At 38.6% G+C, this 72,089-nt stretch overlaps 1 protein-coding gene across 2 annotated transcripts; it reads right to left on the reverse strand.

Annotated features, from left to right (window-relative positions):
* Positions 1–16,079: 16,079 nt before the first annotated feature.
* Positions 16,080–51,221, reverse strand: PHF6 (PHD finger protein 6). 2 transcript variants are annotated; one of them, XM_020969816.2, is made up of 12 exons: positions 51,025–51,221; positions 49,510–49,605; positions 46,580–46,763; positions 46,275–46,376; positions 33,948–34,081; positions 33,633–33,676; positions 26,340–26,509; positions 26,036–26,179; positions 24,775–24,879; positions 21,477–21,610; positions 19,592–19,721; positions 16,080–19,295 (listed from the first exon to the last, which is right to left on the reverse strand). In XM_020969816.2, the coding sequence occupies exons 3-11, from the start codon at positions 46,715–46,717 to the stop codon at positions 19,592–19,594; spliced, it is 1,101 nt and encodes a 366-aa protein (XP_020825475.1). In that variant the 5' UTR covers positions 46,718–46,763; positions 49,510–49,605; positions 51,025–51,221; the 3' UTR covers positions 16,080–19,295. The 2 variants fall into 2 exon arrangements, with proteins under 2 accessions (XP_020825475.1, XP_020825474.1); XM_020969815.2 differs by lacking the exon at positions 49,510–49,605.
* Positions 51,222–72,089: the final 20,868 nt, after the last annotated feature.

Here is a 72,089-nt window from a genome sequence, read left to right on the forward strand (position 1 = left end):
CAGGACCCTTTTGAATCTCAGCTATGTTATTATTGGTGCCAGGAATCTGCTTCACAAGGGCTGGACCTTTTATTAGAGTTGAGGAACTTGCAGCTAAATAGGGATTCTACACTAAGCATCACACGCAAAGGAGACTTAGCTTGAGCTCAACCTGATCCAGGTGGTGTTAATCCCACAGTATTTCTTCTGCCCTGGGTTCAAGTACCAGGCATGTTCCAAGGTTTGGGCAATATGGGGAAACTGCCATGGCTCCCAACTTGCACCTACTTCTACAACAGCCCTTAAAAGATCTTTAACTGAAGTGTTTCTTAGTGAAATGAAAAATCAAGGGCCTGAATATTCAAGAAACATGAATTTGTGTCCTGCTTCATACCAAGGACTGTAGCTGTCAGTTCACTTTCTAGTACCCTGGCTCTTCTGTGGAACCGGAGAAGGAGAACCTGGCAGAAATGTTTTTGATACAGAGTATTTACAAAGGGCTAACCAGGAGATTTGGGCATAAAACTACACTGTGGAAGGGCCAAGGAGAAAATGGTTAGGATTTGCCCACGGGGAAATTCACAATATCACCTTCATTTTTGAGAGTTATGTTTGAATTCTTTCAAAAAATGGTTTTAAAATCCTTTTCTTTTCTTTTGTCTTTTTAAAATTTTCTTTTCTTGAATTTGCCATCCAATAGCATTACATGTAGAGGAGGCACTTAGAAAATTTAATTTGCCTCCAGATTTCATATACGCCAAGTACTCAGGCTTCAAGGTCTTATGCTTTGTCATTTTTTGTTGAACAATTAATTGTGTTGCTGTTTGTGCCAAATGATGTATATTCAGATCCTCATTTTGCTTGCTAGAATACTCAAAAGCATCTATCTGTGTCTAAGTCTGGAACCATGGTTGGGACTGAGTTCCACAGAAGAGTTTAAAACATCAATTTTCATATCAATGATAATTTTCTTTCTTGTGCAATGATGGATATTGCTTTAGGATGTGCAAAAATTAATGGCGAAGGACAAAATGTCCCAAGATGTTTACAAAATATTTCAGGGTTGGGTATCACTTTACAAAAATAAGAATCGCTCTAGCACTTACATAGCATTTTAAGGTTTGCTGAGCACTTTACATATATTATTTCATTTGATATTCCCAACAGCTCTGTGAGGGAGGAGCTATTATTATCTCACATTTTTACAGATGAGGAAAGTGAGGCACAGATAGGTTTACTGACTTGCCTGGGATCACACAGGTAGTAGATTATCTGAGGCAGATTTGAACTCCAGTCTTTCTGACTTGTTTTATAAATAGAGTTTCAAACGCAAAGCTCAGTTTAACATTTCCTATATATTTCCCTTACAAACTCTCATTCCTTAGATAAATTTACAAAATTGTTACCCTAATACAAGAATTTTTATCCTGGGGTCCCTGAATTTGTTTAAAAATATTTTGATAAATGTATTTCAGTATACTGTAATTGCTTTTCTTTGTAATCCCATGTGTTTTATTTTATGCATTTAAAAACCTTATTCTGAGAAGGGGTCCATAGGCATCCCCAGACTGCCAAAGGGGTCCAGGACTTTGAAAAAGGTTAAAGATCTCTGCCGTAAAAGCTAACGGGTCCAAAAGAGGGATTATTTTGTAATTTGATGGCCATTTTTATACTAACTGGACAGTATACAACTTAACATTTGTTGAGCAGCTAAAATTTCCTTGAGAAGTAGGTCTCCAACTGGGGTTTGAATTTTCACACTCCATAGGAGGGAGAGGTTAGACCCCTTTGTGCCCCAGACTGAAGATAATGTTGCAGGGATTGCCTTAGCCTCGTGCTTCTGCCCTGCATTCTCCCTATCAGAAATGAATGGAAATCTAATCTTCTTTCCCACGATTGCTGCCTCAAACCCTGGCCTGCCCCCGCTTTGCCTTTTGGCAGGGGGAAGGAGATGAAATGCCTGAGAAAAACCCTGCTACACTGTAATTTTTTTGCAAACTGTTTCTTCTTTCACAACATGATTAATATGGAAATAGGTTTTACATGAGTGCACATATATAACCTATATCAAATTGCTTACCATCTTGGGGAGAGGGGAGGGAAGGAAGAAAATTTGGAACTCAAAATTTTATAAAAAATGAATGTTAAAAATTATCTCTACATGTAATTGGAAAAAAGAAAATACTATCAATGAGTGAAAAAAAAAATTAAAAACCCTGTTAGAGGACTGTTGGTGAGATTTTTGAGCAGAGTACAAAAATCTTAGCCCCCTTCCCAGAAAATGTTAAAAAAAAACACCCTTTTTTCTTCAGTTCCTGAACCAGGAATCCATAGCAATGAGGGCTCAAAGAAATGTTTTCAGCTAATGCTAAATCAAAACTCAATTTATAACCTATGCCTGCTATGTAGAACTTAAAAATAGGCCTCTTCATTGAGGGTGTAGTGGAAAGAACACTGTCCTAAGATCAGTCTATGGCACTTTGGATGAATCATTTGCATGCCCCAATTTCCACTTCTGAAAAATAGGCAAATCATCTTTTTATTACCTAATGTATAAGGCTATTGCAAGAAAAGTACCCTGGGACCAAGTCCCAAAAGTTCTCTGTAAAAGTGAGCTCTATAAATCTTGTTAAAGAATAGGAATATTTGGAAATTATTTGGCTTTTAGAGTAAGTTCATCTTTACCCCATATCATTTAAGAATACAGAACAGTTATATAAACTTGGGAGATTTGTTGCCTATCCCTTTAAGAAATGAAGCATTAAAAAAAAAAGCCACATAATCAATCAGCTCAAAAGATTCATTTGGGGGAGAATTAGGAAAAAAAAACCCAAATGCTGAATTAGGAAGGTGTGAAATTGCCTCCGAACCCATCACATTATTCTGGAGTTTGATAATATCCTCACTGTGGAATGGGTGATTTTGTATATAGACCTCTGTTTCTGTCTGACTTTCTTGGGGGCATTATTCAGGTAGTAGGATTGCTGGGTCAAAAGGTTTAGACAGTTTAGTCATTTATCTTGCATATTTCCAAACAGATATCCAGAACAGTTAGACCAACTGAGAGCTCCACCGACAGTGTGTTAATTGCCTGTCTCCCATAGCCTCGACAACATTGACTGTTCCCATTTTTGTCTTGGCTAATTGGCAGTATGTGAAGAAGGCAGACCTCAGATTTGTTTTAATTTGCATTTCTCTTACTCTTAGTGATTCAGAGCATGTTTTTGAACGGCTCTTGTACAAACAGGGTGTCCCAAAAGTCTTAGTGAGGCCCTAATCTTTAGTTTAAGGACACACTAAGACTTTTGGGACACCTTGTATATACAACCAACAGCCATTCCCTAATAGACGAGGGGGTCAAAGAACAAAAATGGGTTTCAGAATATTGTTAACCATAGTGATCATTCAAAAACATGCTCCAAGTCACTAGTAGTAACAGAAATGCAAATTTAAATAATTCTGAGCTTTCATTTTGCACACTGCCAGTTAGCTATTAAAGCTCAAAACTACCCTAAGACTTTTGCAACACCCTGTGTTGGTCAGTTCCTTACACACCTTGTATGTTGATTTTTGTCAGTATTATTTGATGCAAGTATTTTTCCCACTCGATAGTATTTTTTTCTTATTCCATCTCCATTGATTTTGTACACACAAAATCTTTTAAATCTTATATAATCATTATTTTATCTTTTATAACCTCTATCTCTTGTTTGGTTAAGAATTACCCCTCCACTTTCCCCCACCCCATCCCCAGCTACAGCTATAAAAGGTAATTTTTAGGTGAATTTTTATATTCAGGTTATGTAGTCATTTTGAGTTTATTTTGGTATACAGTTTAAGAAGCTGAGCTAAAGTTAATTTCTGCCAAACATCTTTCCAGTTTTCCCAGAAGTTCTTGTCAAATGAGTGTTCCCAATAATTTATGTTCTTGGATTTATCAAACACTGGGCTACTGTTTTTGATTGTTCCTGTCTTTTGCTTATCAAGTTTGTTACACTGATCTACCTTTTTGTTTCTTATCATATGTACCAGGCTCTTGTGAAAATGCCCATTTCATCATTTCTTACGGCACAATTATATTCTACTACATTTCATATACTATAATTTGTTTAGTCATTCCCTAATAGGTAGACATTGCCTTCATTTCCAGTTTTTTGCTTCTTTGAAAAGAACTGCTATAAATAATTTTGTACATGGGTCCTTTTTTTTTAATCTTTTGGAGGTATGGGCCTAGTGGTGATATTTCCAGGTCAAAGGGTATGGGGCAGTTTAGTGATTTTGGGAGCTAGTTCCAAATTGCTTTTCAGAATGGCTGCACCAATTGATGGCTCCACTAATAGTGCATTAGTGTGCCTGTTTTCCTGTAGTTCCTCTAACATCTGTCATTTTCCTTTTCTCAGCTTTGCTAATCCGATGGGTATAAGGTGGGACTTCAGAGTTGCCTTCATTTGTATTTCTCTAATAATTAGTGATTTAGAGCATTTTTTTTAATATGGCTATTGCAGTTCTTCCTTTGAAAACTGCCTGTTCATGTGCTTTGGCCTTTTATCTACTGGGAAATAGCTTTTATTCTCACCGACTTGAATCAGTTCCTTATATATCATTATCAAAGAAAGTTGCTACAAACATTTTTTTCTCCAGTTACCTGTTAACCTCCTGATTTTAATTTCATTAGTTATGTTTGTGCAAAATCTCTTAAATTTTGCACAATTTAAAATTGTCTATTTTATCTTCTGTTATTCTTTCCATCCCTTGCTTGGTCATTACTTTTCTGTTTTTTAACCAATATAGAACAGTGCTGGTGATTACTGCTTTATAATATAGTTGGAGGTCTGGTAATGTAAGGTCCCTTTCATTCATATTTTTTCTACCGATTTCCCTTGAAATTCTATACCTTTTGTGGAATGAATTGCCTAAGAGGCTCTGCCATGGAGAGGTTGGCATCATCTACCTCCTCAACCATTTGCTTCTCTCCACTCCCTTCCACCAGTCACCCTGTGCAGGAGAGCAGGACTACTTGTTCAAGGCAGGTCCTAGTTGGAAGCCAGGCCCAGCCTCAGGCCAGGCCAGACCACCACTCACCATCCCCTTTAGCTCCCCATTCCTCACCTCTACCTTCTAGGTGAAGAAACAGACCCAGACCCTCTGTATCCTCCCTTAGAGACTGTGAACTTCTCTCCGCATCTGCCACTCACTATTATCCTTGTCGTTCTTCCTGTTTCTCTCCTTATGACTGCAATCACAGGCCATTTACGAAAAAAAAAACTGTCTCCTGTCTCCTCCTTCTGTTCTCTCATCATCACTCCCCTCAACCCAACCCCACTCATGTCACAATCCAACTGTGCCCACACCCTCCACTGCCCCCTTTTGGAACCCCCATTTTATGGAGAATGAATCCTCCATTTTAGGCCTCTTTCACTCATACTCTCCACTAGCCTTCATGGAGACCAGACTCCCTTCTGAGGACAATGCCTCCATGCCTATCTTCTCCAGCATTGCCTGGACTTCTCCCCACTATTACTCCCAGACTCTCCCTTTGCCTTTATCAGTCATCTTTCTTCATTTCAAGTCCAATTACATTTTCAGCCCAACTGAAATTATGGTGTAGTACACTGACCCCCAGGTGGTATACCAACTTCCTTCTTTCTCAAGGAGTTCAGCATCTGACAGATCATTTTCCTCTCCTCCTTGACTCCTGCCTGTGCACCAGGGGACTTTAATATTTATGTAGATGGTCCCTCAAACTCCCTCTTTCCATTTCCTTAACCTTTTGAAGCCCCATGACCTACCCCTTTATTCCACCTCAGTCACACATAGGCATGCATGGTCATACACGAGATCTGGAGCTTACTCACAAATGTTCCACTTCCCTAATTAGAAACTCTGACATTCCCCTAGCTGACCATAACCTCCTATCATTCCACCTCTCCCTATGCTTCCCCCCTCCTACACCTGTTCTCCTCTGTCATCGAGACATCTATTCTTTCCACCCTTAGTACTTTCTCAGGCCATTGCCCCTGCTCTGACTTCCCTCTCCAAACCCAAGTTAGCAGTTTGCTATTTCAACTCTCCCCTCTACTTTGGTGCTGAATCCCTTCGCCTTTGCTCCTATTGGCTCTCTTCTTTGCCATATCTTCGCCCTAGGCTATGCTTATTGTTGACCACTTCTACTTCTACTCGTGAGCCACTGAATGAAGCTGGAGGAAAGCCCACAACCATGTTGACCAGATACATTAGAAATTCATGTTATCCAAGTAAAATTGGGCCCTCACTGCATTCTTTGACTACCTATTTCATTCATTCTCTATAGAAGCTGTTCCAAATAGTTTCTTCCCTCCTGAAGCCCCCATATTTCCTCCTTGCTCCTTTCCTCACAACTGAGAGCCTTGCCTCTTTAATGAAAAAACAAACAAACAAAAACCAGGCCATTCAATGTAAGCTTCTTCTTCGCCTATTTTCTTAATCTCAAAATGCCTTGACATTCTCCTTCCTCTCAGTTGCTGACAAAAAGGTGGCCCTTTTCCTCTACACGTGCACTTGGGCCCATTCCCACCCATCTTCTCCAGATGACTGAATCATCTCCCTTCCCCAGGCCCCTTAAATCTTCAGCCTCTATCAACTGGTTCCTTCTCTGCCTTCAAACATGCCCATTTCCCAATCCTTTAAAAAAAAAAACCTTTCCCTAGGACCTCCCAATCCCTCAAGCTATCATCCTATCTCCTCCCTTTCTCATCCAAACTCCTTGAAAAAATTGTCCACACTAGCTACTTTTACATCCTCTCTTCTTACTTGTTCCTCAACCCTTTCCAATCTGACTTTTAATCCAATCACTTAACTGAAAATGTTCCTCCAAAGTGACCAAGGATTAATTAATCTCCAAATCTAATGGCCTTTTGTCAAAACTAATCCTTATTGACCTGCCTGCAGCATTTGACATTGCTGCCTCTCTTTTCCTGGATACTTTCTCCTCTCTAGGTTTTTGTTACATTGCTCTTTGCTGGTATGCCTCCTACCTGTCTGATCACTCTTCAGTCTTGTTTTCTGGCTCATAATCCACATCACATCTTCTAATTGTGGGTGTCCCCCAAGGTTCTGTCCTGGGCTCTCTTCTCTTCTCTTCATACTTTTCTCTTAGTAACCTCATTAGCTCTCATGGGATTAAGTTCCATCTCTATGTAGAGGACTCTCAGTTTTATATATTCAGCCCCAGTCTCTCTCCTGAGCCTTAGTCCTATGTCATAGATTGCAATTGAATATTTCAAACCGGGTGTCCTAGAGGCATCTTAAACTCAGCATGTCTAAAATACTCATTATCTTTGTTCCTAAACCACCCCCATTTCTGTCTAAGGCACAACCATCTTTTCGTAATCTTGGAATTATCCTGACCTCCTCACTCTCCTTCATCCCATCTCACTTGCCAAATCTTGGTATTTCTGCCTTCATGACCTCTCTTGAATCTAACCCTTTCTCTCCACTCACACATCTAGCACTGTAATTCAGGCCCACATCACCTCTCACCTAGATTATTGTAGCAGCCTCCTATTTGGTCTCTCTGCCTCAAGTCTCTTAACCACTGCAAGCACGTCCTACACATTGCTGTCAAAGTATTTTCCTTCAGCTCAGATCTAACTATGCAATTCCTCTGCTCAGCCAACTCCAATGACCTATTACCTCTAGGATAAATATAAATGCCTCTGTTTAGCTTTTAAAGCCTGGACCCAAATATCTTTCCAGCCTTAATGGACACTATGCCCCCTCCCACACTCTGTGATCCAGCCACATTTTTCTCTTCTCTAGTCCTCACACATGACATCTCCCATCTCCCTGTATTTGCACTGGCCATCCCTTATGCCTGGAATACAGTTCTGCATCACCTGCACTCCCCCTTCTTTCTTTAAGATGCAGCTCAGATGCCATCTTTTGCATTATGCCTTTCCTGATTCCCCCAAATTGCTAGTACCCCCTCCCAAACCACCTTGTATCTAACTACTTTGTGTTTGTATAGATGTGTATTTTATATATGTACTTGCTGTCTCTTCCATGAGAATGCAGGCCTCTTGCCAGTAGGGAATATTTCATTCTATATACTAGTATCTCCAGTGCCTAATATAGTGCCTGGAATATAGTAGTGCTTAACAAATGCTTGTTGATTGAAGGTAGCATTATCTTTGCTTGTTTTATTTTATAAGTACATAACTAAAACTAAATGAATAAAAGAAACTCTTTTTTAAAAAGGAAAATCAATGAAAATGCTACCTATAGGAAATCCTTTTTTTTTTCTGGACACTTAGGTTAAGTCTCTGCTAAAAATCTTCAGCTGAAAAGTGAAAAATTTAATCAACCAACTATTTTTTAAAAAAAATATTCTTTTTTAAACCAACCAGTTGCTAGACCTAATTGTAACCTTAGGAATAAGAAACATCACCCTGCAGAGGAGGGTCATTTGATCCTTCCACCAGAACAGTACATAACATTTCAAGTGTACTGAACAGTCTACTACATTTAATTTTGCACGTATGGAGCAAAGCATCTATATGGACTCAAGGAACAGCTGTTGGGCAATTTGTTCCACTTCAGAAGTGAGGGGGAAGGGAAATGCTCCAGCAGCTCCCTGCTGCCAAACCTTAAAATATTGCTGTTGTTAATATATAAGAGGGAAAACCTTTTAACCTTAACCCTTTCATAGATAGAAACTAGGGCTTCAAGAGTTTAAAATGTAACCTAGTTCCTACAGCACTGACTAGTTTGAAGGTTTAAAGGCTTTTTTTTCATTCCTGAAGCAGGGGATACAAGCATTATCATTCCTATTTAAAGAGGAGGAAATTGAGGCTGGGAGTAGGGAAACAACTTCATTTCATTCAATTTGGCCAAATGCTCTTTCTGAATCCTAAATGTCATCCACTGTGTTCACTACTTCCAGAGCATGTATGCCCAAGGTCACACAGCTAGAAAAGTGGCACAGTCCTGTGCAACTTTGAGATGCATGCTATGTAAACTTAGCTTTAAAAGAATTTAGATTGAGCATCTAGGATGCCATCAATTTGCTTCAGTGCTTTTTATAAGACAGTAGCCCTCTTCCACTGCCATTTTGCCAATGCCAGTGGAAAGGACAAAAGATCTGGTGAAATCTTGCCATTTCTTGATGATTTTCTGAAACAGTTATTCACATCTCTAGGGCACTTGTCTCACAATCATAGGAGGGAGGAAGTGGTCCATGTTTAATGACCCTCTCCCCCTCATTTTAGGAGGTTTGGAGAGGTAAATGGTGGAGCAGGGCCTTGAAGTCAAGATTCTGACTCTACTCCATGGTACTGTTTCTTTAACACAATCACCATTAAAAATTTTTAAAAGCAGTCTAATGTGCTTGGCCCAAAAGAAAACATCTACTTCAGGTAATCTTAACCTTTTTTTTTTTGTGTTCTGTACCCCTTTGGGAATAGTCTGGTAAAGCCTATGGACTCCTCAGAATAATGTTTTTCAATAATTAAAGGAAATGCTAAATTTCAGTTAAAGGTTAATGAAAAGATCTAAGTTTTCCCCTTCTAAGTTCATGCACCCCCTAAAATTTATCTATGGACCCCTGAGACCTAGAACTCCTGCCCTAGCTTAAATATTTATAGAGTACTGATCACATTATTGGAACTGAAGTTTTTTTGAATTAAGTACTATGAAAAAATGGGGTTTATTCTTTTCAGTATTTGGGTAAATGAAAAGGGAGCAAATCCCCTATATACCTTAGTAGTGAAGGTGATTTCCTTTTGTTAGAGCATATGGCCAGTGGGCCATGTAATAGCATATGGCAGGCAGGGTGTAATAATAGATAAGCAGCAGAATTAACCTGCTGACTTCTGAAGCAAAGATCTAAAGGCCACTAGCTACATATTGTACACATAGCTGTTGTAGGCAGTGTTATCAAAGGCTTTGGAATTTCATCAGTATGGCCATTCCCTCTACCTTTGTAGATGGGAACCCAAAAAATTTAACGTATGGTCTTCAGAGATGTATGGCTGAAAAATTCATCCCTTTGTAGCTAACTCGGTGATGAACCTCTCTAATAATAGTAATAATAATAATAATAATAATAACATTTACATAGCACTTACTAAGTGCCAGGCACTGTGCTAAATGCTTTTTAGGAGCTATTGTTATCATCCCCACTTTACAGATGAGAAAACTGAGGCAAACAGAAATGAAATGACTTACCCAGGGTCACACAGCTAGTAAATGTCTGAGGCCAGATTTGAACTTAGGTCTTTCTGACTCCAGACCCAATGCTCTATCCACTGTGCTACTGGGATGAATTTACTTAGGCTGTGTCTTTGTACCAACAGATGTGTTACCTGTTGCCAGGCTCATCTAGTCTAGTTTGGTAGGACTCATTAGAGCTTGTGCTCCACAGGCATATACTTAAAGAACAAAAGGATGAGGCACTGAAGTAGGGCCACTTAAAAGGTAAGCCAAATCAGCACATTGGACACACTGAAAAAGCTTTTCCCCTTCTAGAGATGGACCAACTTTGAGAATTTTTCTAGGAAGCACCATCAAGCTTTTTATCAACTCTAAGTTGGGAGAAATGGGCTAGATAAGCTCTAAGGTCTCTTCTAGCTCTGTGATGCTTTGTATTTTTGCTTTGGAATACCCCTTATTGGGTAAAGATGACTTTAAAGAAAACCAGAGCTTCTAGTAGGCCAAGTTGAGAAGTATTTATTAAGAACCTCCCATGTGCCAAACACTGTTCTAATTGCTAGGGATACAAAAAAGGTAAAACTGTACCTGCCTGACAGAAATTACCTGAAAGATCTATGGATAGGGAAAAGTTCATGACCAAAGAAGAGGTAGAGAGAGGTACAGGAGATAAGATGGATAATTTTGATCATATAAAATTTAAAAATTTTTGTACTAACAAAACCAATGCAGCTGAAGTTAGAAGAAGAGCAGGAAATTTTTGGAAAAAAATCTTTGTAGCCAGCTTCTGTAATGAAGGTCTCATTTCTAAAATACATAGAGAACTGAGTCAAATGTACAAGAGTAAGAGCCATTCCTTAATTGATAAATGGTCAAAGGATATGAATAGGTAGTTTTCAGAGGAAGAAATCAAAGCTATCAAAAGCCACATGGAAAAATGCTCTAAATCATTAATATTTTGAGAAATGCAAATTTAAAACTCTGAGGTACCACCTCACACCCATCAGGCTGACAAAAATGGAAAATGACAAATGCTGAAGGGAATATGGAAAAACAGATACACTAATGCACTGTTGGTAGAACTGTGAATCTGTCCAACCATTCTGGAAAAAAAAAATCTGGAAAGGGTTATTAAACCAGGCATACCCTTTAACCCAGCAATACCATTACTTGGGTTATACTCCAAGGACAACAAAGAAAGAGGACAATGATCCATATGTACAAAAATATTTATAGCAGTTCTATTTGAAGTAGCAAAGAGTTAGAAACTGAGGGGATGTCCATCATTTGGGGAAAGGCTGAACAAGTTGTGGTATATGAAGGCGAAGAAATATGACTGTGCTGTAAGAAATGATGAAGCGGATGGTTTCAGAGAAACCTGGGAAGATGCATATGAACTGATGCAAAGTGAAGTGAATGGGACCAGAACAATCTACATAGTAGCACAGTAACAATATTGAAAAGATAATCAACTTTGAAAGACTAAGTAATTTTTTTTTTTGAGGCAACTGGGGTTAAGTGACTTGCCCAGAGTCACATGGCTAGTAAATGTTAAGTGTTTGGTCTGAGGCTGGATTTGAACTCAGGTCCTCCTGACTTCAGGGCCGTGCTCTATCCACTGTGCCACCTAGCTGCCCCAAGACTCAGTAATTCTGATCAACATAATGACCCACTATAATTCCAAAGGATTCATGATAAAACATGCCATCCACCTCCAGATAGAGAACTGATAGACTCAAAAATACAAACATGCATATTTTTTTCTTGTTTTTCTTTCTGAACATGGCTAATTTGGACATTTGTTTTGCACATTTACACATATTTGTAATGAGTTTTGTCTTTCTTGCCTTCTCATTGGGTGGGGGAAAGGGAGGGGAAGGGAGAGGAAGGGAGAATCTGAAGCTGAAAAAAAGTCTGTGCTTTAAAAAGAAAAAAAATGGAGAGGGGAAATCTCTACTCTCAAGGAGCTCACATAATTGGTGATGAACATACATTTGTATGAAGAACATACAAATAACTACATGTATATGATACAGACAGGGCAAATTTAGAAATTTAGGATAATCAGTAGAGGAAAGGCATTAGCATTGAGGGAAATCTGGAAAGACCTCTTGCAGAAAGTAGGATTTGAGCTAGGTTTTGAAGGAAGCCGGTGAAGCTGAGGCAGAGATGAGGAAGGGCATCGTTCCAGGTAAGGAGGGGACAGGCAGTAAAAATGCAGTCAGGAAAGGAACAAGAAGGAGGCTAGTGTCACTGGATCAGAGTAGGAAGCGGGAAATAAAATATGAGTATTGGAAAGGTGGGAAGGGGCCAGGTTATGAATGGATTTCAATGCCAAACAGGATTCTATATGTGATCCTGGAGGTAAGAGGGAGCCACTGGAATTTATTGTGTAGGTAGAGGGTAACATGGTCAGACCTGTGCTTTAGAAAGATCACTTTGGCAGCTGAATGGATGGACTGGAGGAGACAGACTTGAGGCAGGGAGATCAACCAGCAGGCAAGTGCAGTAGTCCAGATGTGAGGTGATGAGGGCCTGCTAGGGTGAGGGTAGAGGCAGTGTCAGAGGTGAGAAGAGATGTTTTGAAAGGAGAATTGATAGGGCTTGGCACAGATTAGATATTGGGTGCAAGTGAGAGTGAGAAATTGAGAATACCACCTAGGTTGTGAACCTGGGGGACTGGGAGGATGGTGGTGCCCTGGAAAATAATAGAAAGTTTGGAAAGGGGGAGAGCTCAATGGGGAAAAGGTTATGAATTCAGCTTTGGACTTGTTGAGTTTAAGATGTCTGTGGGACACGCACTTGATGGATAGAAGTATATGTCGACATGCAGTGATGTCCAATGGGCAGCTGATGATACTGGACCATAACTCAAGGGAAGAGTTAAATGTGAAGGTTATATATTATAATAAGGGTTATATGTGAAGATCTGGGAATCATTTCCATAAGGATAGTAATTCAACCCGAAGGAGCTGATGAGATCACCAAATGATATAGTATATAGGGAGAAGAGAGCTGAGGATAAAAGGATAAGAGTCTTAGAGGACACCCATGGTTACTGGGTATGACCTGGATGAATAACCAGCAAAAGAGACTGAGGGATTAGAAAGGCAGGAGGAGAACCAAAAGAATGCAGTGTAACAAAAACTCAGAAAGTATACATGAGAAAAGGGTGATAAACAATGCCAAAGGCTGTAGAAAGGTCAAGAAGGATGTGGGGTGAGAAAAGGCCTTCCTATTTTCTAATCATGAGAGATCAATGATAATTTTGAAAAAAGCAGTTTCAGTTAAATGGTATCAGAAGTCAGAATGAAGAGTTTAGGAGGTAGTAGAGGCACTGACTGTAGATAGCTTCCTCAAGGAATTTAGCAATGAAAGGGAAGAAAGATACAGGACAATAGCTGGAGAGGATGGTTGAATCAACTCTTTTTCAGGGATAGAAGGCACTGGATGTGTTTGTCGTCAGCAGGGATGTAGCCAGTAACTGGGGGAGACTAAAAATGAATGAGTGGGAATGATAGAGGGGGCACTCTGCTGAAGAAAATGAGATGGAATTGGATTAAGGGTTTATAAAGAGGGGTTTCTTTGGGATGACAAAGTTTGGGAAAAGCTGCTGTGGTGAGTGACACAGTGAATCTGGGAGGTGAAAAAGTCCATCTCTTCAGAAGACAGAGGTGAAGGAGAGTGTGGGACGACATCTGGGGGAGGGGAGAAAAGGGAGCTCTCAAAGAATAGCCTCAATTTTAAAAAGTGAAATATCAGTTGTTAGCTGAAGGAAGAGGTGCCATGGGAGGCTTGAGGAAGGATGAAAAGCCATTTACTAGGGAACTAGGGAGGTGAAAAAGGATTGCCTTGCTGCAGTGAAGTCCCAATTGAGATTACGTAACATAAATTTGTAATGGACTCGGCATGGTTTCATGATTTTTTTTTATCTCCACTCAGCAGTGTATGAATGGAATGAAAGGCAGCTGGAGGAGGGAATAAGTCAAGGCTGAGGCTTAGCAATACATGATCAGTGAAGGATAAGAGAGCAAGGGAGTATAGAGGATAGCATACAGTTGAACACAGTCACCACAGGGCCAATAAGAAAGGGATGATACTGTAGCCAGTGCCAGGGGTAATGTCCTGGGAAAATTGAGAGAGCAGGGATTTGAGGTCATAGTGAGGACAAAGAGCAAAGGGGCTATAAGATATAGAGAAATATGGAATGATTAGGATTAGATAAAAGAATTTCAGTATTCATGAACATATAAGTGAAATACTTTTGGGCAATGGAAAAGATCAAGGGCATGATACCATCTGTGTGTGTAGCTGAGGTAAGGTAGAAGAGTGGTCGTGGAAAAGGATTAAGTTGAGTAACTGGCAAATTAATATGTCTGGAGTCACCATTATATATGTTGAAGTCTTCTAGTATGAAGACAAGAGTTTGGGTGAAGTGAAAGGCACTTGAACTCACTGAGGAAGAAAGGAGAGTGTCCTAGGGTTTGGTAAGTAACAGCTACTACAATCTTGATTGGGTAATAAATATGGATTGAATGAATCTCAAAGGAAGAGAGGTTGCTAAGTGATGGTGGTAGAGGGAGAATTTGAAAGTGACAATGTAGTATTCTGACACCCCCCCCCCCAAACAAACAAACAAACAAAACCAGTAAGTTGATAGGTATGAGTGAATTGGTACTGGAAAGGGTAGCCAGGGATGCTATGTCATTAAAAGGGTATGAGAATTCATTGAGTGCTGGAAGATGGAAGGAGTAAGAAAGGAAAACATTTAAGATGAAAACAAGTTTGTTAACTATGGAGCAGACAGATGCTCCAGTGGTAGGGGTAGGCAGATTTCCAGTGGGTCACTGAGGGGCTAAGATTGAGGGGGATGGGAATAAGGGAGTGGGTAGGTGATAGGAAATGGGGTTTGTGTAATGACTACTGGTGGGGTTCAGAATCACTGGGATGAGGAAAACATGATGGGGTGAGAATACACTACTGAATGAATGGAATGAGTTCAGGCACATTATCGGTGACTAGATAGAAGTCCACTGAAGGAGGCAGGTAATTAAGACAGTAGGCTCATTCATAGTTAAGTTTAAAAAAAAAAATCAACTGTTTATCCATATCCTGACTGCTCATTAAAAATATGATCAAAATAAAATTTTCACATAAAATATCAAGAAATCTTCATGCACTAAAGCATACCAACATATAGCAAGACACTTTGTCATGTTTTTGTATTAATTAGGACCTGTTTTGTATAATTTGCTGCCTTGATCAATGCTTGCACACCCGCCTTAGGTCAGTCAGCAGGTCAAGTTGGGAAGAATCAGAGGAAACATAAGTGAACACATAAAACATCTGCTCCCTATCTGAGGTACTGTTACTTTGAGCAGACATACCCTTTGTACATAGTGTCAAGCCAGTCCTAGCATTGATGGAAATTTAGAATTGATAGAAATGAAGCCCCCCCCCCTTTAACATTGGGAAAATTGGATTAATAGCCACCATATGACCTGGTTAGTATCAGATTTTTACTGCATCATAACAATTACAAGAGTAACGTCCCCATGAACACATAGTCAAGTATATCTAAATCCATGTAAGATGTAATGGAGGTTGGGGCAGGAGAGAGATGGAGGGGAACTTTCACTGAATTTTCAAAAGAAATAAAAACACTTTATTAGGGCCAAAATGATATGATTCTAATACTGAAGGATACAGAAAGAGCAGTCGATCTTTCAATAATGCTTTACATTCTTAACCTTTTGCATTTTCCTTCCTCCCATAAATGGTTAGCAAGCAGTTATTAAACTGTAACTATCTCACCACAAAATCATGCAAGGCTAAGAGGAATTCAACACATAATGGCTCATAGAGTGAAACCGTAAGCTTATCATGCTCTCATAAAAAAGACATATGCCAATAAGAAAGTTTTAACTCATTTATTGAATATATGCAAGAATACCAATAAAAAGAAACTAATACTGCAAACTACAATTTTGGAAATAAAAGCCAACAGAACAAGAACAAAATATACATAACATAGTTGAGAGGAATGTTTTTGTTTGTTTGAAACCCCATAACACATTCCTTGTCTTAGTATTTAGTGTAGATGTACGTGAGAGCAAAAGCTACAGGCTGTGGTCTAAACAAACTTCAGTGCTTTTCAAAAAGCACCACACCAGGATCCTCTCTAGTTTGTTTTGAGATAAAATTGATATTTCGCTGATGATTATTTCATGTGCATCTATTTATGTATATAAAGGTTGACTCAATGGAAGATCTATATTATTACTTGCCTAGTAATAGGATGCACTCCTGAGCAAGAAATGACTGAAATCTTAAAATTATTAGAGATCTTGGAAATAAATTATTTTCAGTTGTAGTCTTTAAAATTGTGAAATGAAAGTAAAACACACCCATTAAATTGTTTTCTTTTCCAGGAACAAATAGATCTTATTAAAAGTACAGAAATTCAAGTCTATCTTTCTACTATAAAGAACTTTCTTTACTAACATTTCTGGTAAGGCAGTAAATGCTCCAGAATAATCTTCAATATATGCTTGCAAAGATTACACTGTTTTTTTTTAAAAAAAAAAAAAAAAAAGAAAGAAAGAAAAAAGACACTCTTTAAAATTCCAAGCTAAAATACGCATAAAAGACAGTAATGGCAGTATTGTTTGCTTTTAAAATTATGTCGATGCTGTATACTGATCAAATAATTTTCATGCTTAATAAAAGTACAGTTAAGGACATAGGAGATGTATAGTAAATACACTGCTGAGGTACATTTTTCTAAATATTGACACCACAATGTAATTACTACCCAGAAGTTGATATTGGGAACATAAGTACTGTACAATTTTTACATTGTAAGGCACTTTGACTCAGCATATGACAAAAATATGAAGAGAATTAGAATATTGTAGGTTTATGACCCAAAGTGATTTTTCATGTGACTTTAGTTTACATTTTATTACGAATGAAAAATCATTTCGCCAAATCATCACACCACAGTGAAAGAATAGGTAGCCAGCCACTTGTTCTGTCAACCAAAGGTAAAGTGCTATTCTGGTTGCTAGTGGCACAGAATGGATTGAGGAAACTCAGACACACTTAAATTTTACTAAAGACCAAATCCAGCAATTGACACCCAGAGCATTGAAAGTCCTTGTTTATACAATAATTATATTAGACTGGCCATAATACCCAAAACACCTTGCATTTTCCTTAATTCAAAGCAATACAGTAGTTGTCCAGAAATGAAGGTGTTCTGTTCCATGGGTAAGCCATGCCTGTGGCACACAATATAAAAAAGTGATCTAGACACAGTGATTTCAAGATTTAGACTAATTCATTTTCAACCTGTTATAAGAAACTTCATGAAGTACAGATCTTTTAGGGGAAAAGTCACATACCTTGGTAAACAATTATCTAGAGATCTGTCATTGCAATTCAAGTCATGTTTAATTTTGAAAATCATATTTACAAAAAAAAACCAATGGCATATTTAGAACAAAAAGAAAACATTTATAACCTACAGGACAAGCTCCTACTAAAACTACATTATCCTTCTAGAACAAAAAAAGGAAAAAAAAGAAAAACAGTTTGACTATAGCCATAATTGGGTCCCTTGTTTTAAGTATATGTGTGAAAATATATTTGACAAATGTGGCTTTAAAATACTAACAGTAAAAAAGCAACAAAATCTTAAGCACAGTGTAAGTTTTCACCTGTTACATAAAAAAGGAACTGTTTATATCAGCTGCAGAATAATCTTCTCAATGTACAGTCAAGTTGTCAATGTGTCTTGCTTGTCGATTTGCTTCAAATGTAGAAAATCAGAATTCCTACCTTGCTACTGAGGTGCTATGGTAGTATCAGGCAGACCACAAAGGTTTTTTGGTTTTATTAGAAAGAAATGTACTCATGTGCTTCAATAAGTAAATGCAAGAAACTATCCTTATCATTCACTAGAAGGGCCAGTGGAAAAATACTCTTTTAAGAGAAACTGAGCAGTTAGCCACTGATTAACCCCAACCTAAGGAACCACCAATCAGGAGCACACGGAGCCAGCCCTACACACACAAGATAACAGTAGGGCATAAAAATCAAAGCAATGACTTAAAAAAGTCAAAAATGTTAAATACGGTTTCTAAAATAGTGGTCACATACTCAAAAGAAATACTGCTGCTTTATGAAAAGAGTCTTTATTATTCCTATAGCACACAAGACCTACTTTCATACTTGGGACCAATATGCGAAGTGTTCCATACAACAGGGCACTTGAGAGGTGTGGGTTTCAGAGACGGTGGCTAAATTCCTCAGTGAATAATGACCCTCTAAATTTCAAGGAGGTTTAATTTGCTGCTTCCATATGTCAGTATAAAGATTTCAACCATTTTTGCCCAAAGCTCTTGGTATATTTTGGAAAGAAGAAAGGTGTATGGGCAAGGCAGGGAGGCAAGGGGAGTTAGAAAAGGAAAATACACACAGCCCTTTGGCGTAAGCACTGGAGCTCACCAGTTGCTTGGAGTCCATGCTGGTAAGTGGGAACAACTTCAACTGGAACAAACTGAAAAATCTTTATTTAGCACACTTTGTGGTAAAGAAAAATTCTTTTATGCATGTGCTTTCCAAGCAAAGAGAGGAAGAACAAGAGGCCATCTTCCTTTGTAGCCTCAATTGTTTGCGTGTGTAGAGAAATCACAAAACTCATAATTAACTGTGCTGTCACCCTGGCCACGTCTGCAATGTGAAGTACAACTAGCTTCAACTTTTCCTTGATACTGAATCCACTAAACATTTTACACGTTCCAGATCTTAGAATTTTATTCAGTCCAGAAATAGAGCTTAGTTCATTTCAATGTCTGCCTTAACTTTTGACACTGTACATATCATTGAGTGTTTCTATTTTTTTTCCAGACACTGCAGACTACAAACTACATAATATCAACAAGTAAAACTCTGCCACTTATTGAAGGCTCACACACATGAACATCTCAGGCAGCTCAATGAAGGATCTAATAGCATCAGGCAGCAGAAAGTTCCTAACCCTTTCTGATTTTAGAAAACAGTGAAAAAGAATAGTAGTTATGGATGTCTTATTCATTCCCAGTTTTCTAACTCTCTGTCCCTTGAACCTGTTCAAAAGATGATGAAAACAATTGTAAATTTAAAATAGAGAAAACAGGAAAAAAAAAAGAGTATCTTACAAATTTGACATTACATCTACATTTATTGATGAAATGGCTCACTTGCTCTCTTTTAAAACTGTTACAAAATCAGCTAAGGTTACAGAACCTTCCTTGAGTCTATGGGATTCTCTAATAACATGCTGTCAACTAAACACATTAGTATTTTTGAATCTGCCTGCATTTCGTCATGTCAGTAACACACTGAATGATGGGCATCTCTGTATCAGGAATAACTTCCATACCTAGTTTCCATTGAGTTGCTGCTGAGGGAAGCCACTAGGATCACTTCCTATTTTTCCCCGGCTTTTGCTTTCTCGTTCTTCATCTTCTTCATCTCGCTCATCATTTCCACTATGGTTTTTACAGTACAGTCTAGAGCAATGAAAGCAACAAGAGGAAATTCATCAGCAAACAAAGTTAGATGAAATGGTAGATGACATATGATTTCTACTGTTGAGAACCCATGATGTGTTAGTATTAGTGGGTGAAACTGGCCTGCTCTTTTACACTGCTGATGGTAGGTATACATATAAATGGGATACATCAATTACAGGGGTGCTTGTATGCCTTTTAGACAGTAATAAACGAACTATTTCCATTATGCTCAGCAGTTTACCATTTGATAGAACTTAATTTCATTCTTCAGATATCAGTAAGGCAATTAGTTCTGAAGCTAATATGAATAATTATCTTATTGAAAATAATTGCTAAGGTGATCTGGCCTGCCTCTCATGTACCCCTGATGATATGATTACTCATTCCAATTAATATCCTTCCACCCCAAAAAGGTATAAGGATGGTCTGAGTGAGCCTTTAGGGCCAATTGCACAAAGGAGCATAAAAAGGTATGTGAATCCCTTAAGGTGGTGGCATTACATAGTTTACAGAATGCCCTGTTGTGGTTATGATCCAAAATAAGGGATGATCAAATATGATAAGCTTATAAACATAAAGTCTTAGTAGGGAGACAGAACAGAAGGAAAATGAAAAAACGATTTCACATACCAAAATGCTCTGCAGGGAGTGGAACTTAGAAATTACTTATGTTAAATCAAACATAAGTCAATTTTCCTCATAATTCAAAGAGATAAAGGGTGTGTGTGTGTGGGAAATCTCACTGAACTAGTTTGACTCATTACAACACTTTTTTTCTTTAAAAATATACATATACACATAACATTACACACATGTACTTTTTTTTTTTAATGAACTTTCAGCAGCCACTATGAAATCATACCCACTAAATACTGCATCTTGGGAATGAGAAAACACTTGAAATCTTAAAATGGAGTTAGGACAAGAGTTTAACCTTAGGAGGTATCTCAAGACACAGCTTCATTCTTAAGATCCCTGATGCAGATACAGAGTTCCTGTCATCTCCCCCCTACTTAAACCTGGGTAACACCCACCCTTCTGCCCGTCCTACAAAACTCCTTTTGTATCTTGGTTTTCTTCTGGGATCTAAGTAGTTTCTGTGAAAAGCAGAATTCAGAGTCCATTTAAAGAACACAGCAGGCTTTTAGAACCCAGTCTGAATGTGGGACCAAAAGGGGGACAGGAAAATTGTAATTCCTAGTGCCCAGTTTAGAAGTCAAACCAAAATAAGTTTGGCCAATCAATCTAAAGAAATCAATGTAGGTGGGACACAGTGTTATTTTCTAAGAGGAATAACAAGTAAGAACATACTTGGATGTTTCTCAGAAGCAGACCATCAACCAGTTTGGTCAATGAAAAGATGACAGCTAAATCTACTTTGGATAGGATAGGGGAGAAGTTAGGGCAGTGAATGAATGCCTACTTTTCCCTATCTGTGGGCAAAGCAGCTGCAGAAAAATCTGATGAAATAGGTAGGTGGCAATGCTGCTCCAAAATGGAAACCCACCACCAGTGCATAGGCCCAGCAATATCAGAAGACCCAAAGAAAACAGGCTAATTACGGCGCCCAGATGGAACTCTCTCCCCAGGCATGTAGAGCCAGGGTAGAAATGGCCTGTGCAGCCACCTCTAACTTTGTGCTACCAAAGCTATGGGGAACACCGATGGTAGCATAAGGTGAGGTGCTCTTTTGAAACACAATTATTTAATTGTTTATGTCTGAAAGAAAAATCAAGAACTGTAGTTTCTTACTTGTAAATCCCTCGTGACATATTTTCAATATATTTAGCTTTGTCTTGCACGCCACAGTGGTAATGGTAAGTCTTGACACAAGCTTTGATTTCACATCCGATAGTAGCACCAGGCTGGCTACAAAGTGTGCACTTCTGTTACCAGGGACAGAGAGGAGCACTCGTAAGTAGGACTGACAGTTCACTCCACAGTTTACACATAAAACAAATACATATAATAAACCATCATGTAGAAAACAGGTAGCATTCACTCACAACCAAAGGAATCAAGACTAACTCAACTTTAAGATGTCATTAGATATTTATTAAATTAGTGAAAGAAATGAAAATGATAAACCTTAATGTTGAAACAAGTATAGGAATGTGGTGATACTGCTGTCCCGGGGATGATCCTAACAGCAAAAAGAGGTGGGGGAAACTGACAACAACTCAATTGTTCAACAACAGGGAAATGGCTAAGCAAACTACATTAAGATGGTGGAATACTGGAAAATTGGTTTCTATAAAAAAAAAGAGTGTGGTCTTATTTCTATTCACGGTCATTTTCTGATGTATATCTATATGCCTTTTTCCTTGCAGAGAAGTGTCACTTTAGCGGTGTCTCCTACATGGCAGGCAAACCATGCCAATGTGGAACATAAAAAGCACATACACTTATTCAATAAACATCCTTTCTTACATAGTTGTAAAGAGAACAGGAGAACTGGGAGGGATGTCAGTAGCTTAATGTTCATTAAAGCTAACTTTGTAATAAATAAAACTACAAACTAAAGTCAAAATGTAAAGGCTCATATGCTCTTTTAAGAAAGAGTATGCTGGGGGGCAGCTAGGTGGCACAGTAGATAAAGCACTGGCCCTGGAGTCAGGAGGACCTGAATTCAAATCCAGCCTTAGATGCTTGATACTTCCTAGCTATGTGACCCTGGACAAGTCATTTAACCCCGACTGCCTCACCCCCCCCCAAAAAAAAGAGTATGCCATACTATGCGATAGTTTTCAGACTCAAACATTTCATTTTAATATATAGCTGGCACCTCATTTTTTGTACAAATGAATATGGAGCACATTTTAAACCGTGTATTGCACAAATGCATCTCCATTAGCAATAAGCTGAAATTGAAATAGAACTTGAGGCAGTGTGATGTAGTGGAAAGAACACTACAAAGTTTAGCAATCTGACCATGGATAAGTCAACTTCTCCCTTGTGCCCTTCAGTTTCCTCCTCTGTAAAATGGGAATAATACTGTTGGTACTGTTTATCTTATGAGGTTGTTATGAGGACAGCACTTAGTAAAGGCTTTTGTAGGCAGAGCAGACAGAGGGCTGGTGGCTCTGGATTCAAGCCCTGTGCCTAGCAAGTGCTGTCTATGTAAGCCCAAGCAAGTCCCTTTGCAGCTCTGTGCTATAGGTAACTTTCTATCTAAGACTAGAAAGTTGCAGAGAAGGTGCTGATGTGCAATGGTAGAGAGAGTGTCCTCACCTGGGAATTCCCTATACCAATGAAAATTCTAGGACTAGTTCTCCCTACTATTATTACTACAATTTAAAGCCACATTTCATTTTGATAAATGTCACCAACACTTTAAATTCTCCACTGACATTTCTAATAATGAAACATTTACTAAAAAGCCAGTTTGCATTGATTTCTTCCAGAAATACTGTCACTTCAAAGATCTGTCTCCTCAAACATCTGTCACTCAGTGGCACACAGGAAAAATTAAAAATATAAAGTATCATGCTACATGCCCAGAAGAATACTAATCTGTATCATATAGAGACAGAGACTACTTCATTATAAAGAAGGTTCATTTGCAGATGATTAGTTGATAAGTCACTATGATGACCTGGTTTCAAGAAAAACCAATGACAAAGTTAAGAATTCTCACAGAAATTCTCCTATAAAGTCCACTTTTATTCAAGAAAGTTTACTATTTGGTCAGGGGCAGCCTGACCTAAGTGATAGAAGGTCAGCCTTGGAGTAAACAAAAACTTGGGTTCAAGTCCTGCCAATGACAGATATTGAGTGCTATCACAGGAGGCACAAGATCTCAGGGTCCCAAAAAATTCTTTAAGTTACAGAAATGTTGCCAACCAGCATCTCTGGAGTGACTTTTCTTACAGGGAGTTCCCTACACTAATGAAATCACCAATGTAAACCACCTTCCCTCTCACTTCCCAAATCAACTGGGCCACTTAATGTCTTTCAGTTTCTCTTTTTCTACATGTTCAAAATAGCATCTAGCACAGGGATTTTTAACCTTGTTTGTGTTATAGACCCCCTTTGGCAGACAGTCTGGTGAAGCCCATGGTCCCCTTCTCAGAATGTTTTTAAATGCATAAAGTAAAATACATAGGATTACAAAGGAAACCAATCATACTGTAATAGTTATCAAAAAAATTTTTAAAAAGAGTTAAAAGGATCCCAGGTTAAAAACCTCTGATCTAAACCATCAATAATACCACAATATTTTAAAAGACAAGTGTTAGCTTGAAAATTTTTTTTGGTATCTTCTACAATTCAGAGTATCTATAAGTACTAATGGAGGTAGTAATTCATAAACATACAGAAGTTACAGATAAGAAGAAGCAGGTAAACACATCCAGCATATTAGGAATTCACTGTATTTTTAAAACATGTGAAGGCATATTTCTCAAACATAATGGCAAGATGAAGATGGATATTTGAGCCACTAGACTATACATGTGTGCTTAAAATGGATGCCTCACTAGGGATCACTAAGCTTGTTTTACATATCTGTTTTTTTTTTTTGCCTTTTTTTTTTTTAGGCAATTGGGGTTAAGTGACTTGCCCAGGGTCACACAGCTAGTAAGTGTCAAGTGTTTGGTCTGAGGCCGGATTTGAACTCAGGTCCTCCTGACTTCAGGGCCGGTGCTCTATCCACTGTGCCACCTAGCTGCCCCTTGTTTTACATATCTGAAAAACAACCACTTCTGCTTAAATAACAATTAGAAACACTTGAGATTCTATCACTGAATGTGTTAGTTCATGTCCATTGCTCACAAAATAACCTGAAATCAATCAATCACATTTCTCTAATGACACAGCTCAGTATAGGATTTATGCTGAAAGGAAGTATTCAACACTATCCACTCATTAACTCCCCAAACAGGTCAATATCGTCTTATCTACAAAAATATACTTTGTCACAATAGTACAGCAACTTCATATTCAGGTTTTTCAATCCCTGGATGAATTTGAAATTATGTTCTAAATATACAGCAGAAAGATACAACAGCAAACACTCCTGGTATCAAAAGAGGAACAGAAAAGAACATACCATTCTTTTTCCACGCTTAATCTCTTGAAGGACAGTTTTAATATCAAAGTCACCAAATTCTGCTCTTGATGTTGTTGTAAGTTGAACAGTGCCAGAAGAGAACAACTAGAGGAAGAGAAATCCAAGGACGTTAAAATCCAGAATCTCTTTCTGATGAAGGATAAGAAGAGGGATAATAGAAAAGAACATCCTATTACTTTTGTTTATGGATAAAATACGAGCATTTTTGTATTCTCACAGGCAGGCCCGCCAAAAGGAAGACCAAGGACATAAACACTAAGGCTCATTTTGGCAATAAGTAATATTTTGATTTGGAAATATTTTTAGGTCTGAAGGCAACAGCCACGTTGCTTCATGTTTTCTCCACATTTGAAAGGCTTGCCTAAATGATGAAGCTCTCAGCATAAATGATGTGAGTAGCTTGAAAAATGTAGGGTTTATGACCATGAGCCAAGTCATGATCTTTGGTCACTAACACTCACTAAGCCATAGAGCTTTTGGGAGAGGGGCTAGAGAATGATGATTACTGCAAATTCTGACCAAGCAAAATAAAGGGAAATACACCCATGAGCTTAGAGACCATTTTATTTCAGCAAGTCTCCACGCTACAGAACAGAAAGTTTAAAAAAGAAGAAAAAAGGGCAGCTAGGTAGCGCAATGGATAAAGCATCAGCCTTGGAGTCAGGAGGACCTGAGTTCAAATCCAGTCTCAGACCAAACACTTGACACTTACTAGCTGTGTGACTCTGGGCAAGTCACTTAATCCCAACTGACTCACGAGAGAGAGAGAGAGAGAGAGAGAGAGGAGAGAGAGAGAGAGAGAGAGAGAGAGAGAGAGAGAGAGAGAGAGAGAGAAAAGAAAAAAAAAGCATAATAGGAAAAATTCCTACATTTGGCAACTCACCGAAAAATTACTTGGAAATTTTATCAGAATCCCCTGAATATAAAATTTCATAGAGATTAATACAATTTATTTGATAGAAAGTGCTAATTCCAGTAAGAATTATTTTCCCTTAGCCAAAAGATATACATTAATTTTTTTTATTTTATTATTTTTTTGTATGAGGCAATTGAGATTAAGTGACTTGCCCAGAGTCACACAGCTAGTGAGTGTTATGTGTCTGAGGAGGATTTGAACTCAGGTCCTCCTGATTCCAGGGCTGGTGCTCTATCCACTGCGCCACCTAGCTGCCCCAAGATATACATTTATTGAACATTTGAAGGACATATTTACAAACCACACATAAGAAACGATGCTTACCATGCACTTATAATGTGCAGCTGCCTTTTTGGCATTAAATATATGAAGCTTTCCTCTTGCTTCATTCTCTTCTTCACCTACATGACAAAATCCACATTTAGGTCTGGTATCACTGGGACTGCTTCTGTGTGGAGACCTTTCTCTCTGAAAGTTAACCCCCACCCCAAAAAAAAAAATCAATTTTTAGAAAATCCATGTCAGTGACTCAAGCTTTTGTTATTTCATAGAAAGACATCTTTTCAATTGATAAACCATAATATTAAAAGTGACAGAATGAATAAGGATACACTTTCATTCCACTTACATAGGAACTGCTCTCTATTTCATCTGTGCCATGAGAGGATGTAGATCTATTATCTTCTGACTGCCCCTTTAAAATCATTTTTCTTGGCCTTCCTTTGCGACTCTTCTTTTTTCCCATGGGTGATGAAGGCTCCAATTCATGTTCATTGATGCTCTCTTCTACATCAGTGGCTTAAAATTTAAGAAAAAGTATACATAAATCAATCTGGCAATAATGACCATTTGTCCTTAGAGTTTAAGTTCTTCCTTAGCATGCAAGTTACATCCTAGGAGAGGGACTAATTTTGATATATTTCAAAGCATCAAAAAGCATCAAACACGTCAGAGGCATTTAACAAATGTTAAATTCCTTATCTAATCACACTCTTCTCCAAACATACTAGCTAGAAAACATGCTTTTATACTCTTATGATCTAAACACATAACTCAAGACAGAAGATTTTCAAATTTTACTAACAGTTAAGATTTTTTAAAAGATCATAATGGAAATTTCTAATTATTTTAGGTTCCCATAAAGCTTTGCTTCATATTGTTTTTTTTTGAAGAAATTAGATACCTTCTATCATGACAACATACTTACCTAGATACTAATTTATATGAAAAGAACTACATAATTGAGATGAAGGAAACAGAAGTAGTGATTCTACTTTAACAACTGTAAAATAAACTTATGTCTGCCAAGGAAGTCATGTGACTGAATTTAGCAAACTATGTTGCTTCCTTTAAAGCTCTAGGGCTCTCTTTTGATCAATCAAATCAAGTCAGCTGTTTATATACTACATGCATTCCTGACCCACTTTGAAAAGGAAACAAACAGTAGAAAATCTGTTAGCAATGACCCCTATACATATAAGCAATTAGAAACACTTAAAAATTACATATGTAACTTTTATCCCATTAGGCATGGGGTTAAGGAATCAATGACTGTTTTCCTAGGTAGTTTTTCAGTATTTCACAATTTTAGATCTCCCTTCTTGGACACGGATAGCTACCATTAAAGAAATATATCCATTCATTCATATATTTATGTGTCTGACAAATGTAAGATGTTAAATTATACTGAAAAATCTTGATAGATGGATGCAAAAGCATTTATTAGCCACTTACTATGTGCAAAGCACTATGCTTGAAGAAAACTAACATGGTAACTGAATGCTCACTTGCCTAATATTTGGCCTATAGAAAATGCTTTTTTTTAAAAAGAGCCTAAGCAACTGATCATTTAAATATCAAAAAAGGAAAGAAAGAAAAAGGACAATTTGAGAGTACTGTTCCTGCAAGCTTTTTTCTTACCTTCCTGTTTTCTTTTCCACAGGTCACTACTAATCTCCTGTCTTACCATTTCACTGATTAATTTCTTACTAAGAAAGCACAGTGATTCCTATTCTTGCAGATGCTGAATTCCTTTCCAAATATTTAAAAGGTATTACGTGTCAAGACAGAGAAGGTCTAAGATGCTACATAATACTGGATTTGCCTAAGAGACTATGTTTCTGTACCTTACTGCAGCAATAATTGCTTATTCTTCACAGAAACAGATGAAAATATAGAGTTCAAAAGAATTCATCGTGCCTTCTAAAAAACAAAGGAAGCTCAATAATTTTCAAAATGCAAATATTTTCACTATCTCATCCTCTCTTAGATGTTTTTTAAAAGCTAACAATATCTGTTTCATGATTTAAGAAGGACCAATGCAGTATAATGGTTTTTTTTAAACTGTAAGAAACACGAGATATTAAGATTATTGTCTTTAAATGTTGAACCAAATTCTTCCATTACTTACCTTTTCTGTGTGTAGGATTCCTATCAATTGAAGAAAGATCTCCTCGGGCCTGAAACATTTCAGCAACAGTTGCTCCAGGCAAAACCTCAGTAGCCATGGCTACCAATTCTATGGATTTTCCAAGGGTCACAAGAGGTACTCCACAAAGTAGTAGCAGTTATGACTGCTTTCTTATCAGTGGCCACGACCTGAACAACTCTAGCAGGGTGGGTGCTTTGGCCTTTTGAAGCAGTGGCAGGAGCTAGTGCAGCAGCTGCTGTGAGAGTACCCATTCCTGAGCGCTTGGCACATCCCAGGGTACCCCTCCAGAGAAGCCAAACTCCAAATTCCTAATCACAAGCTCAGTGTAAAAATTCTTAACTAGTGACTAGGAAAGCATACAGGCCAGGGGTGCTTATTCAAGTGTCTGAATTGTTCTCAATACCACCTGTTACAGGACCACGTCCAAATGGCCATTTATTTAAGGCCTTCTTTTCTCCTGTTGCTGCCATCACTATTCCAATGACAATAGCAGTTCGGGAGGAAGCAGTGTCCTTTGATCTCCTCCCACTGGCAAAAAGCAGTGAAGCGCTTTCTTCACAATGCTCACGTAAGGTAGTTGTAGTGCAAATATCATCTGCATTTTACAGATGAGGAAACTGAGGCTCAAAGAGTTAGTAAAATGACTTACCTAGCTAGCAAGTGGCTGAGTTAGGACTTAAACCACACTCAGAATTATAGCAGTTATAACAATTAAGGACAGTTAAAAGAGGGCAGGGGAGAAAACTGAAATAACCGGGTGGAAAGCTTAGTTTTTCCTCTTCCAGCATGGCCACAAAGACCTCTGGATCATATGGCATATAGAGCCTCACGGTTTTTCCTATTGAACTAGTCCGCCTGGCTCTAGAGAGCTACACTGCAAACAGAATCTGTATTTAGCTCCACAAGATTGAGATAACTGAAAATAAGAGATAATTCAATCATCCGTCCAACTGACTATACAGTATTTAATTCAGAATTCCTAATTACTTTCTTTACGCTGCTACAGTTCCTATTAAATCAAGCCCTGTTACATGGGCAAGGAGGGGAAATTCTGGGACCAACCCAATACTTTCATCTCTTCTTAGTGATTTCCCTGAATCTTGTTATTCTCAGCCTCCTTAAAATGAAAATGAGTGAAAAAGGCGTATGTTAGTTTTCACCTGGGGCTCTTTATCAGTGGCCCTACCTTTTATCAGTGCCCAATGAGTAGGCTGTGGTTATGTGCGGTGATCAAATAACCTAATGTGATACTTTTTTTTTTAAAGGCAACTGGGGTTAAGTGACTTGCCCAGGGTCACACAGCTAGTAAGTGTCAAGTGTTTGGTCTGAGGCTACATTTGAACTCAGGTCCTCCTGACTTCAGGGCCGGTGTTCTATCACTGTGTCACCTACCTGCCCCATTTTTTTTTTTTGGCTAGGCAATCGGGGTTAAGTGACTTGCCTAGGGTCACACAGCTAGTGAGTATCATGTGTCTGAGGCCAGAATTGAACTCAGGTCCTCCTGACTCCAGGGCCAGTGATCTATCCACTGTGCCATCTAGCTGTCCCTCCTAATGTGATACTGAAGGTGAATTTAACTAAGTGGATTCAAGTGTGTCATAGTTCTTCACACTGTGAGGATGATATAAAATGTCCTAGCTTTATTAAAATATTACAAAATAACATACATGCAACTTAAATTCTGCCTATTACTTTTCAATGCAGGTCATACAAAGATCAGCAGTGATAAAGATGGGATTTTTGAAATTATCTAAAGCTACTGTAGGTGATCTCCATCATCTTAAATGGTGTAACAGAAGAGTTAAAGTTAAGACAGTTTAAAGTAGAACTTGGTTTGTGATCATGAGCTGCTAAAAATCCCTAGGGTGGGTAGTTTAAAGAAGAGTATCTCTACAGTGAGTGACATTTTTTTCCTGCTTCAACACAGGAATTACAGCACTCACGCTCGGAGATGAGAAATTTCGTGATGTGTTCGATCTCCCTTCAATCACTAGCATAAAAGCCTGCAATTCCTATGGTGAGTGGTAGAAAAGGAAAAAAAGAGTGGCTATCTAACAAATGGCACCATTCAATGCACTCATTACAGTGTCAGTTTCTCTGTAGTTGCTCAATTAATGTTCGATGGTTTTAGCACTTTAATAAAGCACTAATTAAAAAAATGACAATAAGATTGAGTTATTGCCAAAATGGTGCTTTTTCCATAATAGGGTAACACTGGCAGAAAAATAACCCCCAAAGCCCCCAGACTACTATGATTATGCTTAAATATTCCAGACAAAAAACAAAAGCATAAAATGATGAGAAAAATGAGTGATACCACTGGCCTGAACAGCACCTTGATCTAAGTAATATTAGTGGCACAGTGCATACTTTTGATCACCACTGCTTATTTTTAATGGTATATATTACTTCTAACAACAGGCTAGGTAGGCTTTTGGAGAAACTGTGAAGTGCAGGTAAGGGTGGCCTCATATTTTGGTCTTTGTATCACAGTGTCTTGTAAGTGCTTAATGTTTACTGAACTGATAGATATGAATGTGTCCTTTGTGCTATTTCCCTAACACCCGGCCAACCAGGGCCCCTAACTATGGTATATCATCCAGGCCTAGATTCTCCTCTTCTCTGGTTTTCTCCCCGCCCCCCACACCAAAGTTCTCTGTCCAATGTCCAATCCAGAAGAGCCTTGCTTTTTTGCTGGCTTGCACAGGCCAGTGGGTAAAAGTGGAGGAGGGGGAGAGGTAATAACATACTCTTCAAGACGGGCCATATTGGAAGCTATCTACCTAGCAGGCTGTCCCTATGAACAGGTATCGACAAAGCAAACTAAAGGTAGACCAAGCAAGCGAGTCACATAAATTTAATTTCCAAGCTTGGCCTCGTAAAATGTCCAGACTAGTATCGTAGAATGGTAGCTCAAAACTATTTCCACTATTCTGGGTTGTAACATCGAGGGAAAAAAATTACTTTAAAAGAGTCCTTAAACACAGGACCCTTGGTGACATAATTACAAGGTTTTACTATTTTAAAATTCTATTATATTAAGTGAAGAAATGAACATCATGGCATATCAAACTGACCTGATATAATAAGCTAGAATGGCCTACATATGAGCCATTTTAAGTACTGGTAAAGTGTATATCTATCCAACAGAGAGTATGTGGTTATGAAGCTAGCACACAAGGCTCTAATGCATTCCTATATACAGGCAGTACTTGTTCATTCATGCAACAGATCCCTGGAAACCAGACCACAAAGTAGATTCTGTTTTCTCATAGAAACAAATGTTATGTCATGGAAACAAAGCTACAGTCAAGATGTACCTTTATCAACTTTATTGCAGCTTAGCTTTGTTCATTTTTAGGGTATGCCTTGGTCCTTTTTGCTTTCAAAGATCTTACTTTAAGCCAAAGAGATACTTAATAAAATTAAATTCCAAGTCTTGTAAAATAAGCTTAACTATAGCATACATCAGTGCCTCTTGTGTTTGTGTTCTGCAGTATATATAGACTGAGTTCTTATTTCACTACCTCAAGGATCTGTGATTTCATCAGTGTGAATACTCTCTGTTAATACAGATCACAGTTTATCGAAGATAAAGGGGTTTCTCTTCAAGAGTTGCTGTGACTGAAAAAATCCACCACCCTAAGGCCATCCTGGTGACGAGTCTTTCTCTTCAAAATGAGGGAGGCTGGGCCTATACTGTACCTAACTAAATAAATACACACACACACACACACACACACACCCCCTTTACTGTATCAAACCTAATAATCTTACCATAAAAAATATCAAACATTTAACTAAAAACAGTTTTTCTTGCTTTTGTGGAAATAAGATTGACTTTGGGGAGGATGATAAAGATGGCTTAGGTCTTCTAGTAAAAAAACAAAAGCTGTCCTGGGAAGTTTGAACACATGCCTTCCTTTACTCTTGGATAAATTTTCCTGCTGCATACAGAGGCATTCAAAATCATTCCTCAGACCTTAAATCTGTTTCCCCCAAAACAGTAAAACAAACAAAAACAGTTCTTTCTTTTCTTTGTCATATGATGGCAATACCCCACACCAGCAAACCAAGAAATAAACCCATAAAAAGGTAAAAAGGAACCAGTCTCTATTAGGCAATGTTTCTGAACAGATTGATAAAATTTATAGTAGCAGCCAAAGTGAACAGTCTCTACAGATAACAAAAAGTTTTAAATTCTAATTCTAGTTTTAAATTAAAATCCATAAAAGCTTATAAATCTAAATTCATTTATGCTACAAAAGCACTCTGTACCAATCATTTATCTACAATCTACTTTGTAGGGAATAGTTTACACAGTAGGCCTTGATAACCAATACCTCTAGACACCTAGGTATCTAAACAGTCAACACACTTCTTTATATCTATAAAAGTTAAAGTTATTCTAAATCAAATCAAACTTCTAGTTTAACTGGCATATTTGTATTAAATTATAGTCACAAATGGACAGTAAGTCATTTATAAACGACAAAAATTCCAAAGAGATAAGGGTACTTAAATCATTTTGATTTGTACTGATACATTCACTGGGGCTATGAAAGAGAACTAACAGTTGTTTATGTCATTAACCTAAAAGGTGGGAGGAAAAGAGATGTAGTGGGGCTAAAGGGCTGGCTATGGAGTCAGGTAGTTCTGGGGTCATGTCCTATCTCAGACACATCCTTGCTATATGACTGACCATGGCTAAGTCATCAAATCTCGGTGCCCATGGACAACTCTCTGAGACTATAAAGTACAGATAAATTGCTGGTCTGCATTAATCAAAGGAGTTTCTCCACATCAATGATATCACAAGTCTGGAACCCCCAAAATCTAGATGGTAAGAATAAAATTAAATAAAATCCCTGATTAAACATAAGAGCATTCTATATTGACAATACAGAATAAATTAAAGCTGTTACTTTCCATGCTTTCCAAAAATCATGTGCAATTTGCCTACGTACACAGAAATCTGACTATCCAGTTTTATATAAACTTAAAAAGGAAAATCAGTATATACTGTAAGTTTACTCATTTTCTGCTGGCTCATGCTGATGGCTGGAATGACTTTTTAAAAAAGTATCATAATGTGATTTTTAATTTAATAGGTTTGACAATCATAGAAACTATTCATCTTCTGAATCTCAATTATATTCTACAATGACTGAAATATTATGGTCAACAGTAATCCTAATTACTACTTTAAAAACCTACCAATTCACTTACCTGCACTTATAAATCACCCACCAAAAACTTTCTTCCTAAAGAATAGCATATCACCTTCAACAAGAACCTCAGGACAGATATTTATTCAAGAATTCTCATTTATATTCTCATCATGTATATTAAATTTATCCTAACATTTTACTTAATTCTTCCAACTCCATTTAGGATTTTCAAATATTTCTTAACAATATGTATGAGTTCAACCCAATTCACTCAATTAAAGCATCTTCTTGAAATTAGAAAATGGTTGAAGAGTTTTACCTTCAGAGTTATGTGGAGTTTTCTTATGTTTTCGGCAATAAACCCTATAAAATGAAGCAGTTAAAAATTACCAAGTAAGCACATGATATTAAGCTCATTTTCAATTAGTAAAACTAGCAGGATGTTTTACTCTTCACAACCATGAGAGAGTTAGGTTAAGAGCTGAGTATCAAAATTCCTACAGTTTTCCTCTGCGAAGTGAAGTCCATATAGTTAAAGTACCTCAAGAGGATAACACGCTTGGCTATATAGAGAAGACATTCAGATTTTTGGAGATTTCTTTACAAAGAGGGTAAATATGAAAAAAATGATTACATGTAAATTCCTTGTGAAGGTTTCTCTCGTATTTGAGCTTTGTCATGCAATGCGCAGTGGTAATGGTAAGTCCTGCGACACGTTTTCACATCACAGCCAATTGTTGCTCCTGGACAATGGCATAAAGAGCACATCTAGAACAAAACACACAAACACCCCCCCCCCCATGAATGTTATTAGTATATAAGATTTCATTTAGACCATGACATTTAAACTAGAGGCACGTCAATTTCCACCAAGGAAAACAGGTGAGTCAATACAATATTCAAACTAATAATGTTACTTCCTTTCTTGGTCCTTCCCTCCTGGAAATAATTTCCAATTAATCTCAACTGTAAAGTCATTTTCTGCTTTCTAGTTAAGAACTGACAAAGTCTACACTGTTATTAAGAAGGTTCATATAGAAAGCTATGTGGCCAGAATAATAATGATTACAAAAGGGGCTTATGACACCCCCCCCAACTGTCTTACAAGCAAGGATTCCTTTAGATTAGGAGTTAACCTTTTTTTCTGCCATGGGCCCTTTTAGTAGGCTCATAAAGTCCATGGAACCCTCCTCAGAATAATGTTTTATAAGACTTTTTTTTTTAAGGGCAATTGAGGTTAAGTGACTTGCCCAGGGTCACACAGCTAATATGTGTCAAGTGTTTGGTCTGAGGCCAGATTTGAACTCAGGTCCTCCTGACTTCAGGGTCAGTGCTCTATCCACTGCGCCACCTAGCTGCTCCCCAAAATAATGTTTTTAAGTGCATAAGATAAAATACGTAGTATTATTTTATACAAAAGAAACCAAATTACACTGAAATACAACCAGTGAAATATTTTTAAAAATTACACAAGTTCCAAGGTCCTAGGTGAAGAACCCATGCTCTAGAAGAACAAAACTACACAAAACAGCATGCAAGGAAAACTACCCTTTATCATAAAAATGACTTTTCTCATAGAAGAGCACAAACTTAATCCTATCTTTGGGTAAAAACTACCACTAAAGTTAGGGAGTTTTCAGAAAAGACATCATAAAGGACGTGGAAACCTAGTAAGATATCTGTTTTCAGGGGTGGCTGTAGGGGAGTCAGTTTAATATTTAATACCTCAAAGACATCTGGAGTTTAGTTAGCTACATATATAATGAAATTTCTTTAGTTTCAACAGTCTACAATACTTAATGTTCACATCATATATTAAGGTCAAATGCATGAATAGTTAACTCCTAACTGCCCCACTTTTTAAAAAAGTGTGTTTTTTTAAAGAGTAAAAAATTCATTACAATTAAGTATTTTGGAACTTTGTTTTATTTTACTGAGGATTTTTTTTTTTACTAGATGAGACTTCAGACCATTAAGTGAACTTGTGAACACTCTTTTCTTCTTTTTTTTTTGTCTTTGATGGTAACATTCCTAGCTCAGAAATTTCTTTCTACTCCTTTTCCTTAATTCTAAGGTAAAGAACATGCCCATGAATATTGCTGCCATGCTGGCAAGCAGGTGGCACAACAGATAAAGCACTAGGCTTGGAGTCAGTAAGACCTGAGTTCACATCCAGCCCCAGACGCTAACTAGCTGTATGACCCTGGGCAAGTCACTTAACCTCTGCTTGCCTCAGTTTCCTCACCTGTAAAATGGGGATGATAATAACACCTACCTCCCAGGGTGGTTGTGAGGGTCAAATGAGATAATAATCGTAAAGCGCTTAGCTCAGTGCCTGGCACATAGTAAGCGCTATATAAACGTTAGCTATTGTACTGTATTTCAAAAAACTACTCCCTTAAGCCATTCTTGTGAACTAGAGATGATTATGCATTCAGTAAAGAGCTTATTTTCCAATCTTCCCAACTCTTATCCAATCTATCATTTTGAAACACGTTAATGTGTTAATATATGTTATAACAAAACAATTCCTTATTATAGGTGAATCTTGGAAATTTGGAAGCCACTGTATCAATGCTACATTAGGCCCTGTCACCAGTATCCAGGAAATGCCGTTTGCCAAAATAACTTACAAGGAACCTCAGAGTTACTTCAAGAATTCTCATAGGGGAAAAAAAGCCACTATAATGTGATTTCTGATGATTTCTTCAGTAGGCAGCTTGTGAGTGAGGCATTCAAACTGGTTTGGTCATGATGTCTCGGAGGATCACAGAATTAAAGAGCTAGAAGGGACCTTCAAGGTCATCTAGTCTAAAGCCTCACATTTTAGAGAGGAGGAAACTGAGGCCCACTCAGTGTAAATGATTTGCTCAAAGGTAGTAAGTAGCAGAGCTACTGTTGTTGCCCATATAAATAATGACATTGATCATTTTGAAAAGACAAATTATTCTGTTGACAAGCAAAAATAGGGAGAGCAACATAAAATGGGTGAAACATGACAAATACTTTGAGTAGTCATCTCTGTAAAATATAACAAAAAAGACATAAAGCCTAAAATGTGCTAAAAGATTTCAGGCATAGTTATGCATGTAAATTTGCCACAATTAAATGGTTTAAACTACTTGAAAAAGTGAATGAAAAATTTGCTGCTTTTGTTTGCTATCAGTTTACCTTCTGGGGTGAGGATGATAATGATTTTGTTGAAAAGATCGGTATATATCTACACAGACATTTTATTCAACCAGTGTTCATGAGCACTGGTGTTATGCAGCATCCACAGTTAACTCAAGACTGGTGAAGAAACTGGAGAGCACACCAGCAATTTTCTAAACTATCTAGCCTACCCACAGCTGTTTAAAAGAAACAAAACAGCCAAAAGAAAAGAAATTTAAATTTCCAATTTACATCTGCTGACATAGCTGCAAATGTGTTACAGAAGAGTTATTGAGATCTCTACAAATGTATTCCCAGTAAGTCATTTTACCCTGTTCAAAAGTCTGCATTCAGCTACTACGACGGTAATTTGTGACAAGATCAAGTCTTAACTCCTTAGCCTGAGATTCAAAGTCCTCATCTAGCTCCAGCCTTAACTCTTACTACTTACCTAATAAAAACCAGTGTTCTACCTCAACTGCTCTACTCACTGTGCTCCAAATCTTCCTTATACTCTGCTTGGCAATGGCAATGTCTAAGAATAAATACATCAGACATAACCATGTTCAGTGACATACCCTCCTCCCCCATCCAGGAAAGCGTATTTTCCTTCCCAAGAAGTATTTGTGCAATGTAAATGCTAAGTATTATCATTTTTGGATTCTAAATGCCATTGAGTTGACTTCCATTGAGCACAAATAACTGAGAATTCAGTATAGATGACTACAAGGCATCAATTTCATGTGAAAATTATCTATGAGAGTCCAAGAGTCAGATAACCTGGGTTCAGATCCTAGCTTTGTCACTCACCACATGTGTGACCTCAGGCAAGTCACTTATCCTCTCTGGGTCTCAGTTTCTTCACTGTTAAATGAGAGAGGAGGACTAGATGGCCTATAAGGTCTCTTCTAGCTCTTACGTGGGAAAGCCAAGTGGCACTGCAATGGAGAGAGTGTCAGGCCTGGAGGCAGGAAGACTCATCTTCCTGAGTTCAAATCCAGCCTCAGACACTTACTAGCTGTGTGATCCTGGGCAAGTCACTGTACCCTGTTTGCCCCAGTTTCCTCATCTGTAAAATGAGCTGGGAGAAGGAAATAGCAAACTACTCCAGTATCTTTGCTAAGAAAACCCTAAAAGGGGTCACAAAGAGTCAGATACGACTAAACAACAAACAAAATCTCTTAAGTGTACAATCATATGGATTGTAAGATTTTTAAAAAAGGCAATGAAGAAAGTATATATAATTTAAAAAAAAGTTAGCCAGTTTTCAATGACCCAGTTTTTATTTTCATTGGACCTCTCAAAGCTCTTGTCTCTGCCTTCCTAGTTATTCCTTCTAAATTACCTTCAGAAATCATAAGGGAATGTATCTTTTAGCATAAGTGGATCAACAAAACACCTGCATTAAAAATGTTAAAATCAAAATAAGAAAAGCTCCATCTGATGCTATATAATTTAAACTAAGTAAACTGACCATAAATTATGCCTATCCTAAAAACTCACTCTCCAATTACTTTTTTTTTTCCTTTTAGGCAGCTGGGGTTAAGTGACTTGCCCAGGGTCACACAGCTAATAAGTGTCAAGTGTCTAGTCTGAGGCCAGATTTGAACTCAGGTCCTCTTGACTCCAGGGCCGGTGCTCTATCCACTGCACCACCTAGCTCCCCCTGCCCTGCCACTTTTTAAGACCTAATTAGTTAACTTAAAACTATATAGTCCAAAACATCAATGAAAGAGTTTGGAAGAGGGACAAGGGGGACTTCTAATGACTCTCCGTATAAAAAAAAGGGAGGTGAGTGCTTACTGAACGAACATGGGATGAGTTCAGTTATTTACTTTACATGACACCTAACTGCTGCAGTATTTCCCAAAGTGACAGACAGCTAGATGAGGAAAAGCTGAAGAAACCTGCAAACTTCAGTTTCTAACAATCCGCCCTCAGAAATGCCATTTTCCCCCTCGACTGGTCCTTCCACTTACTAACTTTGCTTCGTTTTCAAATTTCTCAAGCAAATAACCTATAGTAAAATTTGAACTAATCAGAATCTTCAGTTAACTGTAATTGTGAGGGTTGGGGGGTAGGGGGAATTACAATGAAAACTGATTTCCAGGATATACAGTGGATATATTCAGGTCAATGTCCTATACCTTGTATGACTAAAACTATAGTAATAGCAATGAAATGTGATGTTAAAAATGACGAGGCCAAGGCACTTCATGATTCTCAAACAGAGATGAAAAGTTTACTGCAATGTACTTATTAGGGTAGGAATATAGACGAATATTTCTTAGAAAGACTTGCCACAGAGTTAAAACACAAAAGGGTCTGTGCTGAACCTTCGGTTAACCAGAGCACTGTACTACTACTCTATTCACACAGCTCATCGCTTCCTCTATGCCTCAGTTTCCATCCTAGCATTTCAATACTAAGTATCCTTAGTGTGGCCCCAACTAATTGGTTTTCCTGCCTCTAGTCTTCTCCTGTCTTCAACACATCCTTCAATAGTTGCCAAAATAATCTTCCTAACACATGGGATCTGATCATATCGCAGCTTTGCTCAAAACCTTTAGGTATTCTAATATTGGCATTCGAAGTCCCTCATTAGAAACTCCCAACCTACCTTTCCAGACTTAATTGCAGATTCCTCAGCATGTAATCTACGTTTCAGCCAAACAAGGCTACTCATCAGTTCCCTCATCTCATTCTTTCCTTTCTTGCCTCTGTACCTTAGTCAGGCTGTGTCCATGCCTAGAATGGCCTATCTCCCATATTTTGTCTTTCTCTCAAGGTCCGTATCAGGTATCATCTCTTCCATAAATTCTTCCCAGGTCACTTTTAGCTCTAAGTGATTACTCACTTCTGGAACTTCTCATGACAATCTGTCCTTTTATGCACTTCTTATATATTAACTGGTGTTCATAATTTGTATATTTATCTTATTCGTCCCTGTCCCCCCATCCCCCATCCCAATTAGACTATAAGCTCTGTCAGGAAAGGGCCTATGTCTGGTTTCATCTTTGCAATCCTAGTGCCCAGTACAATCCAGTACACACAGAAGATGCATAATACTCAGCAAACAGTTGTAAATTACAGAGAGAGAGAGAGAGAGAGAGAGAGTGTTATGAGTTATTTCGGTTACACATAACACAAAGTTTCTATAAAATGAAGAATATTAGATACTGGGAAAATAATCTCACTTCCCAGAAATATTTAAGAATGCCATAGACAATAATTTTATCTAGATTTGATCAATCCAATTTATGCCTAGAGGCAAGGTGGCAGAACTGAACCAACTTCTCAGCTACTTTTTTGTTCTTGGATTCTAAGATTCTATGCTTTTTTCTCATCTTGATAACCAGTTTGTCATTTATATAAGGCAGACATAATAATGATCCTATCACTTAGCTTCATCTAGGGAAAAACGTACTTCCGACATACTGCTGAAGCAGACTCTGCTTCCCAACCATCTCAAAAAAGTGAAGATAGCATTAAAAGAGAACATGTTTTTCTGTCTTTCTCTGGAAGCCACATTTCTTAGCCAGGGTCAATGTCTGAGCAAAAAACCCCATTCAGTGTTTCTAGGCGACTGCTGCAGCTAGAGAATAATATGAAGAATGCCCAACTTACCAACAAGTTGCATTCTAAAAGTTTCTAAGTTCGTTGTTTGGAACTTAGAATGAATTTCCCCAGCAAAACAATGTTGTTAAGGTAAGGTTCCCAGGCTAGCTCACAAAGTCCATTTATCCCAAAGCATCTAAGATATTTTGAAGAAGTCTGGACTTCTGATTCCACTTGTATGGGCAACTTCTGGTGTGGAAAATGCTTTCGGTGATACAAATAAACAGGATATTGGTAACTTTGAGCCTTAGAGTTCCCTGGAACACTGAGAGGTTAAATGAATTGCCCAAGAGCTCTCTAGCCAGTGTGATCCAAGAACACATTTTCCATCCCTAATAAGCCCTTGCAGAAAGATAATAGATAACAGCTCACCATTTTCATTTTTCAGGAACTCAGTGACTTTATTTAACACCCCCCCACACACACACCTTCTAGGCAGTAGGATGAGGCACTATCCTGAGGTGGCTAGAGCATTGGCTCTGGATGATAACATCACTAACCTCCCAGGGTTGTTGTGAGGATCAAATGAGATAATATTAATCAAGTACTAAACACAGTGCCTGGCACACAGTAGGCACCTAATAAATGCTTGTTCCCTTCTTCCCTTATCTCTAGGTCCAAATCACTGCTGGTAGAATTCATGGCCTGGGTCTGACCTCCCACATGGGGCAGTGTGGAAGGGGACAATACAGTAAAGAAGCGGGGTTCCCATTATAACTCTATCTTGGACCGACTCTAACAGCACTTTTCATTCTGAGAGCCTTGGGGATTGGCCCGCTTGCTTTGCTTTCTACTGTCAGTATAGACAAAAGATCACCTACATTTTCAAGACACTACCAAATTCAGAGGGTTCCCTAGAAGAGCTGGGGATCTTAAGCAACAGTCATGAGAAAGAATCCTAGCTCTAGAAGGGATCTTAGGAAATCACCTAGTCTACAGGTTAACCTGGGCTCTATGAACTTGTTTTATTAGTATCTTGCTAACTATATTTCAATATAATTGGTTTCCTTTGTCATCTTATATATTTTAATTTATGCATTTAAAAATCTTCTGAGGAGTCTATAGACTTCATCAGACTGCCAAAGGGTTCCATGACACAGAACCCCTCATTTCATATAGATCAGGAAACTGAAGACCTGAGAAGTAAAACAATTTTTGCAAGGCCACATGATGACAGAGCTGGGGCTAAAAGCAAGGCCTGTCAAATCTTAGTCTAGTGATCTTTTTACTCCAAGGCTGCTCCCTAAGAGATCACCATCATGTCTGTCAGTGATATGGGGTGCTGAGGAACAGGGAGAATGCAGAGTAGGGAAACCTTGCCTCATTATTTCTTTCCCCTTTGCTTGTGCTGAAGACCCTAACCTGCACTGAGTACCAAATACCATGGTGTGCTGAAAGGAGTGATGGTTTTGGAGTCAGAGGCTCAGTACTCAAAATTGGCTTCTGCCACTTACTACTTTTGTTACCACGATGAAGCAATTTAACCTCTCATCTGTAAAGTAAGAGGGTTGGATAGGTGAGCTCTAAGGTCCCTTCCAGCTATAAATCTATAATCCTAAGAAGCAGGGCCTGGGATAACAGAGAAGGAAAATGGGGACATCCCAAGTATCAGCAGCTGAGAAGGAAGGGCAGTTATTATGGGGCCACCCATTCTTAAGGGGCAGACACAAGTCAGGGGCTCTGCTCCTCTTAAGCTTCAGCCACTTTCTCCACTCTGGGTACCCATCTATCTTCTTCCTTTCCCAAGGGTGCCCGAGCAATACCAGGTGCAGGCTGTCTTAGAAAGCAGCTAAGCTCAAAAGCCTTTGTTCTTTTCCAGAGGTAATTGCTTTCAACTGGCACCCATGCGCCTAGAAACACAGATGAACAGGCAGCCTGCTGTGCTGACAATAGACATGCTCACACGGTGAAATGTCTCACACACAAAAAAAGTCAACTTGGGGGGCTGGGGGGAGAGGAAGCCCATGTTTATCCAGTTGATCAATTACAAAGATGCTCTGTCTTTCTGACTGATTTTGGCCTTTTTATCGCTCACTGAAGACTAAACAAAGCAACTGTAGTTTGTCAATTTTGCTACTTGCTAGCACTTCAAGGTTTGGTGGGAGTAAAAAAAGACTTTAAATTATATGTGGATTTTATTTATCCGGGCTATCCTCTGGTTCCTTATTATAACAGATGCTTGAGAAATGACTATTCTAATTACTATGGGAAGAAGTGTGTGTGTGTGTGTGTGTGTGTGTGTGTGTGTGTGTGTGTGTGTAAGTAATATTTTATTCTTACCACATATAGGCTCAATGATATTCTCAGTGACATTAAGTAGCCACTAGTAGTACTATATAAAAATCAACCAACAAGCATTTATTAAGCACCTACTACATGCCAGACACTGTTAGGGGCTGAGGTTGCAAAGACAAAAACCAAATAGTCCCTGCCCTTAAGAAACTTCCATTCACTCAGAGGAAACAGGTAAAATTCAGTAAATACCAGGTGAGGGGGGGGATTAATAGCTGGGGGAGGGGAGACAGGTGGAAATCAAGAAAGGCCTTCCGTAGGTGTTACTTGAGTTGAGCTTTGAAGGAAGCTGGTGAGAGATTCTAAGAAGCAGAGGTGAGAAGGTAGTGTATCCTAGGCATGTGGGATTACCTATGCAAAGGCACAGAAGGATGTGGGAAATTGAATGTTATGTTCGAAGAACAGTAATTAGGCCCCTTTGGCTGGATTGCAGAGTACATAAAGGGAGTAATGAGTATAAGCCTGGAAAGCTAGAGGAAAGCTGCAGTGTGAAGGGCTTTAAATGCCAAACAAAGGAATTCATATTTGATCCTGGAGGCAATAGGGAGCCACTGGAGTTTTCTGAGCAGGGAAATCAGGCCTTTGGTTCAGGAATATCATTTTTGTGGAGAATGGATTAAAGAGGATTAAATCTTAGAGGCAAGAGACTATTGTAACAGTATAGGTGACAGAAGATGAGGGCCTGAATTAAGGTGGTGGCTGTGGAAGTGGAGAGAAATGGGTGGATGCTAGAGATACTGTGGGGGTAGTAGCAATAAGATTGGAAAACCAGAATAGCCTTTAAAAGGTAATACCTTGCCTTTTATGCAGCACCAAATTATTCAGCATCACAATATGCTTGTTTAGTAGGCAGTGGTCAGTCAGTCAGTCAGTCAGTCAACAAGCATTTATTAAACACTTACTGTGTGTTAGGCACTGCGCTAAGCACTGGAAATACATAGAAAGGCAAACAGTCCCTGCTCCCAAGGAGCTCACAGTCTAATGGGGGAAGACAATATGCAAACTATGTACCAGAAATATGTAGATGATAAATTAGAAATAATCTCAGAGTGAAGGCACTAGCATGAAAGGATGTCTTGTAGAAGGTGTGATTTCAGCTGAGACCTGAAGGAAGCCAGGAGGCAAAGATGATGAAGGAGAGAGTTGCAGGTATAGGCAACATGCTGGGACTCAGGAAATGGAGTGTGTTATTGTGCAAGGAACAGCAAAGAGGCCAGTGTCATCGGGCTGCAGAGTATGTGGAAGGCAGTAAAGTGTAAGACTGGGAAGGGAGGAAAAGGCCAGGTAACGAAGAGCTTTAAAAAACAACAGAGGATTTTATATTTCCTCCTGGAGGAAACAGGAAGCCACTGAAATTTACTGAGTAGGGGGGTGTGACATGGTTAGCATTATCCTCAATTTACTCCCAAAATGTAAAAGTTTAATGACTTATCTAAGGTTACAAAGTGAGTCAAGAATAGAGCTGATATTAAAACCCAGACCTCCTGAAGAGTGCACAGGACAAGGGCTTCCTCAAAGTCAATAAGCTGAGTTTGATTTTCTTCCTTTAATCTCATGAAAAGATAAAGGGATTTAAAAAATGATTTATGACCCACTATACTAGGAGCCCTCCCCTCCAAATAATTTCTTATGGTATAATGTCAAGACCCTTATACTGATTCACACAATTTACAAGATTGTGGCTATGTTGTCCTTAAGAACCTCTGATGTCCTCTTCACAAAGAGAGGCCCAAGTAGCTAAAATTCTCATGAAATTTATCTGAAGTGAAATGTGTGGTGCCTCAATTAACAACAATAGGAATGCAGTGACACAAGGATTCCTGAAGTTAAAATAAAGTTGTGGCTACTTAGTCCTGCTGATGGAGAATAAATTATCCCAAGTCAGTACTTACGCCCACATTCTAGAAACATATACTATGTTAACAAAGACACACGGAGGTAATGTCATTCCAGGTTCAAAGGAGTTCAAGTAAACAGCATTGTTACTCTATAGCTGAATGTGGCTGAAGGATAAAGAGTATTGTTATATTTCAGCAAATCTCCCCCTTCTTTAAGCTAACTTGTAGCGAAGGTCATAAAAAAAATGCAAAATATGGGACTTTCCAATGAATTCTAAAGTTCAGAGAGGCATGAAACTTAAGTCTTTTAATCTTTATTTTCTAAATAAAATCAGATTATAGAAAATGTTTTGCTTTTCGAATACTCAGGACTATTAGTATCTGTATTCTGATCCTAACAGGAGGGACTAAGGGGAAAAGACCCACCATTCTTCTCTCTACCAAAAATAACATCCTTTGACTATATCTCTTAAAATTGCTTTTTCCTAATCCCTCAATATAGTATTATTCTTGCCTCAACAAAATACCTGTCTCATCAGCATCATGATTACCTCCCTCCTCCTATCACCATTTCATTTTATGTCTATTTGTTTAGATTCTGAAACAGATCTTAGATGACAAACTAGATCACTCTTCTGTATAACTAACTCTGTCTTTAAAACAGTGAGATGACAGCAAGCTAGAGAAGTGCTTTCAATAATTTAATGGGCAGAGGAGAATACAAAGAACAAGATGAAACTTCCCTCAAGGAGCTTACATTCCACTGGAGGACAAAACAAGTCCACAGATAAATTAATGTGAAGCAATGTCACAGGGTGGGGGATAACAACTAGGTACTGAGAAAGGCCTTGGGTAGGAGGTGGCAATGAAGCTAAGCCCCAAAGGGAGCCAAGGATCCCAAAAGGCTGAGGGGAGGGGGGGGGAGAGAGAGCATTCCAAACAGGAGGGCCAGCCTGTGTAAAGGCACCGGAGTGGGAAAGATGGAATGTCATGTACAGGAAATAGCAACAGGCCAGTCTGATTGGAACCTAGGGTGTGTAGGGGGGAGTAATGTGAAATCAGGCTGGAAAGGAAGGCTGGAGCCAGCCCATGAAGGGCTTTAAATGTCAGAGGATCTGGTGTTTTATCCTAAAGGCAACAGGAAATCACTGAAGCTTCTGGAGCAGGGGAGTGCCATGGGCAGAGCAGAGCTTCAGAACACCAATTTGGCAGCTGTGTGTAAGAAGGACTGGAGAGGGACACTGGAAAGGCATTCAATTATTTTACTTTCAATAAACATATTTTAATAAAGAGACTAAACCAAGGAATACGCAAATGTGAGAAAGAAGATCTTTTGAGTAAAATTTTCAAGATTAAAACAGAAATGACTTGGAAATGTTCCATCATTTCAGAAATTTTAAAGAAGATAACACTACTTTCCTACAACAATGGGCAACAGCAACTTCTCAATCATCTTACTGAGAGCAGAACTGCTAGTTTATTTTACTAGTATGGTTTCAGTAAAATTTCCACAAAGTTCCCCAGAAGCTATTAAAATCTCAAATACCTAACTTCACAAATATTACTTATATCTTCTATCACCAGAAAATCATGTTTTTTATTCAATGATAAACATCTTCTTAGTAAAGCTGTATTACCTTTCTCATTTGTATTGGTCACAATAATTTTATGACATCAAAATACATTAGCATTTCACGATGGGGAAAAAAGAAAACACAGACTACTTGTTTAGTATAAAAAATTTTGCACATTACACCAAACTAATTACTTGGCTAATTTTTAAGTATACTTACTCTAACCTCAATTCTTCTTTTTTTTTTTGTGAAAATAGGAACACTGTACCCATCTGAATAAGCTATATATATGTACATGTATATATATACATATAAATACATATTCAAAGCTCTTTTGCACTGCATTTGGTTTATGTTATTTATTATACCTTGGGTTTCAATGACCCATAAAAAGGCTGATTTTTAAAGGGCACACCATAACAAGCAAATAGTTTTATACACTATGAAACGCAAAAATTTCATCTTTGGCAGTACATACTAACTTACCAGTTTAGTGCCTCTTTTTATTTCCTTTTGAACATCTTCAATAGAAAATCCACCAAGACTCTCATTATCAGAGTGTGAGGTCACCAATGCAGACGAAAAAAGCTATAAGTTATACAAAAGACAACATTTTAAAAGCTTCTTATACTAAGGTCTTACAGTAAAACCCAACATGGGAACATTTCTAATCAAAACAGTGTGTCGTCAGTCATACATGACTTCCATAAAGAGTTAGTTGAGATTTTAATACTAATTAATATTTTCCTAGTCTAATGAATGACTTCTTTTTGTGTTTTTACTGTACTTACCATACATTTGTGATGTGCTGCCACCTTCTGGTTTTCAGATATCAATAACTGTCCACATTCTTTGTCTCTATTAGATTTACAAAAGCCACATTTGCGCTGTCTTGTAGACCCTTTTTTCTGTCCAACTGAGCTTGACATGATTTTTAAATTGCCTTTAGAATGCCACTTTAAGTCTCAAAAAATGCTACAGAGAATAAAAAAGGCAACAACTGTTCATTCCATCTTAAAATTGCCTCCTTGTCTAAATTCTTTTGTATTTGCCATATAATTAAAAAAAGACACTCATTCTGAGAAATCTGTCTAATATATACATATATTCATATTGAAGTACAAGAAGCGACCACAATCAAAAGGTACTACAAATGAACACTTCCCAGATAAAGTTTATAGAAATAGCTCCTGAACTATAATTCTAGAATCTTAAAATCTGGAAGAGGACCCATCACTTAGCCCAACAGAAAAGGCAAAATGTTATAATTATGTGTATAACATCTCTACTTGACCTACATGTGTATGATACAAAAAAAATTAAGTCAATGTCTTTTGACAGAAGTAGTAATTTTTTTTTTAAAGAAAGCAAATTTAGGTGCCCCTGGGGGAAAAAAAAGAATTACAGGTCATAGTATACAATGACAACCAAAAAAAGTATAATTGACTAACATTCTATACTCACAATAGTCAGAAGAGAGTTAAGCTTCATATCTCAATAAAACAATGAAAGCGAAATAAATTTATCTTTTCTTTATATAGACTTCCAGAGATAAGGAAGCAAGTCACAGTGACATTAATTAGAAACTATTTTTAAAAGGTGTGAGGTGAAATGGTACAAGGATACAGATCTATAATTTTGTAGGCAGAGAGACCAGCAGAGCCTTCACTTATGATCATACTGTGAAAGAGATTAATGGTAAACATCTCATTACTCCTTTTCCCAAAAAGGGCCCTCATTATGCTATGATTATTACATGGTTACTAATCATAACAACTTTCCTGCAATTATTTTGTTAATAACTCAAATTTTCAATTCTAAAGAAATATCTTGAATATTTATTTTGTGAAATTACTTTTACACCATTGTACTTCTTTTTCTATGGTAAAGGAAAATTTAAGTTAACAATACAACACTAAAAAATTTAGGATTTTAGAACTTGCTGATTTATATATCAATACTGTAATCTCTTTCAGTGACTCACAGCTTTGTTGTTAATTAGGTAGGCCTTAGGGGTAAAATATGACAGTGACCTAAATGCAGAAACCTCAACAGTAATAAGTGGAAAAATTTTCCAAATGAACCTTAATTTTAATTAAAGTAAAATAATGATAGTAAATGGCATACTTAAAAACAAACGGAAGAGGGGAAAAGTATCCCATTTAGAGCCACAACTTCATTGTGGAGAAAGCATTCAAGATAAGTCTTGACTCTGAATTACATTAATTTTCTATAATCTCAAATCCAACAGAACGTATAATTTTACATTCAACTGCACAGTTCAGTGTCCACGGCTTGCTGAATAAATAGCATATCCTATATAACTTCATTCAAGAATTTTGTTTTTAAAATAATCACCATTATTATATCTTATCTTTTGTTGAAGAGCACTTGTCTGCCTATAAGAACAAGAGTTTTTTTTTTGGGGGGGGCCCAAATTTACTTTAATAAACTTTGCAGCATTTTCTAACAATATAAAAAATTAAAATATTATATCAAATGTTAAAGTATGCCAGAGAGAAACATATTTTCTTTTCTTATAATTTATCAGTAATTTTCCTTTAAATTTGAAACTTAAAAGGAACTAATAGTTTCTGTTTTAGGAGCTTTTAATCCAACTTAATGCCACCACAATTTTTAAGATGGCATTCTTAATGATTTACAAAAATGCTTTATTCATGGCACCACGATATACTTTGAAACTGATGGAAATCAATCCTAAAATAAAAAAGAATTTAAAAGAGATACAAAAGAAGTATTTGCACATTTGCTCATGCAAGTATGTGTACAGCTGTTGTATCCTGTTTATGTATAGCTGCCAAAATCTTTAAATTATCTATTGCAGATAATTATGCAAAACATCAAAATTTAGAAATCACCCCAAGATTTTCCATCTAATGGTGAATTTCTAAATTAAATTTTTTTGGATCCCAAGCAATCATTCTAAAACCACCATTCTGTATTCTCCATATTCCCCTCCCAAAGAAAGAATGCTATATTATAGATAGGTTTAATCTGTATAATAGACATTTTTGTTGAATTTAATTTTTAAAGTAGTTTCTATAAATTCCCATCATTGGCCATAAAATGGCCTATGACAAATAAAAAAATTACTTTGGGTTGTGAGGAAGAAGATCTGGAACTGAAAACAAGTGAACTCTTTATTGTCAAAAAAAGGTAACTTTTACCTAGTCTTGAAATCTCAGCTTATGAAAGGGTCAATTTCCTCATCATAATTTAGATAGCCTACTACTCTTTAAAGACTACAAAGTCTGAAAGAGTAAACTGATGGCATAAATTCAACTGATATAAAAATGTTTATAGATTAAAAAAAAGCACAAAATTAGTTTAGATTCATAAAAAAAAAACAGGCAAAGTATGGGTCAAACCAATTAAGTTATTTTCCTGAAACATGGAATAAGTGGGATTTTCCACCCTAACCTGAATAATGCTCACGTAAACAGACTTCATTAAAATTTTTGTAGCCACTTTGTAAAACCTTAAAAGGAGTTTATTGAGGAAACAATGACTCCCCAGCAACATGCCATAAAATAAGATTTTGAGCTTATAGCACTACATTTGTGATCTCTACCCTAGGAAGATCTGGGGGTTTGCCAAGAACCTATATTAAGGGGTTCATAGCCAGATGGGAATTTATTTTTAGTCCAAAAAGCTTTTGTGTGTGTGTGCGCATATAAAGCTCAAAGTTGGATGCTCTCACCCTTCGACTGTGCCTTTTTCCTTAAAAGTTTTGTTCTTCAATGTCCTTTTAACTGTTTGCCTTACAACTGTTTACTGCAAAACATCATTTAAATGTCTGCAACATAATTAAGAGCTAGATCAGTTAGATTGAAGCAAATCAATGCTTTTGTGATTTTCCTAGATCACTGTGTAGCACTCTGGTACCGCAAGTAAACCAAACATCAAGGAGAGCATTCAGGAGCACAGCATCAGATTCAAGAGCACAGAATCAGTGCATTCAGTGCCCGAGAATCACATTCAGTCTAATCTTTATTTTCGGTGAAATTTAACAAACATTTATTAGACTTTTACCATATGATTTTTGGATCCAGATGAATTAGAAGTCTCATGAAAAATAAAGCTGTAGGGCAGATAGGTAAAAGCAACACGTAAACGTGATTGTAAGATTTTCAACCACGGAGAAGCTGAATTCGGAGAAAACTTGTGGGTTCGAAAAAAATGTGCTAAATGAATAAAATGTACCGGAAGGGCCTTTGAATTTGGAGGGCTGGTTAGTATCAGATTTTTCTTCACTGTCTTCTGCAGTTACTCAGAGGACAAGTGAGAGGATTTTCCAGTTAGGAATCCAGAAATACAAAGAGAGCCCGAAGCAGCCCCAAATGTATGACTGAGGTTGACTCTCGAGGCTGTAAGACCACCAAAGAGGGGAGGGTGTGGGATTTTTCGGAGGAGACAACAATTACAACGTCTCACACAGAACAGGCGTTCGATAGTTATTTTTTGCCCGGCTGGTCCACTCCAGGACAAAAAGAGACGCTCAAACGCACAAGGATCCCAAATCAGGCGCCTTTCACTCGATGCCACTTACCTGTATAGCGGCCCCTTTCACTAATAACACCTCTCCCCACATTAGGGCCTCGAGGAACTCTCGAAGACTTGCTGTGAACCCGCACAGAAGGATCCCCACCCCCTCCAAGCAGTTCCCCCCTTCCCCCTAGCTTCCCTCCAACTCCCCTAAAACCTGAGATGATCCCTGAACCCTTCGCAAAAGTCAGGACCTCCCCGATTCACCCATGAAACTAGACCTTCCTCCCCAATAGTTTCTTTTCATCTCTCCTTCCCCCGGGCCGGCCCCTCCCCCACCCGTCCCCCCTACCCCCAGCGCACTCCCTGCAGACTGGGACCCTTCCCTTCCCAAGAGCCCAGAGCCCCCCAGGTTCTCCCTCCAAAAGGGCGAGCACCTCTCTACCTGGGCACCCGTCCTCCCCACCCCCCGAAACGCCCCCTTCCCGGCTCCCCGTCCCCCCGTCCCCCCGGCTGGGCCCCTCCTGCAAGAGGCCGCTAAGGCTCGGTCCCGGGGTCCTGCACAATGCGGCAGAGCCCACCGAGAGTCCCTCCGCAGCAGGGGCAGGGGCGGCGGCCGCCATCCTCCTCCTCCTCCTTCTCCAACTCCCGGGAGCGGGACTTGGGGCCTCGGGGTAGGCACTGCCGGCGCGCGGGCGGGCCGGGGGGCAGGCGCGCGCGGGCAACTCACCGACTGGGCCCAGGAACGAGGCAGGGCCGGCGGAGCTGGCGGAAGCGAGCGGGAGCGGGCTCGGGCGGCGGGGCTCCTGCGGCGGCGGCTCAGGAGCAGTTCGAAGCCGCCGGAGGTTGTTTCCTTTCATTCGAGGAGAGACGGGGCTCCAGCCGAGCACCCTGACGTCGCCCCCCCTCCCCTCGCACGCAACCGACCCCGAGTAGCGTAGGCACGTTCCCGGCGCGCCGGGAGCTCTGATTGGTCGCCGAGGCACCTCCTCCGGGGCCGAGTGGCGCGTAGGCGCATGCGCGGGAGGCGCGGCTCGGGCGGAGGCAGGGCTCGAACCCCCCTCTCTGCCGCTCGACTGCCGCCGCGGCGCCTTGCTTGGGCCCGGGGGCGTTGCTTTGAGATGGGGCCCGGGAAGAGAGGGGAGAAAGGGAGGGAAAGCGAGCCCTTCCTCATTGGCGGCAGGGGGTGGGGGAAGAAAGCCAGGGTTGGGGCTGTAAACCGTGTGGGGCGGAGGCGGGCCCTAGCATTCAAAGCACTTTCCCTTCCATTTTGTCCTTCTTCTCACACAGCATCTCTGCGGGGCCTCCTTTTTGGGGCCGCCTCCCGCTGGGGAAATCGTCTTGCTTCAGGCTATCCCACAGCTGAGGGCAGAACCCAGGTGGCTCAGGCTCTCCGTAGGCCCCATTGCTTCAGGGATCAGCCCCGGGGTCCCACAGGTTGAGACTTCAAGCCAGAGAAAGCCCCACAATGTCTTGTGTCGCTAAAGATGGCAGGAAGGAAAAGGCTTTGAGGTTTTGGGGGGTTGGTTTGATTTCCTAGTAGTACAGGGGTAGGTTTGCCCTGGTATCATCCTGTGTATCTGTTCAATATTTTTCTTCTCCAGTTTGATGTTTAAGATTAAACTCCTAGAAGAGAAGATCCATGCCCTTTAAATCATGTTGTACAGTACCTGAGATTAGATTAAGTAGCAACGGGGATTTAGGATTTTAGAATTTGAGAACTGGAAAGCACTCTAGAGATCTGCTGGTTAACAAGTATTAATTAAGGGCCTACTATGTGCCAGGCACTGGGATACTAGGGATACAAAAACAAAAGCGAAACAGACCCTGACCTTCAAAGAGCTTTAAAGGAGGGAACTGGGAGGCAAAGAAGGAGATTCATGGGGTTATAGTTTTGGATAAGAAAGGAACCTCAGAGGCCATCTAGAAGAACTACTTCATTTTACAGGTTAAGTAATAAATCGAACGGTCAGGATTTGAATTCCAGTATCCGACTCCAAATTCACATACTTCTTAAAGGAGCTGGAAGAAGTCAAACTACTCCGATGACAGGTTCCACTACAAATTCATGTTACCTAATCTTAACTGGGGCTTTACTGCAACAAAGCAATCCTTTTTTTCTTCTCTAATTGGTTCTTTATCAGGCTCCCTACTGTGGCTATTCCAAAACATTTTCACCTCAGACCTCCCACCACCAGCCCAGTTGAAGACCTCACCTTATACTTTGTGGAGAAAATAGAGGCCATTCATTATGAGATCCCACTTCTTCCCTCTTCTTCCTTCTTCCCTCTTCTCATTCTCCATTCTCTCCTTTTCTCTAGTCTTTGATGAAGAGGGAGCTCTTAACAATACAACGACTTCCTTTAAGTACTTTTGATCACCTCCCTCCAGAAATTTTCAGCAAATTGCCTCTCTCTAATCTTCAATCCCTTCCTGTTTACTGGTTCCTTCCTTGAGCCTTACAAACAATCTTAGGTCTCCCCCATCCTTAAGGAACCCTCACTTGACCCTACCATCCTCTCAAGTTATTGGCCTATATCTTTCTTCCCTATCACAGCCAAATTCCCAACTGTCTCTTCTTACCTCCACTTCTGTCATTCACTTTCCCATCCTTTGTAATCTGGCTTCCAACCTCATCACTAAATGAAACTTATCTTTCCTAAATTACCAGTGATCATAACTGCCAGATATGATGGCCTTTTCTCAAATCTTTATCCTTCTTGACCTCTGTAGCCTTTGGCACTGCTGACTATCTTCTCCTAGATACTCTTTCCTCTCTGGGTTTTCCAGACACTAATCTCTCTTTGCTTTTTTGTAGTGAGATCAAACCTGAATTATCAGACTGTTTTTGGGGTATACCAAGCTCTTATACACGGGCCTACTGTTATAGCAAGTAAGGCTGCAGAGTCTTTAATAAAAAGACTAGAACATGTCTATGTTCAAAACATTTATAGTACATTTAAAACAGATTCAAAATGTCTTTCCCTAAGTGGCAATTTCCACCAAGTTTTCACCCATGTGCCAATTTTGTGGTAGTGATGGCAGAATGCTTGAAGAGCTATGGTACCCATGCAATGAATCACCTTTTTGATTTCTATAAAATTTTTGTTTGCTTATAGCTTGACTATTTTTATTCATTCTTTTGTTATGCAGTATGGGCTAGTATTGCATAGAGAACCAAATTTTCAGTCATGGAAGGAAGGAAGGAAGGAAGGAAATATTTATTAAACATATATTATATACCAAGTTCTGTGCTATGCTAATTACTTTACAAATATTGTCTCATTTTATCCTCACAATAATCCTGGGAGGTAGATCTTATTATTTTCCCCATTTACCAGCTGAGCTGAGGTAAACAGAAGTTTAGTGACTTGTCCAGAGTCACATGGTTAATAATAACTGTTTGAAGCTTTATTTGAACTCAAGTCTTCCTTATTCCAGACTCAGTGCTCTATCCACTTCGATATCTATCTGCCTCTGTCATATTCAAGTTGTATGATCATAGGAAAGTCACTTAGCCTTTTGGTGCCCTAGGCAGCTCTCTAAAATTGTCAGTTGCAAAGGGGTTGCCACTCTGCGTCACTGGAGGTTGCTTCTGTACCAGAGAGTTCTTCCACATTGATAAAATCACAGATGTAGACAAAACAAAATAAAAAAATACACATTTATTGAGTATGCCTATTTCGTAGCTGATGGGGATACAAATCACTACAAACCACAGTAGAATCCCATAAGAGAAGTACAAACTAGTGCTGTAGGAGTTAGGGGCAGGAGAAGATCAATAAATCCACTTTGTTTTCAGATCTGAATTAAATGCTGTTTAACTTCAGGTTCTGTTTATTAACCTAATTATCATCATTTAGATGCCACTAAGAGTAGTCACGTTGTGTTGACATAGGCTGGTGGTGCCCTTAACAATGCATGATATAATATTGAATTACTTGTGGCTTTTTCAGACTCTTTCTTCTTTCTTAAAGGTCTTATTCACACTTTCCATCCTTTACTGCAGGACCTAACTCCATTACCTTCTTCATACCACCTTTCACCTCAGCACCAGCAACAACTGCTGATCATTTGCCACCAACAGACAGGAGCCCTGGAAGTGGCAGCACCTCACAGACCACCAGTCCAGATTCCAGCCCAGTCTTCACAGCTGTCATCTGGGAAAGCAATTCCTGTGGAGAAGGGGCCAGCCATCCCCACCAACTGCCGTATACCCACATCCATCTCAGGCAAACCAGCCTAGCTGAACCAGCAGGGCATCTTGAAGAAGAGGCAGCATGAGCCAGACAAGTCAGACTACTACTACCACCACCTTGACTACTCAGATCTTAATGGAGACAGCCCAAGATCCTGACTCCAAGGGTCTGGGGAATAACAGTGCTTCCAGCCCAGTGCCCTCAGCCACCATACTGGGAAGCAACCCCTGGGGAAATATAGCTTGGGGACTACTCCTGCAGGTGCTATGGCTACAGTTACTAAAAACCCTGAAAATAATGTTCTTGCCACCAAAGTCCTTGTCCTTGTCAAATAGATCAACATCAGAAACTGATGTGCTTTTATCAGTAAAGAAAAAACGAACTCATTTTCGTTTTCCCCAAAACCTTTCCCTCTTTATGACATCTCTAATACTGTGGAGGGCATCACCATCTTCCCAGTCACCCAGGCTCAAAACCTAGGTGTCATCCTCTACTCCTCATTCTCATCCCTCTTATTAAATCTGTTGCCAAGTCTTGTCGATTTTACCTTCTTAATATCTCTTATATACATACCCTTCCATCTTTACATTGCTACCATGCTGGTATAGACCCTCATCAGGACTATTGGTCTATTACCACAGACTGTTGATTGGTTTCTCTGCCACCAGTGTCTCCCCACTCAGTACATCCTCCACTCAGCTGTCAAATTTATCACAACTGGTCTGACTTGAAGGGGAAACATCAGAAAATATACTGTTCAATTATAGTCTAAAACAAAGAAGAGGAACCCCCCACACTCAAACACATACCAATTTTTCTCCAGTGTTTCTCTATGAACTAGGATGTGTGTGTGTGTGTGTGTGTGTGTGTGTGTGTGTGTGTGTGTGTGTGTGTGTGTGTGAGAGAGAGAGAGAGACAGAGAGAGAGAGAGAGAGAGAGAGAGAGAGAGAGAGAGAGAGAGAGAGAGAGAGAGAGAGAGATCCAAGGATCTCTCCAGGGGAAATGCAAAAGGCTCGCAAATGAAGTTCCCACAGTATAACACCCAGTTTGTGCTCACCCGCATCAAAAGTCACACTTGCATTGAAAGGTTGGGGGCCTAGAGTGGTGTTGGACTATTCTCTCTTACGGTTCTAGTAGGGTAATCATGAGAAACTGGTTTTCTAGTGCTGTCACTCACAAGCCCCCAACTGGTGTGTTTCCTATTAACTTAATGAGTTTTTCAAAAGTAATTTAATTCTATTTTTATTCTAAATTTAATGAGCACAAAAGCGAACATTTCTGTATACAAAGGAAAATAGAAAAGAAGCTTATATGTGAAACTTAATCTATTAAGCACAGCTTCCTTAAAACACACACACACACACACACACACACACACACACACATTCAATACATTACTTCCTGAGCTTTCCTATTTCCCTGTTTCTCTCTGAGCTTTCTTCTGTTCCCTTCTGTGCATTTTAAAGGGTGCTTCAGTGACCCTCTTATTTCTTTTTGTCTTCTTTTTTTGGGGGGGGCAATATTTTCAATAACTGTCTCCTTTCACAAGTCCCCCTCAATATAAAGAGGAAAACAAAATCCTAATATAAATATAATATAAATCCTAATATAAAAGGGAAAACACAATATAAAGGATAGTAAAGCAAAATAAATCCACATATTATCCATGTCCAAAACCGTATATCTAATTCTGTACCTCCTGTCCATCATCTCTCCACCAAGAGGTGGGAAGCATGCTTTCATCCTCATTCTTCTGGAATCATGGTTGTTTGTTGATTCAGCTTGTCCCAATTGTTTTTTTTCCAATGCTGTTATTACTGTACAAATTGTTATCCTTGTCACATTCACTTCTCTTTGCATTAGCTCATAAAGTCTATCTCGTTTTCTCTGGAACAATTTCTTTCATTATTTCTAATGTCTCATTACTATTACATTAAATTCATATATCATAACTTATTCAGCCATCTCTACATGATGCACATTTCCCCTGTTGCTGTAACAAAAAAGTCACTATAAACTTTTTTTTTTTGCACATATGGGTTCTTTACCTCTTTGGGGCTTTTAAAAAAATTATTTATTTATTTTTAATTTTCAACATTTACTTCCATAAGACTTTGAGTTTTAAATTTTCTTCCCATTTCTCTTTAAGGTTTTTTTTTAGGGGTATAGTGGTATACCTGGATCAAAGGGGATGCACAGTTTAGTGACTTTTGGGGCCTAATTCCATATTGCCATTTAGAATGGCTGGATTAATTCCCAGCTCTACTAGCAGTGTAATAAGGTGCCTATCTTCCCTCAACTCCTCCAACAATTATAATTTTCCTTTTATGTCATCTTTGCCAATCTAATGAATGTGAAGTGGAACCACACAGTTGTTTTAATTTAAATTTCTTCAATTAATAATATTTTGGAATATTTTTTCATGTGGCTGTTGATTCAATGAGCTTTTTAGACAAGTTATTTATTAAGATGATATAGTAAGAACAGATGGTAAATGGCCAATGTGGGAATTTGTTTTGCTTGACTATATGTATTTGTAACAGGGGCTTTGTTTTTCTTGCTTTCTTAATGATGAGGAAGAAAAAAACTGAAAATATAATTAAAATTTTTTTTAAAAAAGCAAATAGTGCAAAAAAAAATCTTTCCTCTCCCCAAAAATCTGGGTTATACTCTTCAGGAAGGATGAGTACTGAAGAAAGCCCACTGAATATGACAATCAGTTATTAGTGAAACAGTTATTAGAGAACAGTTGCAATAGACATTGTTGCGTATAGAAGGCTGGCAACTGTTGTAGATATTTTTAATAGGTTTATATGTAGTAATAAGGGAGAAAAGAGAGATAACATGTCACTAGATCAGCTTCTTTAGGATTTGGGAGAGCTGAACATGTTTGTAAACAGATGGAAAAGAACCATTTGAGAAAGGGATATTGTAGTGTATGAGACAAAAGGGATGACTGCTGGAGTAAAATATAGAAGGAAGTCAGAGAGAGTGGGATAAAGAGCATAGATAGAGAATGAGCCTCAGTGAGGAACAGAGATAGAATAGTCCTTCTTATGACTGGGGAAGAGATCTTTAGGGCTCAGTTTTGTAAAATAAGTCAGTTGGATTAGATAATTTCAAAGTTACCTTCAAACAGAGTGTTCAACTCTGACATTTGTGATGGTAATGTGAGCAATGACACTGAGAAGTTATGAAGAATGGAGGATGATCAACCCCTTACCTGATAACTAAGACCCTGTCTTGTCCCCTTGTACCTAAATCTTTGCCTGGTATTCTAATTCCTCTGGATCTGAAGTCCTGCTTTGGCCTCTGTAGTCCTGGCTCAAGCCATAGTTAACATGACTATGTTCCCTATGTTCCTGCTGCTATACATTCTTAATGCTAACTGCCGGTCTGGAGCTCTATGCTTGTTATCTACTGCCAATCTTAACCTGCCACCATGTACAGCATCCCTGTTTCTTGTAATTCCCTAACTTCAGTTCCCTTCTGTTCACTCACATAGCCTCTGCCCTAGTTCAGGCTCTCATTGCTTAGATTATTCTAATAGTACTATTTGGTCTCTCTGCTTCCACTCCCCCATCCATTCCATCCTACACAAAACTGACAAATTTTTATTTCTAAATCACATATATAATCAAAATTATCCCTCCCCACTTCCTCCTCCATCCTATAATACTTAGAAATCTTCTGTAAAAATACAAAATCCTTAGCTTTGCATTTAAGGTCCTCTACAATCTGACTCCATATACCTTCCCAGTCTTAGCTCATTATCATTGCCCATTCAAACACTCTCTGTTTTAGAAGAATTTTGCTCTTTGTTATAGGGGCTGGCTCTTTGGGTGGGGATTGGGAGAGATACTGGGAAAAATTATGGTAATGTAGAAAACACATGCATAAAAAGTTATTTATTTATTTATTTTTTTGGTTAGGCAATGGGGCTAAGTGACTTGCCCAGGGTCACACAGCTAGTAAGTGTTATGTGTCTGAGGCTGGATTTGAACTCAGGTTCTCCTGAATCCAGGGCCGGTGATCTATCCACTGCGCCACCTAGCTGCCCCTAAAAAGTTATTTTTTAAAAAGAAAAAAAAGCCACAGGAATTTATACTCATACAAATACAAAGAATATGGTGGGACAGAATCTTTTAAAATCCATTATAGTTTAACTGATTAAAAAAAAATTGGAGGGGCATCTGGTGGCACAATGGATAGAACACTGGGCCTAGAGTCAGAAAGACCTGAATTCAAATCCAGCTTCAGTCACTTACTAGCTGTGTGACCTTTGTTTGCCTCACTTTCCTCAACTGTAAAATGGGGATTATAATTACACCTCCCTCACAAGGTTGTTGTGAGGATCAAATGAGATAATATTTGTAAAAATAAAGCTCTTAGCACAGTGCCTTGCATGTAGGAAGCATTATATAAATATTTATTCCCTTCCCCTTCCTTTCCCTTCATGATTTCATGAGGTTTAAGGCCATAGCAAGCAGATAAAATTAAGAGAAATGCATAGAAAAACCACATTATGATTAAAGGCCTCGTAAGTAATGAAACATCAAGTCAAGGTTGTATGTAGGAACTCTATCCATCCTTCTGAGTGATTATGAATCTCATTTAGGAGAGTCTATTATCTTCCAAAATGCCATTTACAAACAGTAGCATCAGGAAGACCTATCAACAGGGAATTCCTTTCCCCTTTGGAGTCTGCACTATACATTTTCTAAGATAGTGACAAACACATTTGGCTAGCATACATATCTCTGTAAAATCTTTGCTTTTTAATTAATAATCAGAAGGTCAAACAAAATTCTGTTCCATATTTCAAGGAGTCTTCGTCAATTTTTACACATCTATGGGAGACATCTTGTTGGCCTCAAACCTCTGAGGTGGTGCTTTGTTCTACTGAGTCAAATGCTTTTTTATAGACAAAAAAATAATAATCTCAGGTAGCTTCCTGTGTATTCTATATTTGGGTGATTGTAAAGATGTGTTCTGTTTCAGAATATTATGTGTGAAAATCTTCTTGTTCTCATCTCATATCTTTGTCAAGGATGTCCTGGATACCTGTGAAGATTGTTCTCATGAAACAATTTGTAGAGATGGTAGAGTAGGCCTATGGTACAGTAGTAATTAGTATTATCTCAGTCATCTCTTTGGTATCTTTCCCCTCTTTCAGATTCATTGAAAAGAAATTCAATTCCCTCACAACTGCATTGCCTCCAACATAGACCTCCTTGATATGTAATCGGGTTAGTCTAGCTGTTCTTTCCATCATTGTTTTCTTTAGTTCCATTTTTACTTTTTCCTATAGCACATGGGAAATGTGATGTTATAGCTCCACTATAATGGATTTAAAAAGGTTTGTTATAAAAATAAATTTTTTTATACTTTTCATCTGATTGATGTGCTTCTTCTGGTTTCATCCTTAAAGGCCTTTGGAATGACTTTGTTCAGTTAGTTCTTCCATTAAGGTTTCTGAAAATGTGTTTTTTCCCTCCACCAATTCTTGACATTTTATGATGTTATATTACTTGTGATATTCTACCACCCTCTTCTGTACTATCTTACAAATTAGTTTATGCTGGAAATTAATGTTGCTCTTGGCTGTCATATCTTTCTGCTTGGCGAAGAGTTAAAGCGTTTTCTGACTGAGCTATTTCTAGACTATTTTGGTGTACTTGGTCTACTCAGGTAGAAATTGATATATCTTAGTTAAGCTTCCTTGAAAATGCTAATTATCTCGCAGTGGATAGAGTACTGGCCCTGGATTCAGGAGGACCTGAGTTCAAATCCGACCTCAGACACATAACACTTACTAGCTGTGTGACTCTGGGCAAGTCACTTAACCTCATTGCCTAGCCAAAAAAAAAAAAAGAAGAAGAAGGAAATGCTAATTATCTATTATAATATCTATTCTTTTATCCATTCTCATTTTTGACATAAAAAGTTTAAGTGAATTAGATTATTGTTTCGATTTGGTGGCCAACTTTTCTCATCTTTATTCTTCTAGTTTCACACTGATTTTGAGCTTAGTCCTAATAAGTGTGTGGTTTGTACATGGACAATTCATTCTATCAAACATTTAAAAAATAATCTTTAAGCTACATATTGTTTTTAAAAATAGAGAAAGAAGTTTCTTTTAAAACTTTTTAATGAGACAAACAATATTCTGATTTCCAAACAATGAGAAGAGAAACATAGACCAATATCAACATGAATATTGATACAAAATTGTTAAATAAAAACCTGACAAAAATATTACAGCAATATATCCAAAATATATTCATTAGGAATAAGCTGGATTTATAGAATGCAAAGATGGATTATCATTAGGAAAACAATTAGCATAATAAATCATATAAATAATAAACCCACAAAAACCACATATTGATAACAATGACATAGAAAAAACCATTAACAAAATATGACACTCGGTTAAAGAAAATACAAGATAACTAGAACTGAAGGGATCTTTCCTTAAAGTGATCAAATGCATTTATCTGAAACCAAGAGCAAGCATTATTTCTAATGAAGAAACACTAGAAGATTTCTCAATAAGGAGTGAAAGAAGGATGCCCACTGTTACCATTATTATTTGAAACAGCACTACAATTACTAATTATAGTAATATGATATTAAATCAGTTCAATTCACTTAAAGGACAAACATGAAAGAGTCCCTGCCAACAAGGAACTTACATTCTATTGGAAAGGAAATCACAATTATAAAGGAAGATGAAAAATTATCTCTACTTGCTCTCTTATCGAATCCTAACGAGCTCACTCAAAGTGATTGAAAGAGTCAATAGCTTTGGCAAAATAGCAGCAGATACAAAATAAATCTACAAAAGTCAGCATTTTTGTATATGAAGAAAAAACACTTATAAAAAGAGCTAAAAAGTTCTTTATATATTTAAAGAAACTATTAAATATTTAAAATAACAATAACATGCATTAAAAATCTGGGAGTTAACCCACCAAGATATGCATAGATCTTATATCAATATAACTCCAAAACAATTTACACAGAAAAAAGGAAGACCTAAACAAAGAGATTTGATATTCATTGTTAGTTCATGATAATCTAGTAAAAATGATGGTGTTATCCAAATTAATTTATAGATTAAATATTATATCAATGAAATTACTAAGAGGCTATTTCAAAGAATAAGTTAAAATGAGAACAAAATTCATACAGACATACAAAAGGTCAAGAATATGTTGGGAAATAATGAAAAAAAGTAAAAATGAAGGGCGTTTGGTATTTCCATTCTTATGTTATAAAGCAATAGATATCAGAGCTATCAGGTACTGGATGAAATATGGCAAAACTGATCAATGGAACTGATTGCATAAGTAAGATTTAGAGATGGAAACTTAGTCTAGTCTTTGGTAACTTCAATAATGAATAGAGAAATAACTTATTAAATAAGGATGTTTGGGAAAACTTGCAAGCAGTTTGGTGGAAAACAGGGTTAAACCAGTAGCATCTTACACCATATATCATATTTGTTGTTGTTTTTCATCCTTGAAAGAGGACCGATGATATCATGAGGGGGATGCCTTGACCTGTGTGTGAATTGTATTTAAGAGAGGCAGAGCTGTGCAAAGTTGCCAGCCTCACTCTCTCCTCCTAATTCCAACTGGATAAATGAGCTATAAAAAAAAGTCACAATAGTAAAAAGTGAGTGGGAAATGGAAAGTTGTAGCTCTCAGAATTCTGAGTAGGGGATGAATTTGCAAGTATCCATGATACAGAAGATATCATGAAAGACAGATTATGATTTTATAAAAGTAAAAATATTTTGTACAAAAGGAATAAATGTAGCTAGAAAAAGTAAGAAAAAAGATATAGATTATGAAACTATTTTTGTGCAATACATCTCTGGTAAAAGTATTACATATAAGGTTTATACGGAATTGATACAAATCTGCAAAATTCAACTCCATTCTATAATAAACAAGTTGTCGAAAGATAGGATCAGATGGCTTTTGACAGGCTGCAACATTGGGGCTAAATCTAACAAGATGAAATTCAATAGTGACAAATGTAAAATATTTTACTTGGGTTCAAAAGTGGACTTCCAAAATACGAAATGGGGGAGGCATGATAACGGCAGCAATTTGTCTGAAAAAGATCTGGAGGTTTTAATGGGCTGCAAACTCAGGATAAGTCAGTACTGTGATGTGGCAGACCTAAAAGCTAATCTACACTTCTTCTTCTTCTTCTTCTTCTTCTTCTTCTTCTTCTTCTTCTTCTTCTTCTTCTTCTTTCTTTCTTTCTTTCTTTCTTTTTTTTTTTTGGTAAGGCAATCAGGGTTAAGTGACTTCCTCAGGGTAACTCAGCTAGTAAGTGTCAAGCGTCTGAGGCCGGATTTGAACTCAGGTCCTACTGACTCCAAGGCAGGAGCTGTATCCACCGTGCCCCCTAGCTGCCCCTAATCTACACTTCTTAAGGGAGCTTCTGGAAATAACGAGATGACAATCCCACCGTATCCTGCCCTGATCAGACCACATGGAAAGCATTTTGTTCAGCTTTGGGTGTCATAGTTTAGAAAGGACATTGATAAACTGAAGAGTATACAGAAGATGTCAATTAAGATGTGGAGGGGCCTTGAATCAATGCCATATAAGAGACAGCTGAAGTAACTGTAATGTTCAGCCAGGACAAGAGAAGCAGGAAGGACAGTATCGTTGTCTTCAGCTCCTTGGAAAGCTGTCATGTGGAAGAGGGTTTAGATTTATTTTGTTTGGCCTCAGATAGCAGAACCAGGAGCTATAGGTGGAAGTTGCCAAGAGGCAAATGTAAACTTGGTGTCAGGAAAAGCTTGCTAACAACTAGAGCTGCCCCAAAAGGGAATAGACTGCCTTGAGAATAGTCGGTTCCCCCTCAGTGGAAATCTTCATTCAGAGACAAGATGGTCACTTATCATATGTGTAGTAGTGGGGACTCTCAGGTACGAGTGGTAATTGATGGCTGCCAAGGTCACTTCCAACTCTAAAATGCTGTGATTTTGAGGGGGAAACCCCCCAAACTGTCAAAACTTATCTTAGTGCTCAACACTGATAATGATTAGATAAATGCAAGTTAGAACTACTCTGAGGCTTCACTTGCACTCACCCATTTGATAAAGATGGTAATAAAAAGATGGAAAAATTGGTGTTGCATGTGATAAGGGGAAACAGCTACACTAGTAAGTTACTGGTGGTAGCATCCATGAATTGGTCCAACTGTTTTGGTTCAAAATATGGAATTATGCAAGAAAAAAATGACAGAATTTGTCTATCCCTCGAACCATATGGGATTTCTGCCTGAAGGACATTATTGATAACAAAACTTCAAAGATTCTCCTGAGCCTCCCCTACTCTGGGGTGAGATTTAAGCAAAACCAGCTGACACAGGAGCCACATCTTCCAATGTATACCTCATTCCCCACCCATCACTTCTACCTCTCTACCTCCTGCAGGAAGAAAATCTGTTTCCTAATCTGTCCCTCAGGACTAAGATTGCTCATGAGGATTCTTTTTCACGTTGCTGTCCTCCACATCATGGCAATCATTGAGTGTGGTACTCTCTTGGCTTTGTTTTTCTCCCTCTGAATCACTTCATGGAAGTCTTCTCCTCCTCCTCTGAAGTCCTCACGTTCCCCATTTCTTTTGGTAATGTAGCACACACCCCGGTTTGGACAGCCTTTCCCTAACAAGTGGCCATCCAGTCTGTTTCCAGTTGTTTTTTGCTGCCACAAAGAGTGCTGCTGCCATAGCGTCAAATCTTCCTTGTCTGCAATATCCTCCCACTGCCCTCACTCTAGTGGAGTGGTTTTTATAGAATTCAGGTTCACAAAAGAAAAAAGAAAGATTCTTTGAATACATAGGGATTAATGATAGACAATTCCTTCCCTCCCGAGGGCCCTTCCACATAAGGGCAGGTGCCTCACTGCTCTAAGCATTTCTTATTTATCTTCTCTCCAACTCAAGTCTGGACCCCTTTATTAGATTTTTACTTATCCAGCTTGTTAATTTTATTCTTAAAGCCTCCCTGTTAAGCACTGGAAGCAATTGGCTTTTAGTTCCCCTGACCTACGCATTCTCTCCCGTTGCCTAGAGATCCCAGCTCTGAATCTTCTCTGTCCTTTCTTCTCTCCTTGTCGTAGAGAGCCACAATTGTGTGGTCTGAATGGGAGGCAGACTCACAGGGGTCACAAATTTACCACAAAAATTTAAAGCCCCACTTCAACATTTTTAATTAAATGTTGTTCTTTATTAAACCAGGTAAACTAGACTTCAAAATCAAAGCATTTGTTCTGGGATGAATTCAGTGTCCTTGGGTTATTTTACGTTCATTAGATGTAAATTATAGCACAGAATTGTAAAGTGCAGAGGGATTGTGATCTGCTTTGGGGGAGGGATTACCTATAGCAAAGAAATTGAAAATCCAACAGAGCATGGGATGCAACTGGAGAGCAGGTTTTTGTGGGAACAAATGGCATTTTCCTCCATCTTTACCCACAACAGTAGTTTTATGTCTATGGGCAAGTTGTTCAAGACTGCTTTGGGTGATGATTGGTTTGGTTTCTGGATCTCACTCAAGTTTAGGGAGCCTCACGTTGAAACAAAGTGCTTGCTTCCCTACAGCCTGAGAATGACAAATGGAAGGCACTGTGGTCTAGTGTAAAGAGCACTGGACAAGGAGTCAGAGGATCTGGGTTCAACAGTGGATGAAACACTTTTTCCTCCTCTCTGTACAGAGGTGGGGGACTGCAGGTGTGGAATGCTACATACACTGTCAGACACGGTTACTTTATTGCATGGCTTTGTTGGGCCATTTTTCTTTGTCCCTATGGAGGGTTCAGTGTTGGTGGTTTACTGGGAAATTATTATATAGTAAAAAAAAGAATAAGCATCCGTAAGCCAATCAAAAAACAGAAAGGACACTGGGCTGGGAGTTAGAAGACCTGGTTTTTTAGTCTGAACTCTACTACTTACTGACCGTGGGACCTTGGACAAGTCATTCAACCACCTGAGCCTTAGTTTCCTCATCCCCAAAATAAGGGCAATAAGTCCTGCCCTGTTTGCTTCATGGAATCAAGAGAATCAAATATAAAGTAGTAGTTATATTATGGGATAATGGAAAGAGAACTGACTTTCGAATCAGAGGACTTGGTCTCCAATTCTACCCTTGTTATTTACTACCTATAAGTCTATGGGCAAATCATTTAACCTTTTTGTGCCTCAATTTCCTCATCTGTAAAATGAGGGGATTGGATTAGATGGCCTCTAAGTTTTGTTCCATCTCTAAATTTATGATCCTATGCATATTAAAACACTTTATAAACTAAATTGCTATATAGACATTATGATTGTTGCTACATGACATGTATACAGTATTCAAATCATATTACTTCATACATTTGTGACTAGAGTTTTAAAATTCCACTTCATCCTATATCCAAACAGTTAATAAATATATCATGCTTCCAATCATCCCTGCCTTCTGTCCCCTCTTCACTGCGCCCTCCCCCACTCCAAACTGGGCTCAACTCCTGGGTATACTAACCAAGCCATGAACAAATCACTTTACTTTTTCTTTCTGGGCTTCAGTTTCCTTATTTATCAACTGATCGAGTTCAACCAAATGATTTCAAACCTTCTATCTATACCTATGACTTTCATGAAAGACAAAAGTTTTGAAAGGCACCTTTGATGGATAGATTTAATTATGTTAAAATTTTGTAAAAAGTAAAAACCATTATATCTAATATAAAAAGAAAAGTAATTGATTGGGTAATTTTTTCATGATAAATATGTCAGAGAAAACCTGGATATCCAGAATTTTTTTCTTGGTTATATCAGAGAAAAGCCTGATATTTAGAATTTACAGAGAATTGATACATATTTATAACATACATATCTATGCCTAACAATAAAAGTAATAATGACAGTTAACATTCATATAGCTCTTTACAGTTTGTAAAGCTCTTTACATATATTATCTTATGGGACAGATGGTCAAAGTATTTGAACAGTTTACAAAAAGGAAATCAAAAATTTTAAAAATATACTTGAAAAAAATTCAGCTTCACTAGTAACGAAAGAAAAGCAAATTAAAAAAAAAAAACAACTCCAAAACTTAGCATTGGTCATGCTTTGTTGAAAAAGGTATATTTATACAATGCTGGTGGATTTGCAAACTGGTGCAATCTTTCCAGAGAGAAATTGGACAGCACAAGAGTCATAAAACTATTTATACATTTTTAGCCTGTTATTTGACTATTGGGAACATACTACCAGAAAGTAAATCAAAAGGGAGGAAAAATAATTATCTGGACAAAGATATTTATAATTGTGGTTTTTGCATGAAGCTGCAAACACATGATATGTGCAATTGTTGGGGAATGGCTGAACAGATTGCCATATATGTATATTACCATAAATAATGAAAAATAGGAGAAATTTAAATAATTCAGCAATTCAATTTGACACACATTTATTAAGCCCATATTGTGTGCACAGCTAGACATAGCCCCTAACCTCATAGAGATCACAGTTTAGTAGGAGGACCAAACAGAAACACAGATACCAGTAATACACATTACATGGATAAATAAATGCATTAGGGAGGTACAAACCTAGTTCTATGTGAGGTTCAATAGAAAAAGTTATTCAGTTGTTTTCAGTCTACCTGACTCTTCATGACCACATTTGTAGTTTTCTTGGTAAAGATGTCCAAATGGTTTGCCATTTCCTTCTCCAGCTCATTTTACAGATGAGGAAACAGGCAAACAGGGTAAAATGACTTGCCCAGGGTCACATAGCTAGTAAGCTTCACAGGTCAGATTTGAACATAGGAAGGTGAGTCTTCCTGACTTCAGGCCCAGCACTCTATCTACTATACCACCTAGTTGTCCCATTATAAGGGAAATCTTCGTGAAGCAGTTGGCATTTGAGCTGAATTTCAAGGATGGATTCATGATGAGAAGGAAAGGTAGGATATACCAGGCAGAAGTCACAGAATGAGCAAAGGTATGGAGGTGGGAAAGTATAGGATATATTCAGGAAGCACAGAGTAATGCCTTTTAGCTGAAGTCTTAGGTGCATGGAATAGGCAGCATGTGAATAGGCTGAAAAGATAGGCTGGTGCCAAATTCTGGAGTACTTTGAATGTCAGGTAAAGAAGTTTGGATTTTATGTTTTAGTTAATAGGGAACCAATGAAGATTTTCAAGAAGGCACATGGCACAATGAGATTTATATACGAGAAAGATTAGTCTGGTAGTGTTACGAAGAATGGATCGGGATGAGGGAAAACAGTGGTGGGCAGTTTTCTTAGGAATAATCCCAACGAGTTAGCAATGAGGGCTATACTAGAGTGTAGACAATGAGGGCAATGGAAATAGAGAGAAGGGAACAGAGGCCAATGTCATAGACGAAGAATTCATGTGCCTTGTAAATGATTGGAGAAAAGAGGTGAAAGAAAGGGAAGAATCAGAGATGACATAAACGTTTCAAATATGGGAGGATAAGGTAGAAATGGAAATTAATAAAGTCAGAAGAAGGAGCAAGATTGGGAGGAAAGAGAATAGACTAAATTTTGAATATGTTGAGATGTTCTATAGGTAGTAAGAGATGTGAGCGTGAGGTTTAAATGAGAGATCTGAGATGATGATAGAGATCTAGAGGTGTTAGGTAAAGTAGTTGCTAAGAAGGTCAATGACAGATATTAAGGGTGCAGCTACCGGAAGTGATCAGAGAGTAGGGAAGAAGCAGAAGAGTATGGTGATTTTGGATTCAAGGGAAAAGAGAGTATCCAGTAAGAGGAGGTCACCAGTGCCAGATATGATGTAAAGCTCAAGGAAGATGAGAGTTGGAAAAAAGAGCCCAATAGATTTAATGATAAGGAGGGGGGATCCCTGATGACCTTTAAGACTACTTTCAGTAGAGTGACTGGGGTGGAGACCATGTTGCAAGGGGTTGACAGGAGAGTGAAGGGTGAAAACTTAGATAACTAAGTTTTTGTCATCTGCAAAATGACAAAAAGAGAAGAAGAAATGGAAGTAATTACAATTATTTTCTTTAATAGATTCCTGCTCTCCTCAGTATGGATACTCTCTCCTCTGATACAAATGGCAACCCTTTCACAATTTTCATCCTGTGCAAGTCTTGTCTGTAGTATACTTATCTTTCCCCTCTTCTGACTCTCCCCCCCCCCCAATCATGGATTCTGGTTTTTGGGTAGCTGGGTTCTGATAGATGAACTTTTGCCTTATCTTGCCTGGAACCAGTCACTTCCTGGCAATCTCCACAACTCCCACCATATAAGTACCCCACCTCTGCTTTCCAACTTCCCTTTTGGTGTTGTCTTCTCCCATTAGAATGTAAAATCCTTGAGGGCAGAGGCTGCCTTACTTGCTTGTATACAATTATATCACTAGTGCCTAGAACAGTGTCTGACACAAAGTATTTAAGAAATGCTCTGGAGTGGGGCGGGGCATGGAGCCAAAATGGTGGAGTAAAAGCAGGGACTCACTTGAGCTCTCCCCCAAACCCCTCCAAATACTTGGAAAAATTACTCTAAACAAATTCTAGAGCAGCAAAACCTGCAAAAAGACAGAATGAAACAAATTTCCAGCCCAAAACAACCTGGATGATTGACAGGAAGTGTCTGCTGCCCCAGCCTGGGAGAGGAGTGCAGTTCAGTGTGGGCCATGCTGCCAGCAAAGACCAGGGCCCAGCAAACCTGGAGCAGGCCTCAGGAGACTGAATCAAGGGGAGCTGTGGTGGTTTCCAGACTTCTCAACCGCAAAACACTAAAGACAACTTAGAAGGTCAGTGGCAAAGGTCTGTCTGACTTGGGTGAGAGAAAGAGAGAAGTGTGGTCCAGCCCTGGCCCTAGTGTAGCCCCAGGGCAGTGGCCATAGCAGCGGCAATGGTTGTTTCCAGCTGCTTCCAGATCTCTAGGCCCACAGACTATGGGGGAATCTAGTGGCTTATCAGAGTGGGATTGCAGGGATCTCTTTGCTGGCACTGAGGCAGGATTCTCTTGCTTTTCCCATGCTTGGATCTGGGTCCCAGTCCTGGGTGGCAGTCTGGGGTGAGGAGGAACACTGACATAGCAGAGCTTGTGGCAGCAGTAGAGAGAGAACCCTCCTCTCGTTTCCAGGGCAGAAAAGAGTGCTTGTGGTCATTCAAGGACCAGAGCACAGGCCAGGAGAGGAGTAAACACCTCTCCTTAGATCATGCCACCTTGGAAGAGCTGAAAACATACAGGTCCCTAAAAGTATTTCTGAAAACAGCTGCACAAAACTCCTGAAGCTTGGGACAGTACACCCTCCACACTGGAAGCAGAGCCTACCTTAACAAAGAGTTAAAAAGTCAAGTGACTGACTGGGAAGATGAGCAGAGGAAAAAAGCTCAGACTATAAAATCTTACTTTGGTGACAAGGAAGATCAAAGCATACAACCAGAAGAAGACAACAAAGTTGGGGTTCCTACATCCAAAGTCCCCAAGAAAAATATGGTCTCAGGCCATGGAAGAGCTCAAAAATGATTTTTTTTAGTCAATTGGGGTTAAGTGACTTGTCCAGGGTTACACAGCTAGTAAGTATCAAGTGTTTGGTCTGAGGCCACATTTGAACTAAAGTCCTCCTGATTTCAGGGCCTGTGCTCTATCCACTGTACCACCTAGCTGCCCCTCAAAAAGGATTTTGAAAACCAAATAAGAGAAATAGAGGAAAAATTGGGAAGAGAAATGAGAGTGATGCAAGAAAATCATGAAAACAAGTCAACAGTTTGCTAAAGGAGACCCCAAAAAATGCTGAAGAAAATAACACTTTAAAAAATAGACTAGACCAAATGGCAAAAGAGGTCCAAAAAGCCAATGAGGAGAAGAATGCCTTAAAAAGCAGAATTAGCCAAATGGAAGAGGAGATCCAAAAGCCCACTGAGGAAAATAATTCCTTAAAAATTAAAATGGAGCAAATGGAAGCTAATGACTGTATGAGAAATCAAGAAATTATAAAACAAAGCCAAAAGAATGAAAAAAATAGAGGACAATGTGAAATATATCATTGGAAAAACAACTGACCTGGGAAATGGATCTTAAAAATTATTGGGCTGCCTGAAAACCATGATCAAAAAAGAGCCTAGACATCATCTTCAAGAAATTATCAAGGAACACTGCCCTGATATTCTACAAGCAGGGGGTAAAATAGAAATGGAAAAAAAATCCACTAATCACCTGCTGAAACAGATCCCAAAAGGAAAACTCCCACGAATATTATAGCCAAAAATTCTGGAGTTCCCAGGTCAAGGAGAAAATATTGCAAACAGCCAGAAAGAAACAATTCAAGTGTTGTGGAAACACAATCAGGATAACACAAGATTTAGCAGCTTCTACATTAAGGGATCGGGGTGGGGGGCTTGGAATATGATATTTCAGAGGTCAAAGAAGCTAGGATTAAAAGAATCACCTACCCAGGAAAACTGAGTGTGGTCAATAAGAGGAAAAATTGACATTCAATGACATAGAGGAATTTAATGCATTCTTGAAAAGTCAGAGCTAAATAGAAAAAATGACTTTCAAATACAAGACTCAAGAGAAGTATGAAAAAGTAAACAGGAAATCATAAGGTACATATTAAGGTTGAACTCTTTACATTCCTACATGGAAAGATGATATTTGTAACTCATGAGACCTTTCCTGTTATTAGGGTAGTTGGAGGGAATATATATATATGTGTGTGTGTGTGTGTGTGTGTGTGTGTGTGTGTGTATATGTATGTATGTATATGTATGAATATATATATGTATACACACACACACACACATATATATGTATATACAGAAGGCACTGGATGAGTTGAATATGAAGGGATGATATCTAAAAAAGAAAATTAAGGGGTGAGAGAGGAATGTACTGGGAGAAGGAGAAAGGGAGAGGCAGAATGGGGTAAATTATCTCACATAAAACAGGCAAGAAAAAGGTTTTCCAGTGAAGGGGAAAAGGGGGGAGATGAGAGGGAATAAGTGAACCTTACTCTCATCGGATTTGGCTTAAGGAGAGAATAACATACACACCCAATTGGGTATGTAAACCTATCTTACCCTACAGGGAAGCAGGGGGGGAAAGGGATAAGAGAGGGAGGGGTGATAGAAGGGAGGGCACATTTGGGGAGGGGGTAATCAGAAGCAAACACTTTTGAGGAGTGACAGGTCAAAGGAGAGAATAGAATAAATGGGGGCTAGGATAGGATGGAGGGAAATATAGTTAGTCTCTCACAACATGACAATTATGGAAGCGTTTTGCATGACTGCACACGTATAGCCTATGTTGAATTGCTGGCCTTCTCAATGAGGGTGAGTGGGGAGAGAAGAGGGGAGAGAATTCAAAGTTTTAGAAACGAATGTTAGAAATTGTTTTTACATGCAACTGGAAACAAGATACACAAGCAAAGGGGTATAAAAATCTATCTTACCCTACAGGAAAATAGAAGGGGAAGGGGATGAGAGAAGGGGGGTTAATAGAAGGGAGAACAGATTGGGTGAAGGGGGAATCAGAATGCAGGCCATCATGGGGTGGGGGGGAGGGGAGGGATGGGG

The sequence above is a fragment of the Phascolarctos cinereus genome, unplaced genomic scaffold (genome assembly GCF_003287225.1).
Source record: "Phascolarctos cinereus isolate Bilbo 61053 unplaced genomic scaffold, phaCin_HiC Scaffold_8;HRSCAF=390, whole genome shotgun sequence".
NCBI classification, from domain to species: domain Eukaryota; kingdom Metazoa; phylum Chordata; class Mammalia; order Diprotodontia; family Phascolarctidae; genus Phascolarctos; species Phascolarctos cinereus.

Excerpts from the sequence above, each read along its gene's own strand:
- PHF6 (XM_020969815.2), bottom strand. The coding sequence starts at position 46,717 with ATGTCAAGCTCAGTTGGACAGAAAAAAGGGTCTACAAGACAGCGCAAA. Across the intron at positions 33,677-33,947 it reads CCTTCACAAGGAATTTACAT|GGTTTATTGCCGAAAACATA; the intron begins GTAATCATTTTT and ends TTCATTTTATAG. Across the intron at positions 24,880-26,035 it reads CTGCACATTATAAGTGCATG|TTGTTCTCTTCTGGCACTGT; the intron begins GTAAGCATCGTT and ends CTCTTCCTCTAG.